The following is a 72,089-nucleotide window of genomic DNA, read 5'->3' on the forward strand; positions in this document are numbered from 1 at the left end:
GAGCATATCCGACAAACAAAAAGTTGACAGTGATTATTATTCTAGTAAAGTAAATACAAGAAAAGGCTAAATTAATAAACGCTGGTGTGGTACTTACGCCAAGGTGTCAGTTTGTTTCACTGGACTGTGGCTTGGGTTTATTGATACAGCTTTGACAAAGCACATCACTTGCAACAGTTTGTATCACTGAACTTGAATCAGAGAAACAAAGAATTCACTACATAAGAGGAATGAATGGCAATCAGAACTTCCAATAGAAATGTTATATAAAAGGTCATCCTTATTCCCAAATGATCCCTATCAAGACGGTTCCATATGCACGTTTTTATTGGTAATTCTATTGTGCTTCATTGTACTTTGCTTCAACTGATATGTTTTATGACTATTATATCGCTGTCTGTATTATTGATTCACTATAACATACGCTGCATGTCTTTGTTTAGGCTCAAAGAGGCTCTCTAGGGAGAGAGGGAAGGGGGACAGACAGGAGAAACCTAGTCAGTTGTACAACTGAATGCATTCAACTGAAATGTGTCATAATCGACATCCATGTTTTCGGCGCCCGGGGAACAGTGGGTTAACTGCCTTGCTCAGGGGCAGAACAGCAGATGTTTACCTTGTCAGCTCAGGGATTCGATCCAGCAACCTTTCGGTTACTGGCCCGAACACTGCCTCTGATGAGTCTCTGTGGGGTTGAGAGAAGACGGGGGGCACTGCCTTTAAGATGAATCTCTCAGGGGAACATGACACTAACACAAAAGCTAAAAGGTGGGAGGAAAGGGAGAGAGTGAGTGAGTGAGTGTGTGCATGCATGCATGGGTGGGTGCATGCATGGGTGTGTGCATGCATGGGTGGGTGCATGCGTGAGTACACTGTAGCATTAATGCTCCGTGAGTGTATATTACATCATCATTAGACAGAATAGACTAGAGACTGAAGGTCTGACTCTGTTGTGTTGAAGCCCAATCCGGCTGGAAAGACGAGACCTCCCTCTACCCAGCTGTGCTCCCATGAAGAGTAACCAGTCTATGAAACCTCCATTTAAATTCAGCAAGAAAGACATATCTATCTACAAACACCTGTGTGTGTGTCCAGGTACTGTATGTACAGAGTAAGATGTATAATCTCATGTTGTTTCCACAGAGACCAACAGCAGAGATCAGAGTCAGATATTCCCAGTGATCGGTCTGCCCAGCATCACACACACCTGGCCTTTATATAGTAAGAGTGAGATGATGTATATTGGTCTTGATTACCTCAGTGGAGGCATAGTTCTACAATATGTTGAAATAACTTGTGCTCCTTCGATCTGAACTTTTACATTTTGTGTGTTCAGTCACTTGGAGAGAATGTCATCACATTTGCGAGGAATGAGCTGAGTTCAGATCACCCAGAATTATTTTGAAGTCAGAGAGAGAACGAGGAAATGGTGGACGCTGATGATGAGAAGCAGACTTTTGTGAAGACTTTCAGCTTGAAATCCTGAATTACAGTACATAAAATCTCTGGTAACATATGTCCTCTATATTGTTTGAATCCCAGCCCAGATATGTTCTTGCTATTGCTTTAATTCCTTGATGTTAGTAATGTAAATATTTCCCTTTGTTGAACATTTATTTGTCAAATGTCGACACAGTATGAGTGAACTCATTTAAACTAAGTAGACTTTACATCACAGATGTAGCTTAAACATGCACACTAATTCGTCTAATTAAAAATAAACATTTATCACAGGTTCAATTCATCCCAAAGGTGTGTGATGGGGTTGAGGTCAGGGCTCTGTGCAGGCCAGTCAAGTTCTTCCACACTGATCTCGACAAACCATTTCTGTATGGACCTCGCTTTGTGCCCGGGGGCATTGTCATGCTGAAACAGGAAAAGTCCTTCCCGAAACTGTTGCCACAAGGTTGGAAGCACAGAATCATCTAGAATGTCAGTGTATGGTTTAGCGTTGAGATTTCCCTTCACTGGAACTAAGGGGCCTAGCCCGAACCATGAAAAACAGCCCCAGACCATTATTCTTCATCCACCAAACGTTACAATTGGCACTATGCATTGGGGCAGGTAGCATTCCCCTGGCATCCGCCAAACTCAGATTTGTCCGTTGGATGGTGCCAGATGAAGAAGCGTGATGTGGTTGAAACAGCCTGATCCACTAATTTGAAGGGGTGTCCACATTCAACATATACACTAAGGCTGGGATTAAATCCAAGGCGCATTAAACGGCAGCACATTGCTCTTCACGTTTGAAGTGTCACGAACCGGCTCAAAGCCCGTAACAAAAGGGAGACAACGTGGAGATAAGGAGTAACAAAATATACATTTATTAAATAAGTAACTAAGTATAATATACAATGGTGTGTGTAATCAGTAGTGTAAGTGAGTGTTTTGCATGCATGAATGTGATAATGCAGGGTGTTGAAAGATGCTAAAGCAAACAACCAAAAAACCACCAAGAAACACAACAAAATCTATAAAGGTTTCTGCATGGAGAGAGTCTCTTCCATGAATGGGGAAGTGGTGTATTTATCCTGGGAGACACTGGGCCCAGGTGTTTCCCATGTAGCTGACGACCCTCCCAACTCCGCCCACCAGCATCCTAATAAGGAAACAAAAAAGAGAGAATACGGCAGAGTGGGAGGGTCCGTCACAGAAGGTCAGCCGACATGTGCAGCATTTTGTGTTTTGTGTTCTCTTTATTATATTGGTTAGGCCAGGGTGTGACATGGGTGATTTATGTGGTTTCTTTTGTCTAGGGGTTTTGTAGTTTATGGGATTGTGTTTAGTTAAGTATTCTAGGTAAGTCTATGGTTGCCTGGAGTGGTTCTCAATCAGAGGCAGGTGGTTATCGCTGTCTCTGATTGGGAACCATATTTAGGCAGCCATATTCTTTAGGTCTCTTGTGGGTGATTGCGCCTGTCTCTGTGTTTTCCACCAGTTAGGACTGTTTTCGGTTTTCCACGTTTTCTTATTTTGTATAAGTATATTGTTCACGTTATCATCTTTTATTAAAGATGTTTACAAATAACTATGCTGCATTTTGGTCCTCCTCTTTTCACCAGAAGAAAACCGTAACAGAATGTGATCTCGATGAACGTCAGGGAAATTGCCTTTAGGCACATCGGCTGTGCAGTGCGCTACTCAATAGAGTGGCTCGAATTGAAATCCCAGCCTAAAAGTTTTACTGAAGTAAAACAAGTTCACAATAATGATCACTTTTATTCAGGAAATGCCTTCTGCACAAAATATATATATATATATATATCAATCAGTAAACATCATAGAATCTGTGCACGTTTCGTTCCTCCACTTTACAAATACTGTATGAACAATCCAATAAAATTATATTATTTTCATACAATATAAAATGTACACATACTGCAGTGATAGAATGACAAGCAACTTCAAAGTCAGACCTTTAAGTCATGATACCTTCTCCTGAAGCCCCTTTATTTGGCACAATAATAACATTTGGCAGTTGAAGGTACTGATGAGGATGATGATGATGATTCATGAAACAGGTAGGATAAGGCAATGGCTCCCAAACTATGACTCAGGTATGTAGCACCTAAGTGGGCTTGGGGACAGTTTATGTGTCCACATACTGTACTGTAGGGTCCTTGTAGATCTAAAGGTTGAAATGAACATACATTGCCATAACATTAAAGGAACTAGTCGTTGTGCTGTTTAGCCACCAGCTAGCTTTTTGTTCGCTCTGAGAACATCTGAACAAGAATCCACATCTGCATTGGTATATTTAGTGTACACATATGTCATAATTTGTCATATTTAGTGTTTTCTGGAAATGTTATTCTCAGAGCCTACAACATTAACAGTGATGGGCTTTGAGGGCAAGGGAATGATTTGGCAACTCTAGTATTATGGAGATGGTAGAAAATATTTGTCCTGTTTTCCAAAGGTCTTGTAGAGTAACTGTGGCTGCACTGCAGAAAGCCAAGCTTACAACCACAGCTCCCTATGCTGTGTGTCGCTAAAGGAAAGATGAAAACAAAACATGTCAGTTTCAAACGATTCTTAAAACGAGCAAAAGTCCAATTATAAACAGGATATGTCACTACTCCGTTGATGGATTTGTTAAGATATTCTTGTCATAGTGCTCTTTTGTTCAGCTACATGAGCTAAGGGGTAAGACACAAGGAATATGGATTAAAGCCTATATTGTCGATATAACAAAACATATTTGTTCAAACAACAAATACGGTAACAAGAGTTTGTCCAAATAATGTTGCATTGTTAACACAGAAAACCAAGCACCTCCTCCAGACATGTGGTGATAACAGACATGAGCAAACAAAGGTACTTTAACATATGAAACACGTGTGCTTTGCCTTCAAACTATAATAATAATTAATAGGGGTATATAGAGTATATCTCATGGAGCTACATAAAAGATCTAGAGCATCGACCACAAACTGCAGTTTGAAGTTGATATCAAATAACAAGAAGCTACATAGTTATTCAAATAAATGTGCAATCCCTTGAACTATTTAAAAAAAAAAGTATACTAGCATACCGCTATAAGCATGTCCTGCCTAAGGAAAGGTACAAAACAATAGAAGAGAAAATGAGAGTAGATCGAAACGGTAACTCTATAAAACGAAAAATGGATCGCTCTCCATCTCTAGAATAGCAGCAGAATGATTGTGTAAAGTCTAAACCCGTGGAACGCAAGCGATTGCAAAACGAGAGCCACCAACTGATTGATTGTTGATCTCTTTCCCTGTATCAGCAGAAGAATGTCCCCCAAACCCTTTCTGGATCACACGTCTCTTGTCTCTTTCTTCAAAACTGATAATCCATGATGTGGAACATACTTTACAAACACACCCCACAGTACGCAACGCAACAGGTTACAAGCAGATCCCTCACATAGCCCCACGACAGGGAGAAATCGACAGTAATGTCCATACTATGCTTTATTTATGCAAAAGTTACGATTTGGCACTACATGCCTATAACAGCTGCACATGCACATTACAATTTGCCACATCAATACTTCAATTGATCATGACAAACATATACTCATAGCTGTTTCGCAGTTTATTTGTTCCATTCAAGAGACAACGGGTGAATACTGCCGTCACTCCCTGTGTGTGTGTGTATAAGTAATAATAGCAGAGACGGGTTCAGATTGTGTTGATGTGTGGACAGTCGTTTACTAGTGGTGGGGATGGTTAGGCCTTGGCTGCAAAGGTAAGGCAGAGCGGAGAGATGTTGGTGGAACAGTACATCCAAGAACTCCAAAGTTCCTGATATCAGGTATCAGTCTAATGTTCCGAGCTTTGCTATTAGTTCGTCGCAGATTTTCGTGAGTTCCTCAATTTCTTGGTTCTGTGAAGAATAGAGAGATAGGCAGAGATTGTTCAATCAAAGATTCAGCATTTGAATAGTTTTCTTTGTGACTAACAAATGCGACATCATGAAACACTTCCTGGTCGAAATGCGCCATCTTGTGCCTCTCATTGGGAGCCATTGATAACAAACAGAATTCTTGTATCCAATTATTCTTTTACTATCAATGATTCCTACTGACACATTATCCCTTAGGGATAAAGTCAAGCCAAGTCAAGTCAATTTAACTAATGTCAAGTCAAGTACCTTCTGATGGAGGGCTCTCTCCAAAGAGTCCACCTTCATCTGCTCCTTCCTCAGGCTGGCATGAAGAGCCACACTCTCTGAGTCGGCCCTGGAGCGCACTTGAGCGATATCTTCATTTGCTCTGCAACACAGCAGAGAGTGGAACATTAAAGAAAGAAAAGAAAGAAAAATAGAAGACCTCACAAAGAAATGAAAGAGTGAACCATTGAAAGATAATGTCGTTCGCCTCAAAAGTACATAGTAGCCAAACGAACAATAGACTAGATAAAGTGATATATTTACATTTAACATGATCAGATATTTAACATTGAGACATTTACCGTCTCAATCCCTAGAGTCAAGACTCAAATCAAAGCAGTCTAGATACAAGAAATACTGAACTATCCTTACTTGTCTAGTTTTTCCTCTGCGTGGATCTTGAGTGTGTGGTATCTCTGTTCCTCCTGTCTGACGCGGACCAGGTACTCCTGGGCACACTTCTTCAGCACCTCTTCATTCTGCACACACACACACAGACAGACAGACAGACAAAAAAAACGGAGAATTGAATAACCTTGTATCTCCATTACAGATAGCAATTTTGTTCGCAACAGTCCGATACAGAAAAAACAGTGACGCTAATAATACCATTTCATCCCTTTAATAAGTGCTTTTCCAAACATAAAAGGACTCTGCACATCATAACATCAACAAAAGAATAAAAACAGGAAGTTTTTACAACGTCTAGTTTTGATTTACATTTGGTTGAGTTGTCATCTAACGCGATTCAATGTGAAATCAACAACAAAAAATTGCCATGTCATTGGATTTAAGTTAAAGGGTTGGACGAAAAAAATACGAAATTCCCTTACGTTGAATACTTTTAGAAAATCCACTTAGTTTCCAAGGTTGATTCAATGTCATCACATCATTTTGGGGGGTTGAAATGACGTGAAAACAACATTAATTAAACTAGTTTTTGCCCAATGGGTCACTTCTTCAACAGAACCTCTCTAGTCTTAATCTAACCTTACACTCACATTCTTTAACCTTCTCTCTAGTCTAGTGTTAACACGTAGCCTACCTTCTTAAAGCCTTCCAGGACGGTCTTCATGTTCTCGTAGCGTCTGAAGAGGTCAGAGAGTGAGCGCTCCACGGAGTTGAGGTCAGCCAGGGCCTGGTCCCGCTCCAGGATCACCTGCTGGACGCTCTTCTGGGAGCCCAGGACACTCCTCTTGTGCTGCTCGTCCTCTGTGAAGGTCACAGGTCAGACAGTTGAGGGACATCCAAACAAGGGTGTGTCTCAAAAGTCTAAATCGGCTTGTTATTATCATCTAGTTCCATGGATTTGCACTGATGTGGAATTAAATGGGCTGGTGAAAGCCATAAGCTGGTAGACATCCACCATATTGCTTTCACCTCTCCCATGATTTCATATCAGTGCAGATAAAATGAACTCCTCAAGAACTTACCAATCATCTGTGCAACGGTTTTCTCGTACTCTGCCACTATTTTCCTACAAGAGACAGTTAAACACAGGAGAGATATAAATAAAAATGAAAAGGTTTATTTTCAGTCTAAAAGGTTTCTTGTGAGTTTGTCTCTGTTATATTCTAAATATGATTATCTTTGAATTATGGCAAACTAAAGCAACAGCGCCATATAATACCTCATCTCTAACACCTCTATGTGGCTTTCTTCATACTTTCTCTTCCATTCATTGGCTTCTATCTCTTTCGTAATTATCTGTTGGGGAGAAAACACTCTGGGGTTAGAAGAGGCTTGACAGCCAGGCATCCATTTGCTTGCTACTTATTGATTATTTAAGCATGTTTACTATTGTATAATTTAACAGAAGCACTGTAGTGTGTGTTCAGTGTTGCAGTGACAGTCTGCGATCAACGAACTGAGCCTTTAGCTCAAAGGACTAGCTTGGTGTTAGCTAGGTTGTGTTCATTAGGGCAGGCAACGAAAAATGTTTTTTTTTAACAAAAAATGTGTTTTATTATTAGTCAAAGTAGTCCCTCTCTATTTCCGTTTGGTGCCTAATGATCACGACCCAGGTTTAATCAGTCAGTTACTGTACCTCCTCTCTGATCAAGGTGAGCACTGCTGCTTTGTCCCTCTCACTTTGCGATATGGTCTCCAGGGAGGAAGGACTGCCTTTATCATCATGACCCTCACAGCCAATCAACTTTGGCTCTGGGGTGATTGACAGCTCTTCACTCTGTAGATACCAAGGACAAAACATGTCAGTCTGAGCTCTAATGCAAACTGGCTTCTATTGACAAATTATGACAACTAACAAATCAAAAGACCTAAGCCAGGGATGGGTAACTGTCTGCCCGTGTACCGCATAGGCCCTCTTTTTTAAGGCACGCAGATCAATTTCCAAAAATGGGGCCCTCGACCACAATGTATTTTGGGGTCGAGGTCTCAACTTACTGTTGAGAGTTAAAATAGTAGAATACAAAAGGTGCAAATTCGAAATTTGGTTGTGCATCAGCAGTTTTTCTCTTGTTATGTTAGTCACTGACTGTCACTCAATTAGCCTTGTCAGCTAACAATTTTTAGATTGGTAAGTTAGTCTAGACAGCTTTCTAAAATAGTAATCATGGGCAAATGCTGACCGGCCATGCAGGGCACGTGCCCAGGGGCCCTGACCTTGGGGGGCTCCCCATTGATTTTGCAAGTCACTCTCACTCAGATATCATACTGACATGGCATAAGTCATGGCAAAATGTGTAGAATTAGTTTTTCTCTACCTCGTGGAAAAATTATTATAACTGCATGAAATTTGTTAAAACAGTTCCAAATGTTCTCTCTGCCCCATGGGAAAATGTGTCGAATTGCAGAAAATGTGTTTTAAAATGACAAAATGTTCTTTACGCCCCATGGCAAACTATGTAGAATTGAAAGAAATGCTACATTTCTCTCCGTCGTCAAGAAGAGGCCCAGTAAAATGAGTTGTCGGCGAGCTGGGAGGGCCCCCCAACCAAATTACATTTACATTTAAGTCATTTAGCAGACGCTCTTATCCAGAGCGACTTACTTGCTTAGGGCCCCCAAAAGGCTAGAACCGTCCTTGGCTATTGGTATAATGCATTTAGTTAGGAGAGTTAAGTAGTTTAAATGCACAAAAGGATTGATTGCACAAATCAGTTGACTGTATGTCTGGGTATGGATGAGGGTACGCTGACCCACGAGCCACTACGGCCCCTCATGACGAGTTCAAATTCTTTGTGGCCTCACCCCCATCAAAGGTGGCCAGCCCTGATCTAGGCCTACTTACCGAAGTGCAAATGTCTTTCTCATCCATACAGTGTGTTATCCTCGCCTGTGGACCTGAGGGGGAAAACATAAATATTGAATCAGGGGATGGAGATGGAAAGTCATTTTACTCAACACTTGATTTTCAATGGCCAATAGGTGGCAGTAAAACCTAATGTGAGATTCAACAATCCAAAGAGGCTCTCCAGAAGCTGCTTTTATGCTTTGTCTTGGACTGCTTCTTGCATTTAGCTGTTTGTTTTCTTGCCCCTTTAAGCAGCGTCCCCTTGACTATGACTATTGGATACTTTGACTACTGATTATTGGATACATCTAAAACCGGGATTCACAAGCTTCTCACTCATGTCCCCCTTCCATCGTTGGGGAACATCGTGTACATCTTATATGTGTTCATGTGATATCTGAGTGACTCAAACATTACAACAAAATCAATGGGCAAGAAAAACTAGCTAAAAAATGGGCTAGTTGATCTGGACAAGTTCAAAATACTGTAGCTCTCTAAGGTCTGCAATGACTAACATGACAAGAGGAAAACTGCTTATGTATTTTTACATTTTACTATTATAACGTTCAAGAGTAAGTTGAAAGCCCGACTGAGTTCCTTAAAAAAGGAACTCAGCTAATAATATAACTAAACTCAATCACTGTTAGCAAAACAGACAGTTCTGAACAACGCATGCCTGAGCGAGCAGACTTTTAGGGTCCCTCGGCTACACATATACTGCAATGTAAACTTGCGAACTTGTCAAGCCTCGAGCGCTACCTCCAGAGGGAGCGCACAACACCCGGTCTACAGTTGCCCCCCTTTAAGCAGGGCTGTGTAAACAGAATTGTCTCGTTGAGCCAACACTCTTACAGTGATAGCATAGCAATGTTTTTGAAACAGCTAAAAATGTACAGACATTTTCCTTAATTTTGAGACTTTGAACCTGTTTATTTTCTGCTTGACTGCACTGAGCTACTGAGGTCCAAACAATAAGTAACTCTCCGGGGAATTATCAGCATTTTCACAATTTGCTTGGATCTCACAATGACTTCCATGATATTGATCAAATGAAAACTGGTTTGTTCTGAGATACCTAGTGTAAGCCAAAGAGCTCACATCTAGCAATGGTTCAGCTAAACGTCAGCTACAGCTAGCACGTTTACCTGAGGATGGAGGAACATATTTTGTTTCGCTAACTGGCTAGCTAATGTTACCTTGCTGTGTAGCCTATATTATAATATCATATGCATGACACTGTATGCTAGCTTTACTGTACTTTTCTATTCGTATGGGTGGGTAGCTGAGGAACCCCCGACTCTGTTCTCTTATATTGAGGTGGTGTTGAGTTTTGATAACTGGTCGTGGGATTTGCTAGCAACAACATTGAGTCACAATCAGTAGATTTCTGTAAAAAAAAAAAAACATTCTGAATACGCTTCACTGAGCTTATGTTTGTCCTGTACAACTTGCAGTTCTTCCTCTGCGTGCTGAAATTCCTATTTCTAATCAAAATCATTTAACGAATACAACCACCGACTTTTTAATCGTTGCTCGTGCTACGTAAATGACCCTAACTATTAACTAAATCATAACCCTACCATAACCATTACCTAACTTCAACCCTTACATTAACCATTTAACATTTCAACTTCAATGGGGTAGGGACATCCCAAGGACCCAATTGAATCTTAGTTTACGTAGTACACGCAATGAGGAAAAAGCGCTAAAAGCTTTTAACCTCTTCAACCTATGGGGGCGCTATGTCATTATTGGATAAAAAAACGTGCCCGTTTTAAGCTCAATATTTTGTCACGAAAAGATGCTCGACTATGCATATAATTGGCAGCTTTGGAAAGAAAACACTCTGACGTTTTCAAAACTCCAAAGATATTATCTGTGAGTGCCACAGAACTCATGCTACAGGCGAAACCAAGATGAAACCTCAAACAGGAAATGAGCAGAATTTTTGAGGCTCTTTTTTCCCATCGTCTCCTTATATGGCTGTGAATGTGTGATGAATGAACCTAAGCTCTCTGCCGTTCGCCCAAGATGTCTGCAGCATTGTGACGTATTTGTAGGCATATCATTGGAAGATTGGCCATAAGAGACTACATTTGCCAGGGGTCCGCCCGGTGTCCTTTGTCTAAATTGTTGCGTAATCTTCAGCTGCATGCATTTTGCCATGCGATTCAGAGGGGAAAGGACACTTCCACGAACCATATATCATCGAAGAGATATGTGATAAACACCTTGAAGATTGGTTCTAAACAACGTTTGCCATGTTTCAGTCGATATTATGGAGTTAATTTGGAAAAAAGTTCGGCGTTTGGATAACTGAATTTTCGGTTTTTTTTGGTAGCCAAACGTGACGCACCAAACGGACCGATTTCTCCTGCACAAATAATCTTTCAGGAAAACTGAACATTTGCTATCTAACTGAGTCTCCTCATTGAAAACATCCGAAGTTCTTCAAAGGTAAATGATTTATTTGAATGTTTTTCTGGTTTTTGTGAAAATGTTGCCTGCTGATGCTAACGCTAAATGCTAATGCTAAATGCTAACGCTAAATGCTAAATGCTAGTTTTGCTATGGTTGAGTAGCATATTTTTGAAAATCTGAGATGACAGTGTTGTTAACAAAAGGCTAAGCTTGAGAGCTAGCATTTTCATTTCATTTGCGATTTTCATGAATAGTTAACGTTGTGTTATGCTAATGAGCTTGCGAATAGATTTACACAATCCTGGATACAGGTTTTTTTAGTAGCTAAACGTGACGCAAAAAATGGAGTGATTTCTCCTAAACAAATCATCTTTCAGGAAAAACGGAACATTTGCTATCTAACTGAGAGTCTCCTCATTGAAAACATCCGAAGTTCTTCAAAGGTAAATTATTTTATTTGAATGGTTTTCTGTTTTTTGTGAAAATGTTGCCTGCTGAATGCTAAATGCTAATGCTAGCTATCAATACTGTTACACAAATGCTAGTTTTGCTATGGTTGAGAAGCATATTTTTGAAAATCTGAGATGACAGTGTTGTTAACAAAAGGCTAAGCTTGATAGCTAGCATATTGATTTCATTTCATTTGCGATTTTCATGAATAGTTAACGTTGCGTTATGGTAATGAGCTTGAGGCTGTATTCACGATCCCGGATCCGGGATGGCTCGCCGCAAGAAGTTAAGAATTGACTGATGGTGACTCAAATGTTGTTGATAACAAATCCCACGACCATAAGAGAACGGAGTTGATGGTTCCTCAGCTAGGGAGGGGTAAACATTCATTATTTGATGCTATTTTAATGTGTATGGATGAGAAAATAAACCCCTTAATTGTCTGCACCTGCTTGTGGATTGTCACATTATTCAATATTGTAGCCTAATGTGTTTTAGAAGAAAAATTGCTTGGATTGTTAAATCGTTTGTGCTTCCTGGCTTCTGTGATGTTTACGGTCAATTTGCGCTGCGGACCAAGAATGTCACGTTGCCAGCGACAACGAAAGGTAAGGCAAATGTGAAACATGAAGTGAAAATTGGAAATCTCTTTCGCCAATCTGGTCCTCAGACTCTCTTTAATCTCGTAATGGGAATAGGGCCTATAGAGTAAACCCAATCAGCTATGTTTCTTCTTTCTTTGTGCTGGAAAAATGCAATTCTACTACACTTTATATGACTTGAATGCAAAAAATATCTACAGCCTACGAAAAGGGGAGACACAAATTGTACAATATGACGTCTATCTAGCCTGGAGGAGGACATTATTGTCCCCCCCAAAACATTCCAGTGGTACTGATCCAATGATAAAGACAGTGAATATGCTTGCACTCGGGGGATATGGCCAATGATCTTCACTGGTGCCAATAAATTGTGTTGCTCAATTGGGAGTTGAGAATTTTGATAACTAGAGACAGATTCGTCTATTCTCTGTCTTCTCTTTTCAGCAATAGCCATTTGCTTTTTAAACTGTTTTTCCTATTTTGAAATATTGCGATAGGCCAGGGTCTATTTAATTGCTTTTCTGACAGCTGCAACTCAACAATCAGCTATTTGCTGCGCGCTTAAAATGATTCACAGCTCATTTTAAAAAGAAGCTAATGATTCTCTGTGGCCAAATCATGCTCTCTGGTGTAGTATTTTCAAAGTTTGCATTTATTTCTGTATAGGCACGAGTAATTATATCGCTAATTTGGGCAGATTTAAATCAATTTAGTTTAATGGAAGCTTATCTTCCCCTAGGCTATTGGACGTGTCACCTGTGCCGACATCAATGTGAAAGTGACCTGTGCATAAAACAGCTGGCCTCGAGGCTTACAAGGCCAAGTTCAACGCCGACTGACAAAGCAAACTCTGTCTCTGGTTTCTAAAAGTAAGAGAAATGCATGCAGGCTGGCAGCTTCTCTCCGAACGATGCTCTGCATGGTCCTAAAGCCATCTAATATGCTAAACAGCCTTTACATTTTAATCGGGACTGGAATGATTTGCGTCTACTTATGTGTAGCCTACTTGTACATTTTTTTTTTGGTCTTGAGCTAGCCATACCCAACTGACGCCCCTGCCTGAGAGCAAACCAAATTTACCATCCAGCAGCGCCTGGCTTTTGACATTGGATGGGTTGGCTGGGCCTTTGGCACATGCTGAGTCTTCCTCCACCTCGGCCTCCTTCTTGGCTTTCTGGCCCATGATGCCACTGCAAGCCAACTTTTCCTCATCGGTGGCATGGCGAACACGGCGGGGCATTCCTTGAACCTGGGACACCACCGCATCCTCTTCCTGTAAACAAGAGAATGCAGTGCCAGCGTGCTGTCAGTCTAGAAGACTCTAGAGGAAGATAGAACACTGATGTGATGGTACTAACTGTCATTACCGTATTCAATTCAATGTATTCCATCTGATAGGCGGTGAAGATCATTCTATAATTAAATCCATAATCTGTAAAATGTGCATACTGTACCCTCGGAGAATAAGTCCACCAACAAAAAAATCAAACAATGCAGCAATATTCCAAGCTGCATTCTATATGCAGTTCAACATGCAAATAGTACTTGATTTCTCTGATATTATAGTTTTTTTTGTTTTGTTTTTCAAAGCGTTACATTTGGGGGTCACTTGAAGTAGTTTTGATAGTCTATTGAAGTACAATGGAGGTCAAAAGACTTGATGGCACACGGCCTCTATAAACAGTGCTGAGAGATGGGTAATGCATCTGTCAACACGCCAGGGTTGTACTGCAGTGCTAGAGACACACTGATGAGTGTGTGAGAAAGGGAAAGGCACTGGTCAGCATGAGAGAGAAGTGTGTGTGTAAATGAGATGAGGTAACCTACTGAGTAATAACAATTGCAGTGACACTGCAGCAAGGTTATATTCAGCTAATATTGCACACACACACACACACACACACACACACACACACACACACACACACACACACACACACACACACACACACACACACACACACACACACACACACACACACACACACACACACACACACACACACACACCTGATTGCAGACATCCAGGACCAGGGACTGGTTTTCATACTTCTTCACCTTACAAGAATTCCTATAGGAAGAACACAGGCAGAAGATTTGTGAATAAAAAATATAGTATTGGTTATTGGGGCAATCAGCCAAGATGACATGTTTACTTGACATGTAATTGTTCAGGACAGGTATCTAATAAATAGCTGTTGTCTAAATATGGATTATACTGTAAACACGACAGGTACCATTGGTCTTGTCAGTGATGCACACTACAACACTGTTAAAAATCCTATGCTGATTGAAAAATCCTATGCTGCTATTTAACTTTGCAAAGAGTAACAAGGCAACCGTTCAGGAAATAGCCAACTAGCTAATGAATCTTTGTTTTTCAAGGAGGGTTTCACGTGCCAACAAGCAGGAGTGCAAGTCACTAAAAGCATCTTCATTGAGCTCTCATCATGACAACACTGAGCTCTCATCATGACAACACTGAGCTCTCATCATGACAACACTGAGCTCTCATCATGACAACACTGAGCTCTAATCATGACAACACTGAGCTCTCATCATGACAACACTGAGCTCTCATCATGACAACACTGAGCTCTCATCATAACAACACTGAGCTCTCATCATAACAACACTGAGCTCTCATCATGACAACACTGAGCTCTCATCATGACAACACTGAGCTCTCATCATAACAACACTGAGCTCTCATCATAACAACACATGCAATGGGACAGAAAGCAAAGACGGCATACCAAGCGAGGGATTGAGTGGTGGAAGAGCGAGTACTACTTACAATAGAAAACAGAGAAACTTCACTTGTTCAGTGGTCCTGAGGTGAACAAACACAAGGTGGAAGGAGAAGCAGAGAAGGGGTGCATGATAGACAGACAGTGGAGGTTGGTTGGGTAGATGGGAGGGAGGGAAGGGGTACAGCGGTGGCACAGAGAGCATTTTGGGAATGAAGGATGAAAGAGAGAGAGAAGGAGGAGTGAGTAGAGGTGTTCTGCTCAGCATTAGAGATGGAGTTAGGTTTCTAGGGGGCTGGCTAGAGGGCTGAGGGTTTGGCAGCGGGCGACTCACCCAAACATTAGGATGCCAGTGACTTCGCAAAAGGCAAAAAGAGATCCAGTAACTGCAGCACCATCTAAAACTAGTTTAAACTAGTGTGAAAACCACAAAGGAAGGCTTGATATCACATACTGTAGGATAACGACAAGGACGACAATTTCATGTTTTTCTTCTTGCTAGGACAAAACACATTTCTGGATACAGAATTACCCTGAAGAAGGCTACACTAGTGGTGGAACACAACGCATGCTTTGGATTGACGTGCTGAAATGCCAAGCTGTGGGTGTAGCAGACTTACTTGATGACCCTGTCCTTGCTTTTCTTTGGAGGCTGGCGCGTTTTCTTCTCCTCCTCCAGGGGGCGATCCAGCTTTGGTTTCACTGCTTCCTCCCCTGCTGGCCTCTCAGGGGTATCCTGAGAAGTTGGGTTTTCACTGCCCAGGGCGTTAGATGGCTTAAAGGGTTCAGCTGAGTCGTCAAAGTTCTGAGGATCAAAGCTGTAGGATTCTTTAGGAAGAACTGGGGAACTGCTCATTTTGCAACCACCAGCCCCAAAGGGGTTAAAATTAGGGTCATCCCACTGGTTGGGGTCATACTTATAAGTTGACTTGGGAATTGGAACGTCATCCAAACTTAAGGAGGCCCCTGGCACGGAAAGCAGTTCAGAAGCGGTTTCTGAAACTGGCTCTGCTACCGGTTCAGCTACAACTGGTTCGGGTGTCGGCATCGGGGCAGGTGCAGTCGTTGTTGCTTTGGCCTTTGGTTTCTTGCTGGCGAGCTTGCTGCCAGGCTTTTTACCCAGCCTCCTTGGCTGTGTTTTTGTTACCTCGCCTGCCTCGTCTAACCCAAACTCCATCTTCACAGGCTTGGGCTCTTTGACCTCCTCAACCTCCATTTTAGGTGAGGAACTAGTCCCACAAAGCGGTGGAGAAGAGCTACGTACAGGTAAAGGCTCCAGTTTGGGAAAGGAGCTACTTAAAGGTAGCGTCTCAAGTGTGGGCAGGGCATCAGCTGCAAAAGCTGGGGGGGAGTTCTGTATCTTGGAGCCTCCAGTGGCGAACGGGTTAAAGCTGTCGTCAAACTGGTCCGGGTCGAAGTTGTAGCTAGCCTTAGGGATTGTGATGATGTCAATGTCCCCGTCCCCCTGCGTGCTAGCATCGCTCAGGGCTCCCTTTATCTTCAGGGAAGGGGGCTTGGTTTTAGTGGTTTTAGGGATTTTAGTGAGTTTGGCCTGTGGTTCAGAGATGCTCTCATTGGGGTGTCCATTACAAACTGGCTCTGTGCTGCTGGACAGTGGCCTCTCTTCCTCGGGTTGACCTAGGTCCAGAGAAGTAGCCAGTGGCTTCTCCTCAGGTAGGCCTAAGTCCAGAGAGGTAGCATTTGGCCTCTCATCGGGTAGACCTAAGTTCAGAGCAGGACTGGTCATTGCTTCTCCATTGGCATGTGCTGGTGGGTCTGCTGTGGGGGGTTGAACCTCGGTAGTGTCTGTGTTGGGAAGCATTTGGGGCCCTTTTTTAGGGTCCATGGGGGCCTCCTCCTTAGGGTCCACGGGGGCCTCCTCCTCAGGAGCCAAGGGGGGCTCAGCCTGGCCCATGTTCTGGTTAAAGAGGCTATGAACTGGATCCCCGGCTAGGCCAGACACCATCAGCTGTTCATCCTCCTCCTCCAGGGTATCTGGTGAAAGCAGGAGAGAGGATACAAAAAGTCGACTCAAAAACCAGTAGTAGCTGCCAGAAAAATATCTATTTTTAAACGTAGCCACAAATGCAAAAAAGACGACGATCAAAAATGTAATTTGGAGTGTGATGTAATTTCAACAAAAAAAGCCTGCTCAAGGCAGGTTGCAACAAATATTAAGAGATGATAATATTCCTTGGTTGCTACCAATCTCGCAGTAACATAAAGTTGCATCTATTTCCATGGTTACGTTTTTTTTAAAGGCCTAATAACATAACAATACATTTGCTTGTACTAGGAAACTGTAATAAGGGAATATGGAAAAGCCTTAACAGGTCAGATTGAGAGTGTATGTCTTGAGGGAGCTGTTGCTGTTGTTGATTTTGCAACACTGCCCAGAGGAATGTACAAATGTTTCCTGATGGCCGTCATCGTCACAGTTTTCATGCAACAGTCTGTTGCTAAGAGACAGGGGGCAGCAAAGGCCCTAGTTTATTTATATTCAGTGGAGTGGAAGAATTAATATGCTACAGTGTTTAATCCAGCGTTGATTCTCTTATTCAAAATATTTAGAGCTAATCATCACTAAGCAAAGTCAAATCTTTCCATCAGTGTGTGTGTGTGTCTGTGTGTGTGTGTGTGTGTGTGTGTGTGTGTGTGTGTGTGTGTGTCTGTGTCTGTGTCTGTGTCTGTGTCTGTGGACAGAGAGAACAAGAGAGGGCCGCAGAGAGAGGTACAGTATATAGGATCTTGATTTGAGCCAGTTTGCTACAGTAGGAAAATAACCCTGCAGCAACAGGAAATGTGAATTATTATGTAGATGATAAATAAAGGACATTATTGAAGGGGTTGATACATTTTTCATAAGGCAAAATTAAGTCTGAAAAGTGGAAAATGAAATGAAGATCCTACATCTGTACAGCTTGGACAGAGCAGATCTGATTAACTGCTCTATAGTCAGTTCAGATCCCTGTACCCAGGAATTCAAGGTTAAGTTATCGAATCCATATTTAGTGGAGATGGTGAACATGGCTATATTGCTATATTATCAAGAGAGAACACCTATTTCTGATAAGAAGTTTTTCTGTAGTGTCATCACTTTTCAGTCTCTATTATGCCATTATTACGTTCGGTCCTGATACTGCAATAATACTAAGACTAACTCTCACTGGACAGAAGTACTTTTGTACTCATTTGATACAAATACTCATAGTATAAAGGAAAATGCAGTTATATATTTGATAATATACGTTATACTTATTGTCGGCACTAGGATTTTTAGTTCAACCCTAAAACAATATAGCAATTGCTTCATTTCCTGCAGTAGCCAAATGCAGCACTAAGGACCTAAAGTAGAACAAGACTAGACAGTAGGGCAAGACAATACATTCCCCAAGTTAAGAGTGGTTATATAAGCTCTCTCACCAGGTCTGAACACGGGCAATCAACTTTCTCTTATTTAAGACCAAACCAAAGCTGGTTTTATCGGTAAGGCAGTGGGTTATGGCATGAATTTTGACGGCCTATCCAGTCGTGATGCACACTGCCCGTATGTGCATGGAACAACAGTAGCCTAATGTGCTTTTGGCGCCTGTATACTTTGTATTTAGAAACATTAAAAAAAACGAATGAATGTGATCTGATTTGTAAGATGGTTCCGGTATGTTCATAAAACATAGGCCTATTTGGGAGCAGTACAACGTGAGTGGACATTTCTCTTTACATTGGATCTTTGTCCTGCTACTGTGAAAAGTTTGGATGTGTGTAAAACCCTCCATAGTCTGCCCTGTTTTAATATTATATGCCCACAGGGAGAAATGATGGTGCTTGTAAGTTGTATGTTTGGCATGTCCATGCTCAGCCATAATGCAATTTACAGTAGGCCTAGCCCCTATATCCAGAGCGAATGCTTGTGCATTCATCAAAACCCAGTCCTTTCGCAAGTGCGCCGATAATTATGATAGGGAAAATAGCAGAAATATTTCTGACACACCCCTGCTTAGATTAGCCGTTAGGTTGTTAAAATAGAGCCCATACTGTTTTTAGTTTGAAAGAAAATGTCCTGCAACTTTTTAGCATTTTGCCATTGGGCGGAGAGAACATTTAGCAATTTTATAACTCATTTCATGCAATTTTACTTGTTTTGCCATGGGGCGGAGAAAAATGTGGAGTTTACAACTAACCACATTCTTAAATTGCACCACATTTTTAAATTGCACCACTCCTGGGAGGAGTGTGGGATTTATAGATGTATAGACATGATTTCTGTCTATAAACCCTACAACATTCTTTTACTTGACTTATTGCCAGAGATAGTTAAGTATTCAGAGAGTAGGACAAACGACAAGGTTATTTCTGTGTACACTACTAAACGTCTCTAAAAGTACCTGCAGCTTCATCCTAGCCTGTTGCCAGGTCTGTTTGTGCTGTCTTGCCAACTCATATGGTCTTTATTGGAAAGACAGCACAAACAGATCTGGGACCATTAGCAAAGCAGCACAAACAAATCCTGGAACAGGCTAGCTTCATGCTGCCAAGAACAGTCCCTTCAAAACGGGACAGTGAGCTAGAGTTCAATCTTCTCCACAGCTGGCAGTGTTTGGAAGAGGAGGAGTGAGGAAACATCAGGAGAATGTTTGTGGTTGTGGAATAGAACTGAAGACAACTCCCTCGGTGCGTGCTGCCAGCGAATGCAGCCTTCTCAGACTCCGCGGCTCACGAACGACACTTTCACTACCCCAGGCCTGAGCAAACAAAGATAGCCTGGACACATACTAGGCTGCGCTACGCAATCCCACTCAAAGCAATTTGAGACCTCTTGCTTTTACAGTCCCATATCAAAACACAGTGGAGTGAACCGAAACAAAGCTCTCAGAGACGAAGAAATACTTATTAAAAGTAACTTTGACAGAGTGAAAAGCAGCACGGCTGTCCAACTAAACTGCGCCTCCTCAAATACTTCCAAACCAGCCTGAAATTCAACGGGTATGTGGTTGCATTGCATGCACTCTCTATGAGTTTTGAGACCATCTAAATTATCGCCAACATATACTGTCATGTTTTGTCATTGGTTATCATGTCTTGTCTCTGTGCTTCCCTTCTATTCGTTTCCCTCTGCTGGTCTTATTAGGTTCTTTCCCTCTTTCTATCCCTCTCTTCCCCTCCCTCTCTCCCTCTCTCTCCCTATCGTTCCGTTCCTGCTCCCAGCTGTTCCTCATTCTCCTAACTACACCATTTACTCTTTTCACACCTGTCCCCTATTTTGCCCTCTGATTAGAGCCACTATTTCTCCCTCTGTTTTCCGCTTCTGTCCTTGTCGGATCCTTGTATGATGTTCGCTGTTCTGTGTCCTTGTCTCGCCCTGTCGTGTTTTGTCTTCTTCAGATGCTGCGTGTGAGCAGGTGTTTTAGTCTGCTACGGTCGGTGCCTTCCCGAAGCAACCTGCAGTCTATGGTCGAGTCTCCAGTCTGTCCTTGCTACTACGAGTGGATTTAAGTTTTTTCCTGTTTTGTTTTATCCTTGATATTTCCAGGATTATTACTTTTGTCTTATACTGGAATAAAGACTCTGTTTTCGTTAAGTCGCGTTTGGGTCCTCATTCACCAACATAACATATACTGGACATCATACAATAACAGGGTTTGAAATGAAGTGTTTCAAGTATATTCAAGTAGGTTCCTTCAAAATAGTGGGACTGGGAGTAATATGGAAACCACTGTTGCTTCACTGACTTGTAATGGGGCTCATAGATCCAAACCGGGATCAATATATTGGAGATATTGCTAGATCTCTCACAGGGTAAGTCACTCTCATGACTTGAAACCCCTCCCACAGACAATTGAAAACAAAGAGGAGCAACTGCTTTTGTTCACGGCTGACCTCCCGAATTCCATAGTCCAAAGTAGAGGTCGACCGATTATGATTTTTCAACGCCGATACCGATTATTGTAGGACTAAAAAAACAGATGCCGATTAATCGGCTGTTTAAAAAAAAATTTATTTGTAATAATGACAATTACAACAATACTGAATGAACACTTATTTTCAATTTAGCCTCAAAAAAATAATGAAACATTTTCAATTTGGTTTAAATAATGCAAAAACTAAGTGTTGGAGAAGAAAGTAAAAGTGCAATGTAAGAAAGCTAACGTTTAAGTTCCTTGCGCAGAACATGAGAACACATGAAAGATGGTGGTTCCTTTTAACACGAGTCTTCAATATTCCCAGCTAAGAAGTTTTAGGTTGTAGTTATTATAGGACTATTTCCCTCTATACCATTTGTATTTCATTAACCTTTGACTATTGGATGTTCTTATAGGAACTTTAGTATTGCCAGTGTAACAGTATAGCTTCCGTCCCTCGCCTCAAACCAGGAACACAATGACAAGAGCCACCCTCGAAGCAGCGTTAACCATGCAGAGCAAGGGAAACAACCACCCCAAGGCTCAGAGCGAGTGACGTTTGAAACCCTATTAGCACGCGCTAACTAGCCAGCCATTTCACTTCGGTTACTCCAGCCTCATCTCGGGAGTTGATAGGCTTGAAGTCATAAACAGCGCAATGCTTGACGCACAACGAAGAGCTGCTGGCAAAACGCATGAAAGTGCTGTTTGAATGAATGTTTACGCACCTGCTTCTGCCCACCACCGCTCAGTCAGATACTTAGATACTTGTATGCGTGTATGCTCAGTCAGATTATATGCAACCCAGGACACGCTAGATAATATCTAGTAATATCATCAACCATGTGTAGTTAACTAGTGATTATGATTGATTGATTGTTTTTTATAAGATACGTTTGATGCTAGCTAGCAACTTACCTTGGCTTACTGCATTCGCGTAACAGGCAGTCAGTCTCCTTGTGGAGTGCAACGGTCGTTATTGCGTTGGATTTGTTAATCGTAAGTTTGCAAGATTGTATCCCCCGAGCTGACAAGGTGAAAATCTGTCGTTCTGCCCCTGAATGAGGCAGTTAACCCACTGTTCCTAGGCCGTCATTGAAAATAAGAATGTGTTCTTAACTGACTTGCCTAGTTAAATAAAGATGACTGATTTCCGATTATTATGAAAACTTGAAATCGGCCGTAATTAATCAGCCATTCCGATTAATCGGCCGACCTCTAGTCCAAAGCAAATTCTTATGCAGGCCGTGATCCAGTTCTCTACCCTTCTCCAATGTTAACATTTTATTTGAGCCACACATGATATTGTTTTGGAGTGGCCTACCTCAGATTGACCTGAACGGCAAATATAAGTCCTGTATTCAGCCGATGACTTCCCACTGGGCACAGACGTCAATTCACAGACGTCAATTCACAGTCTATTCTGCGTTGGTTCAAGGTAACGTGATTGAAATGATGTGGAAACAACATTGATTCAACCAGTGTGTGCCCAGTGGGTTCTCTCTCACAACTAGCGTTAATTGTTGGTGTGAATAAGGTCATTGTGTAGTTTAATATCAAGCTTTAAGTGCTGTGTAACTTTAATGGTCTTGGTGAATGTCTAACAGTCAGATGCATACCTAGAGAAGTGCGGTAGGCAAACAAAGCACATCTGTCTTCAGTTACAGCGGCAAGGTACACTTCCCTCCGTTTGGCCACATGTCAGACGGAACATAGTTAAAATAGCTTTACAGTAGGTGCAGTTTAATCTAATGCAGTAGCAGTCCTTTGAAAGCAAATGCAATCTGCAGTTTCAGTTGAGAAAACATTATTGATCGACATCAAAAGGTCTGAAGGACTAATCTACTTGATTCCACCAAACACTGTATTTTGTTTAATGAAAACAGCATATTGAAAACCACATCTGAGGTGACTGTTAAAAGTTGAAGCACCATGATAGCGCGCGCACACACACACACACACACACACACACACACACACACACACACACACACACACACACACACACACACACACACACACACACACACACACACACACACACACACACACACACACACACACACACACACACACACACACACACACACACACACACACACACACGGTTCCCCACAAGAAGTGCAAGACAGAGAGACAAAATCTCTCTTGTTGCCATGGAAACTCCAAAGGAAGCCAGCCAGCTAATGCATTCTCTACACGTGAGTATCAGTCAGTGGTGCGTGGGTGTGGGAGTGAACTGAAGAGGTGGTTGGGGTGTGTGGTAGGCCATGCCATGTACTGTAGATGTTGTGAGGGACAATTTGTGCTATAATATCCCAACAATATCCCTTACTGTGACGCTGCTCTGTGTGGTAAATGTCATTATGATATAGTTGTATGATGTCATGTTGCTGTTTTTGTTGCTGACTCATTGCCAAAAGTAATTGCCCTTCGGGGTTAGATAACATTCATTCATTTTAATTTTGTTGTTGACCTTAATGAAATAGGTGTAAGTGATTTTCAGCATGTTTTGTGCCTACTTCTATCTTTCTGTCCTTGTGTGTTGAAGGCAAGCAGCAGTGCTCTCACCTGCTCTGTCAGTGGCGAGGTTCTCCAGCTCTCCTGGGACACTGAGTGGCGCGTGGACAGGACTCTGAGCCTCTGGGGTCGCAAAGTGGCCCTCTGAGTCCGAACTGGAAGAGAGAAAGAGAGAGAGAAACAGATAAAGAGAGAGGTAGATGAGTTTGGTCATACCACTAGAATATCTGGAAATACAAACTATTGTGAAAATATCATTCTAGTATGTGTACTAATGTAGATGTTCTAGTATGTGTACTCGTGCAGATGTTCTAGTGTAGATGTTCTAGTGTGTGTACTAGTGCAGATGTTCTAGTGTGTGTACTAGTGCAGATGTTCTAGTGTGTGTACTAGTGTAGATGTTCTAGTATGTGTACTAGTGTAGATGTTCTAGTATGTGTACTAGTGTAGATGTTCAAGTATGTGTACTAGTGTAGATGTTCAGGTATGTGTACTAGTGCAGATGTTCTAGTGTGTGTACTAGTGCAGATGTTCTAGTGTGTGTACTCGTGTAGATGTTCTAGTGTGTGTACTCGTGCAGATGTTCTAGTGTGTGTACTAGTGCAGATGTTCTAGTGTGTGTACTAGTGTAGATGTTCTAGTATGTGTACTAGTGTAGATGTTCTAGTATGTGTACTAGTGTAGATGTTCAGGTATGTGTACTAGTGTAGATGTTCTAGTGTGTGTACTCGTGCAGATGTTCTAGTGTAGATGTTCTAGTGTGTGTACTAGTGAAGATGTTCTAGTGTGTGTACTAGTGCAGATGTTCTAGTGTGTGTACTAGTGTAGATGTTCTAGTATGTGTACTAGTGTAGATGTTCTAGTATGTGTACTAGTGTAGATGTTCAGGTATGTGTACTAGTGCAGATGTTCTAGTGTGTGTACTAGTGCAGATGTTCTAGTGTGTGTACTGGTGCAGATGTTCTAGTGTGTGTACTAGTGCAGATGTTCTAGTGTGTGTACTAGTGCAGATGTTCTAGTATGTGTAGATGTTCTAGTATGTGTACTAGTGTAGATGTTCAGGTATGTGTACTAGTGTAGATGTTCAGGTATGTGTACTAGTGTAGATGTTCTAGTGTGTGTACTCGTGCAGATGTTCTAGTGTGTGTACTAGTGTAGATGTTCTAGTATGTGTACTAGTGTAGATGTTCTAGTATGTGTACTAGTGTAGATGTTCAGGTATGTGTACTAGTGTAGATGTTCTAGTGTGTGTACTCGTGCAGATGTTCTAGTGTAGATGTTCTAGTGTGTGTACTAGTGAAGATGTTCTAGTGTGTGTACTAGTGCAGATGTTCTAGTGTGTGTACTAGTGTAGATGTTCTAGTATGTGTACTAGTGTAGATGTTCAGGTATGTGTACTAGTGCAGATGTTCTAGTGTGTGTACTAGTGCAGATGTTCTAGTGTGTGTACTGGTGCAGATGTTCTAGTGTGTGTACTAGTGCAGATGTTCTAGTGTGTGTACTAGTGCAGATGTTCTAGTATGTGTAGATGTTCTAGTATGTGTACTAGTGTAGATGTTCAGGTATGTGTACTAGTGTAGATGTTCAGGTATGTGTACTAGTGTAGATGTTCTAGTATGTGTACTAGTGCAGATGTTCAAGTATGTGTACTAGTGCAGATGTTCTACTTGCACATTCATCTTCTGCACATCTACCATTCCAGTGTTTAATTGCTATATTGTAATTACTTCGCCACCATGGCCTATTTATTGCCTTTACCTCCCTTATCCTACCTCATTTGCACATGCTGTTTATAGATATTTTCTACTGTATTATTGACGGTATGTTTGTTTATTCCATGTGTTGTATGTGTCGAACTGCTTTGCTTTATCTTGGCCAGGTCGCAGTTGCAAATGAGAACTTGTTCTCAACTAGCCTACCTGGTTAAATAAAGGTGATTAAAATGTGTACTAGTGTAGATGTTCTAGTATGTGTACTAGTGTAATGTTCTAGTATGTGTACTAGTGCAGATGTTCTAGTATGTGTACTAGTGCAGATGTTCTAGTATGTGTACTAGTGCAGATGATCTTGTATGTGTACTAATGTAGATGTTCTAGTATGTGTACTAGTGCAGATGTCCTAGTATGTGTACTAGTGCAGATGTTCAGGTATGTGTACTAGTGTAGATGTTCAGGTATGTGTACTAGTGTAGATGTTCTAGTATGTGTACTAGTGTAGATGTTCTAGTATGTGTAATAGTGCAGATGTTCTAGTATGTGTACTAGTGTAGATGTTCTTGTATGTGTACTAATGTAGATGTTCTAGTATGTGTACTAGTGTAGATGTTCTAGTATGTGTACTGGTGTAGATGTTCTAGTATGTGTACTAGTGCAGATGATATTGTATGTGTACTAATGTAGATGTTCTAGTATGTGTACTAGTGTATATGTTCTAGTATGTGTACTAGTGCAGATGTCCTAATATGTGTACTAGTGCAGATGTTCAGGTATGTGTACTAGTGTAGATGTTCAGGTATGTGTACTAGTGTAGATGTTCTAGTATGTGTACTAGTGTAGATGTTCTAGTATGTGTACTAGTGCAGATGTTCTATAATATAATAATAATATATGCCATTTAGCAGACGCTTTTATCCAAAGCGACTTACAGTCATGTGTGCATACATTCTACGTATGGGTGGTCCCGGGGTTCTAGTATGTGTACTAGTGCAGATGTTCTAGTATGTGTACTAGTGTAGATGTTCTAGTATGTGTACTAGTGTAGATGTTCTAGTATGTGTACTAGTGTAGATGTTCGGGTATGTGTACTAGTGTAGATGTTCAGGTATGTGTACTAGTGCAGATGTTCTAGTATGTGTACTAGTGAAGATGTTCTAGTATGTGTACTAGTGCAGATGTTCTAGTATGTGTACTAATGTAGATGTTCTAGTATGTGTACTAGTGTAGATGTTCTAGTATGTGTACTAGTGCAGATGTTCTAGTATGTGTACTAGTGCAGATGTTCTAGTAAGTGTACTAGTGTAGATGTTCTAGTATGTGTACTAGTGCAGATGTTCTAGTATGTGTACTAGTGCAGATGTTCTAGTATGTGTACTAGTGCAGATGTTCTAGTATGTGTACTAGTGCAGATGTTCTAGTATGTGTACTCATTCAATGCAATGTGTTTGCATACCTGTCATGTGCAAAACCAGTTGGCTACAACTGATAAACAACCCACAGTAGTATATGTGAGATCCAATGTTGTGCTATAGGTATAGCAATTAAACACTGCTATAAAAACATATATTGCACGATCATCTCTCTCCATCGGTATCACAAAGTCGTGAGTGATAACACAATCATCAAAGGCAGGATAGTGTTTTGCCCCAACAAGGAACAGGAGACAGAGGGCACATTGTGTGCTATACATCACTTGTTGTACCTGTCTGCGGTGCTGGGGAATAACAAAGTACCTGAGGCATTGTGAAATACTTCCAATGAACGTCACACACGCACACATTAACCAGTAAGCCTCTAAAACAACAACAGGCATGTATGTTTGGAAGAACCACATAGTAGAACAAAACGGTGTAATGGTCAAATGCATTCTCTCTCTCTCTCTCTCTCTCTCTCTCTCTCTCTCTCTCTCTCTCTCTCTCTCTCTCTCTCTCTCTCTCTCTCTCTCTCTCTCTCTCTCTCTCTCTCTCTCTCTCTCTCTCTTTATGCCCTCTGCTCATTCCCCGTTTATGCTTTGAGCACACCGACAGCGTCATTGCATTTTGGTACGCCAGAAGTACATTTATTTCCAATGAAACGCTGTGTTTTCCTTGCAGCATCGTGTTGCAGAGGCAGTTGCAGTGTGTTCGTTGTGGTGTATACGTTGGATTTATCGAACGTATGTGTCAAACTGTATGCTTAGGCATCATTACAGAAATGAACTTTTGTTGCACACATATCCAGATGATGCTTCCTACCATTTTGCGCCACAACACTGTTGGTGTGATTGAAACATTAGAACAACACCGACTCACAAACCCCACAGGTGGAAAGGCAAAGCAGGTGCCACTCTCCCCCTCCTTCCCCCATATGACACCCCGCTCCTCCTCCTTCCCCCATATGACACCCCTCTCCCCCTCCTTCACCCATATGACACCCCCTCTCACCCTCCTTCCCCCATATGACACCCCCTCTCACCCTCCTTCCCCCATATGACACCCCCTCTCCCCCTCCTTCCCCCATATGACACCCCCTCTCCCCTCCTTCCCCAATATGACACCCCTCACCCCATCCTTCCCCAATATGACACCCCCTCACCCCATCCTTCCCCAATATGATGCCCCCTCTTCCCCCAGCTGCATTGTGGGTCTCATTTGGAATGCTTCAAGGCTCCAATGTAGCCAACAAACACACTCGCCTGCACCCTTGAGAACCATCTTCCTCCTCTTCCTCTCGATTCCCTCCAAGGGGCAGCCGTCCATCCTCCTCCTTCACCCCCTGGCCCTCCTCCTCTTCACTGTCCTCTCCCTCCCCTGCTCCCCGGACTGCCGTCCACGTCCACTTGGCCCAAGACACGGGCGACAGCCAAGACATCCTCCTTGGCACTGTTTTCGGCTTCCTCCCTTGGTCTGAATAGCGTAGACACTATCTTCTTGTGTCGTGTCTAGATAGACAAAATCCGTTCTGTAGTGTCTGAATAGACCCTATCTGTTTGAGTTGTCTTCAATGGTTAACCAGTTGTTTCTATCTTCTTCTCTCCCTCTTAAAGATGGCAAAATAAACCACCAGTTGTTCTTCACATCTTTAGTAGTAGCTCCTCCTGGCTGTTCTCTTCTTCATGTTAGTCAGTTTCCCCTGAAGGCGTTCCTTCCACTCGGCTGTTGATGTTCTGTTTGGCAACCTTTTCTCAGAGGCTTCCAGTGCTCTTGTCTTCTCTTGCTCCGTCTCACCCTCTCTCTTACTGTCTGTCACGCTCCCTCTCTCTCTGCCTCTGTGGCAGTCAGAATACCACAGCAATGATCTGCTGGCTTCCAGAGTGCTGCCTAGCTCGCACTCTCACTCTCCCCCATGCTGTCTACATCAGGGCCAGTCCACTGTGAAAGAACATGGGGGAGAAAGGAAGCTTGCATCTTCAAAAGATTGCTGTGCTCCCTGGGCCAGTGAGTGTGGCGGCCCCTGTGGTGACAGAGTGGTAGCTCCCAGTCAGGCAGCTGTTCCACTCATGCAAAAAGCAGAAGAGGGAAAACGAACTGGGGCTGAGGAGAGTCTGGTGTTGCAGAGTGGTGGAGTCGGTGGAGCTTCACGTTTTACAGCGCAGAGGGTTTTGGAATGTAGTCTCCCAAGCTCCCCGCCGTCAGGCTGTTAAACCGTTAACCGTTTCCCTCCTCCTCCGACCCGACAAGGCGGCAACAGCCAGCCATGCATGACTGGACCAGACCGGGGAAACCTGTTCTTTCTCATAGTCCCCAGTTCCTCCCTGGTTCACGGACTCAATGGCCCCCTTGCCACTCTCTGGCTCATTGTCCCAATAGTCATCGATTCTCTTCTTTTCCTCATTTCCTTAGGATGCTATTTTCCTTTCCTAATTTCCCTAGGAAATGTTCCTGTCCTTCATGAACGCTGACATGAAAAGGTCTTCATTGGCAAAATAAATCGGCCGAATTCTGACCCCATCTTTTCTTAGCCTATCGGTAATGGAGCGTTGGGCCAGTAACCAAAATGTCGCTGGTTCGAATCCACGAGCCGGCAATGTGCAAAAACCTGCCGTTCTGCCCTTGAGCAAGGTAGTGAACAGCAACTGTTCCCTAGGAGCCGATGACGTGGAAGTCGATTTAAGGCAGCCCCTCCACACCTCTCTGATTCAGAGGGGTTGGGTTAAATGAGGAAGACACATTTCGGTTGAATGCATTTAGTTGTGCAACTCACTAGGTATCCTCTTTCCCTTCCCTTCCCTCAAGCCGATCAATTGTCACAAAGAAAAGGAGACGAAGCCATTTTAAATGATTGGGACACAACCTCACTGATACCACTGATGGCTGCTTGAAATAATAGAAGAGCCTGGGGATGCTAGCTGTTTGTTCCCCTCCAGTGATTTATGCTCAAGCTGACATCAATCATTATGCTTCAGTTAAAGAACCACGAGAGCGCAGCCTGTCCATTGTAGAAGAGAAACTTGTTTACCCAGAATTCTTTCCACCATGGAGAGGGTGAAGGCTCTCTCTAGTTGAGGTTTTTGCCGTCTGGTTTGAAGATGTGCTTGAGAAAGGGAGTTCTAACTTCTAACTCAGAATAAAACAATTGATAATATATATCATTCTATTGTGTTTTCCTACATTGGAGAGTTATTGGTGATTCTATCAATGTTGTATTTCTGATCAGTTGTCCAGGTATTTTCCATTGTGTTACATTAAAAGACTAATAAGCCTTAGCAAACTCTCAAAAGTGTTTGTTATCTGAAATACCCGTCTTGACAACATGCGGTCTCCTACCGACTACTACTGCAGTGAGGAAATAAGGTGAGGGGGGTGTAAGAACAGTTAAACCCAAAAAGCAGGAAAAGGTCAAAGTGATCCAGAGAGAGTTGTGACACATGGTGACCCAGGTTTGTACAGCATTCAGATACATGTACCGTACCGCTCACGGCCACCAGAGATCCACATTGTCGTCTAATCTACACCAGTCAATGAGATCCAGTCAAAAACTGCCCAACTGAACAGCCTGTCCAAAGCGTTGAACTAAATTTAGCGATAAACCATATACCTATTAGCATACCTCTAATCATACTATTCCATCAATAACGTTCATCAGCATCAAAGCAAAAATAATTGAGGTTAACCGCACACACGTCACACACGTCACACACGGCCACTTCACTGCTTTATTACGAAACATCAAAAACGGATCGTTTGATTGAAATGCTAAGGCTGTGCTTGTTCATTCTAGTATAAAGACGACAGCCATACACATCAATGGAAATGGTGAGGCAATGGTCTGCGGGGCACATGGGCCCCGTTCCAAACAGGATGCTTGCTACCCAGTCTTGTAAGGTATGCTGCTGTTACCTGCTTGTCCACTACTGCTGCTCAGGAGGATCTGAGACTGACGTTCTGCTATATAACCCCACGAGAGCGACACAGACATGCTTCCTATTTCAAACACACCCCCGAAAGTTATGAAGCTGAGGAAAACCGAAGCCACATGCCACTGAAATGAGCAGTTTACGAAATCATGTCCCACTTTAAACGAACAATATCTGTTGAGGCTTAAGGAAGCTGTCGTAAAGCTTTCATAAAGCCTGTAGAATAACTAAGGGGTGCTAGGACTGCTGACAGTGGCAATTAGATTAGAGATTAGAAAACTTTTATTGTCCATTTAAGTTTACACTAAATGGAAAATTGTATTTGGTGTTCTGGCTCACATTAAAAGGAATTGAAGTAGTAATCTGAAGATTGCTGCTGGTGTCTGTTCCCAGCTACCATCTACTGTTGTGCCCTTGAGCAAAGCACTTCATCCCAAAGTTGGGAAAGACAAATGATACACTTGGAGACAAAGTACTAGTCTAATATATTCAAGAAACCTGTTATAAAAAACACGACTTTCCTCAACTTTGTGGGGGATTTCTAAACTATTCAAAGAAGGGAGTGTAGTGTAGTGTGTGTGTGTGTGTGTTTTGTTGTGTATCTAATTGGCTGAAGGGTGTTTCCAGTGGAGCAGACCAGACCCTAGCTATTAAAGCTCCAGACAGGTTCCACCCAGCCTGCAGCCACTGGCCTGGCTTCATCTGTTAGATCCCTTTGTTGCTGCTGGGGAGGCAGGGGAATAAAGGTGGACGTTTATATATGTGAGGAATTTCAACAAGCCAGTTTCAATGGAGGAGTGGGCTGACTACCATCTGACTCCAGATGTATGGGTGAAAGGGATCCTCTCTGAGACAACAGTGAGCCAAATACAGACAGACAGACAGTGTAACGAAGACAGCAAAGGAATATAACACATCCCCTAACACGTTGTCTCACTGTCTCACCAAGGCACGTCCTCACTGACCTCAGCAACATCGCACTTGTTTCTGCTTTTTTCTCATCACAGATGTCACCAACAAAAACCCATCCACGTTGAGTCTTGATGTCAGTCTTACTGAACATCCAATAACAACAACAACAACCTGGTATAGCAGGCCTTGCACAACAGCCCAGCCTGCTAACATCGTGTCTCCAGTGAGCCCAGATGGGAGGAACATTAACAAGAAGTCCTCTTTGGCTGCATGCCCTCGTGTGCTACTTCCTTTGTCCTCTTTTACCAAACAGGTCGGAACTTAGATTGAGATGTCCGTTAGTTAGGGAGGTGAATACATCGGCAACACAGATAACACTCGTCCGTTAACACACACACACACACAGGCACGTTTGGGAGACGCCCAACTCTCCCTTTCTCTGATCTTGCCACCCACTCAAACAGGTTCACTCGCTCGTTCATTTACACACACAAACAATGCTTGCATTCGTAGTGGGGTTTTTGTATTAGGCAGCCCCTCTGTCTGCCCTCACTGGTGCTATTTCTGTCTCCAGGCAGAGGGAAGGTCTGTTATGTAAGGCAGGGCCCTTATTTCCTACTTCTCCACTGCAGTCACAGTCATGTCCTCCCCTTTACTAAGTCTTTTTTTTTCTCTCCAAACTTCTCATGATGGGAACTTTGTAGCTGCTTGGTGTGATTCACGGTATTCATAAGGGGATGTGACCTCTCTCTGTCTCTGAGAAAGAGTGAGAACAAGAGAGAGGGAGAGACAGGATAATAATACGTAACACATTTTTATATGTATTTTATTAGTTTATGCCAGCACCTGCTGGCTGTTGTAAGCCCCTATTTTGCATAAGCATATGGGGAAGTGACGCTATTTTGAGCGCAGTGATAATGAGGATTATTCTTTTCTCCCACAGCACATGCTGCACCTGTCCAAAAACCTGGCAGGGACAATCACCACCCACTGCACAACACAAGACCTCAGAACACAACATCTTATAACAGTTATCTCAGGTGTCTGTAACAAAACATTTGCCTACTTCTTTTCTTCATATATTGTTGGAGAGTTGTAAAAAGAAATGGGTGAAATGTAGGTCGTTTTTCTAGTCTACACAGTTTGAGGAAGTGGAGGAGACCACATCCGCCTACAGACATGACTATGTGTGTGTTGACATCTAAACTGCTATCCAATCATGACGTGAGGCAGACCAACCACCTCTCCTGTTTATGCCTCCGTCTGTTCTATCAGCCATGTGTCTACCTAGTATGTAAGGTTACATTTAGCCTGGTCCCAGATCTGTTTCTGTCGTCTTCCAACTCAAAATCCAATCAAATTTGATTTGTCACGTGCACCGAATACAGCTGTTTGTACCATGTTTTGTGCTGCTACCATGTTGTGTTGCTACCATGCTGTGTTTGTCATGTGTTGCTGCCTTGCTCTGTTGTTGTGTGGTTTGTCCTATATTTACAATGTTATTTAAAATATATATATTATCTAATCGCAGCCCCCGTCCCCGCAGGACTTTTGGTAGGCCGCCATTGTAAATAATAATTTGTTCTTAACTGACTTGTCTAGTTAAATAAAAGTTAAATCAAATTAAAAATTAAAAACTGGTGTAGACTTTACCGTGAAATGCTGCTAGGGTCATTGTCACACCAGCACAAACTGATCTGGGACAAGCCATGCTATGGGCCCTGGTGGTCAAAAGTAGTGAACTACAGGTATATAGGGAATGGGGTGCCATTTTGGATGAAGCCTAAATACGATAAGCCTTGTACAGTCTCCCCATGGAAAATCACCTTCGTGTGATGAGAGAGCCATCTGCTGGCAGAAACCGTTCTGATTCTGCTCCAGTGGCCTCTACCCCAATTCTGTGGCTGACCTGAATTGCATTTCTGCTGACCTCTGTAATAATATACAGCTACATGGAATCATATCTATGATACTGTATGTGAATGTGGTAAATCATACAACAGTCTCAAATAAGGTTGTTTGTGGTTTCACGCTGTCGCACTTCACTAGTCTTGTGATGTATTCACTCAGCTATTTGGAACCAAATTGAGAACGGAGGTGGTTATCAAGTGTTGCACTTGAGAAATACATTTGCTAAATCACCACAGTGAGTCCTATAAGAACCAGGCCGTGGGTGTGCTAGTATGGATATTGGAACATAGCCAAGGTCTTGAGCACCTATATGCAGTGTGACTGGTGTTATCCCAGCCAGCCCTGCCCAATCCAGGACACTGTGTGAGGCAAATGCTAAGAGGACAAAGTCCTATCTGATGTGACAGCACACACAGATACTTCCTGTCTGATGTGACCCATGTTTGCAATGCTTTTATAGTGGGAGCCTTTGTATTTTTTTTACCTGAGTAAACACCATGGAATCAAATGATAGGCATATCCTGTTTTAGAAGGATAGTTCAGCTCACCCAGGGTAACATCTGACTTGTTGTATACATTGGGTCAACTATCCATGTAGTAAAGCCTTTTAGATGATACAGCAATAAGTCACCACAGCTTGAGTTTAGTAAAGTATTAGCGGCTATCTTTATGTATTGGTGATGGGTCAAAAGAAATCAATACAGTTACATATCGCAATATTATTTTTGGCAGATATTATATCAATATTTGACTCGATTTGTAAAACAATATATACTGTATTTTGTTTTGTTTTGTTGCTACTATCGTTAGCGTTAGCTAGCGCTAGTCGGCTGTACCTGCGCCCAAACGCCAAAATTGTTCATCCTATAGCTTGTATCTGCGTCTTATTTTTAAATTGTAAGCCAACATGCTTTCAGCACTTTTATTTCCCAGACTGACCTAAACTCGTTGTCTCATGCTCTCTCTTGTCTCTCTAAAGCAGCCATATAGCGAGCAATCTGTTTGGAACATCAAGTCGCAATAGAATCGCAATACGATATAGAATCGTGAGGATCGTGAGAATCGCAATACATACCGCATCTGCACCTAAGCATAGTGATAATATCATATCGTGAAGTCTCTGGCAGTTCCCAGCCCCGCAACAGTATTTATAAGATTGACCGTAGAAAGTGGAAGAACCTGACACACAGCAGGAACATGAGGTCCCTTGTGGCAGAAGATTCAGAAGGAAAGGTCCACCTTTTCTCAATGCCCCCCCCCCCTTCAGAGCCCGAATTAGATCAGCTAACCGGGTTTACAGGACTTTCTATAGTAGAACTTCTGTTGATACACAAATTACTTATTTTAATCAAGAGTGATCGACTCTAAACTTCCAACTGCCACATTCAGCACATGCAATTAGCTGAGCACCTTATGGATTCAACACTGTGATCGGATATGGATCTATCTAACCTGGTCCTTCTGTAGCTCAGTTGGTAGAGCATGGCGCTTGTAACGCCAGGGTAGTGGGTTCGATCCCCAGGACCACCCATATGTAGAATGTATGCACACATGACTGTAAGTCGCTTTGGATAAAAGCGTCTGCTAAATGGCATATATTATTATTATTATTCATATATTAATCAGTAACAGCTTACCACAATATTGATCTATGGTAGCCCACTGAACTAAAGCCTTGGGAGCCAACACAACTCTTCGGGTCTCAGGCAAGGTTTATTCATAAAACGAGCAAGGTTCCCAAACACCTCCATTACACAAACAGTAATGCAGCATGTATTTATCTTCTAGTGTGAGGTACAGTTTACTGTATTGGTAAAAGCATGAGGGTCAAATGCATCCATTACGTTCGCTGTCTCATCTACTATTGAGACGGCATAGCCATAGAAATAGAATTACAGTACATTGACTTGAATGTGGGATTCTCTATTCTATTAATTATATTTCTGTGGGTATAACCTGCAGGGGGCAGAGTGGTCCCCTTTAAGAGAGACAACTCCTCATATAAACATTGACAGTACCGGGGGGACTAGAGGAAACATGACGAGACAACTGAGGGTCTCTGTTTCAATCAAGAACCGTAAAATGACAAATCTCAGTTCTTGGACATGAGTACACACACACACACACACACACACACACACACACACACACACACACACACACACACACACACACACACACACACACACACACACACACACACACACACACACACACACACACACACACACACACACACACACACACACACACACACACACACACAGGCAAGGATTTAATAGAGGGTACAGTAGACAAACATGCTTGACACTGTACATTTCCAGGCTGTTTGAAGCCTTATCACTGAGTGAGTGAGGGTGTGTGAATATTTGCATGTGTGTGCAAGAGCTTGTCTGAACAGACCATTCATTCACACTAGTATTAAACACATGGAGGTGACAACTCACTGCATACACTGACTGTTTGCTTATAGTTTATGCTTATAATACACAGTATAACTATTATGATACACAGTGTAACTCTTATAATACACAGTATAACTTGTATAATAAACATTATAACTGGTATAATACACAGCATAACTCCTATATTACACAGCATAACTCCTATATTACACAGCATAACTCCTATATTACACAGCATAACTCCTTTATTACACAGCATGACTCCTATATTACACAGCATGACTCCTATATTACACAGCATAACTCCTATATTACACAGCATAACTCCTATATTACACAGCATAACAAGCAACTGATCGCCATCCATTTCCCACAGCTACCTTGTCATGATATGTATCAATCGATTTGAATAATAAGACACATAACTAGCAAAGACTGTATCGTTACGTTACACTATCAATCCGTAGAATATAGCATAGTGACGATATTGTTATACTGTAATAGTTTAAATGTAGGCATTGAATAGCTAAAGTCTCCCCGACACAAAGAATATACTATGTTTTAAGCTACTTCCTTTCTGGTCAACAAACACTGTGACGGGTCACAAATGCATCATAGCCTATGCATAGCTTCTTCCCTCGTCAGGCCACAACAGATTTGACAAACCAGAACATCCAAGTACACCGTCAATTCCACCTACAAGACGCCACAACTTCTGACTAAACAATAGCTCCTGAAACATTCAGCATGAATCTCATTGACCCAATAGCCAATCTAAAATAGTCCACTCCACAACTGAGTGAGGCCATTTTGACACGGTTCTGTAGAAGTACTGTTATTAGACAGTTGTCAAACTGTCCATTGCTGTTACTGTAAGTACAGGTATTAGAGAACAATTACTTCACTCACATATTACTTGTCTTCCTCTTGGTTGAGTTTGCTGCCCCTCCAGTCTTCTTCTGTTGGGACTGAGAGCCCCCCATGTTGACAGCAGCTTTCTTTACCCCTCTGAGGGAACTAGGTCTTTACCTGTCTGTCTGTAAGTCTATACGAGTGCGTGCTCCTTTTAAGTGTGCACGTGTGTGTGTGTGTGTGTGTGTGTGTGTGTGTGTGTGTGTGTGTGTGTGTGTGTGTGTGTGTGTGTGTGTGGGTGTGGGTCATCCCAGGTCAAGTTACCCAGCGTATTGTCCCATCCGTGTTTCTCTCACTACTGCTGCAGTGAATGACGCTGCAATGTCCATCTGAAACAGCCCTGATATCCTGTCAGGCTCTCTCTTCTGGCCCAAGCCTCCTCCCTCCCACAGACGTATTGCTCCCTCATTCCCTCCCTTTACTTTCTTTATTTTTCTCCCTGTCCCCTCCTCCTTCACCTCACGCACACACACGGCACACGCGCAAACACCGGGGAACAGACTGTGGTAAAACATTCGACTGGGAGTTATTGCACACTATACTAAATCCAGGTGGGGACAATCAAGGAAGGAGGCTAGAAGGTACAGTACGTAAACCAGGTCAAGTTTCTTCGTCATAAAGTGATGTCATGTGGGGATAACCCAGGTTGCGTCCTAAATGGCGCCCCATTCCCTATACTATAGTGTACTACTACTACTATAGTGTCCTATCCATATGGCTCTGTTCAAAATTAGAAGACCATATTTAAGGAATAGGGGTTCCATTTGGGACCCCAGATAGCAGGCACACAACAACTCATTAGAGCAAACAGGACTCTGCTTGATGTGACGACATGGTGTTACTTGCTCAACAGGTTGAACCAGAAGTAAGGATGGATGGTTCCATGTTTTGACTCAAATCTAAATGTCAACAGCAGTCCAGTCAGTCAAAGCATTACAGTTAGGGAGTGAAAGGAATTTATTACATGGAGAAAATCGGACTTCTCTGAAATGAAAATGGATGACCCTACCTTGAGAAAAACATACAAATATATTTGACCTAAACCCTCCCTGAACTCTTGAAAAAAAATACAATCGACCCATCCCCTATACCCAAAATAATCATTAGAAACCAAGTGGATAGCAGAGGATATGTATATCGTTTACCCTCCCTTCCGGGACAGACCAGAGCCTTAGATACACAGTTTTAGAAACTGTTCTCCGTCCTGTAAGCATTACATGGCAATGCAGACATTTTAATAGCATACAGGGCTGCAGGCCAGAAGGTTGTGGGTTCGTAGACCACCGTGGACAAGAGCAGGGGTGGAAAGATCTCCTTTATATTAAAAGCATTGCATGAATCTATCATTGTATTTGCAGGTCAATCGGGGGAAAAAAGCCTTTTATAAACATTTCATGCTATTCTACATAATTGTACATATTAGCAGAATATGTTTTTAATACCCCACAAATGACCAAAATTAGAAAGATAGGCCTGTGTTCATCTTATCTTATTTCTCCAATGCTAAATCAGTGTGTATTGTTTGCAAACGAAATTGACCCTGTTTGGAAATGATTAAATCTGAGACGTCATTATGAATCTGAGCATGGTACTTTCAAGAGTTAGGCCTACCTTTCCACTCCAGACAGAGAAGGCCTACCTTTCCACTCCAGACAGAGAAGGCCTACCTTTCCACTCCAGTCAGAGTAGGCCTACCTTTTCACTCCAGACAGAGTAGCCATACCTTTCCACTCCAGACAGAGAAGGCCTACCTTTCCACTCCAGACAGTATACCTACCTTTCCACTCCAGACAGTAGGCCTACTTTTCCACCCCAGACAGAGTAGGCCTACCTTTCCACTCCAGACAGTATACCTACCTTTCCACTCCAGACAGTATACCTACCTTTCCACTCCAGACAGTAGGCCTACTTTTCCAACCCAGACAGAGTAGGCCTACCTTTCCACTTCAGACAGAGAAAGCCTACCTTTCCACTCCAGACAGTATACCTACCTTTCCACTCCAGACAGTAGGTCTACTTTTCCACCCCAGACAGAGTAGGCCTACCTTTCCACTCCAGACAGTATACCTACCTTTCCACTCCAGACAGTAGGCCTACCTTTCCACTCCAGACAGAGTAGGCCTACCTTTTCCACTCCAGACAGTATACCTACCTTTCCACTCCAGACAGTATACCTACTTTTCCACTCCAGACAGTAGGCCTACTTTTCCAACCCAGACAGAGTAGGCCAACCTTTCCACTTCAGACAGAGAAGGCCTACCTTTCCACTTCAGACAGAGAAGGCCTACCTTTCCACTCCAGACAGAGTAGGCCTACCTTTCCACTCCAGACAGAGTAGGCCTACCTTTCCACTCCAGACAGTAGGCCTACCTTTCCACCCCAGACAGAGTAGGCCTACCTTTCCACTCCAGACAGAGTAGGCCTACCTTTCCACTCCAGACAGAGTAGGCCTACCTTTCCACTCCAGACAGTAGGCCTACCTTTCCACTCCAGACAGAGTAGGCCTACCTTTCCACTCCAGACAGAGTAGGCCTACCTTTTCCACTCCAGACAGTATACCTACCTTTCCACTCCAGACAGTATACCTACCTTTCCACTCCAGACAGTAGGCCTACTTTTCCAACCCAGACATAGTAGGCCTACCTTTCCACTTCAGACAGAGAAGGCCTACCTTTCCACTTCAGACAGAGAAGGCCTACCTTTCCACTTCAGACAGAGTAGGCCTACCTTTCCACTCCAGACAGAGTAGGCCTACCTTTCCACTCCAGACAGTAGGCCTACCTTTCCACCCCAGACAGAGTAGGCCTACCTTTCCACTCCAGACAGAGTAGGCCTACCTTTCCACTCCAGACAGAGTAGGCCTACCTTTCCACTCCAGACAGAGTAGGCCTACCTTTCCACTCCAGACAGAGTAGGCCTACCTTTTCCACTCCAGACAGTATACCTACCTTTCCACTCCAGACAGTAGGCCTACTTTTCCAACCCAGACAGAGTAGGCCTATCTTTCCACTTCAGACAGAGAAGGCCTACCTTTCCACTTCAGACAGAGAAGGCCTACCTTTCCACTCCAGACAGAGTAGGCCTACCTTTCCACTCCAGACAGAGTAGGCCTACCTTTCCACTCCAGACAGTAGGCCAACCTTTCCACCCCAGACAGAGTAGGCCTACCTTTTCCACTCCAGACAGTATACCTACCTTTCCACTCCAGACAGTATACCTACCTTTCCACTCCAGACAGTAGGCCTACTTTTCCACCCCAGACAAAGTAGGCCTACCTTTCCACTCCAGATAGTAGGCCTAGCTTTCCACCCCAGACAAAGTAGGTCTACCTTTTCCACTCCAGACAGTATACATACCTTTCCACTCCAGACAGAGTAGGCCTACCTTTCCACTACAGACAGAGAAGGCCTACCTTTCCACTCCAGACAGAGATGGCCTACCTTTCCAATCCAGACAGAGAAGGCCTACCTTTCCACTCCAGACAGAGAAGGTCTACCTTTCCAATCCAGACAGAGTAGGCCTATCTTTCCACACCAGACAGAGTAGGCCTACCTTTCCACCCCAGACAGAGTAGGCCTACCTTTCCAGGCCTACCTTTCCACTCCAGACAGAGTAGACCTACCTTTCCACTCCAGACAGTAAGCCTACCTTTCCACCCCAAACAGAGTAGGCCTACCTTTCCACTCCAGACAGTAAGCCTACCTTTCCACCCCAGACAGAGTAGGCCTACCAATGCAGAAAAATGCCAACTTTAACTGCTGGCTACTCTTCTTCCATGGCTTAACCCAACGAGAGGTCACAAGTGTTTCACTGAAACCTGTCTGTGTTTAAACATCTTCTACTGAGCAGAAAGTGAATAGCTTAATCAATTGATAGTGACAGAATTAGATTACCTCCCAAGCCAAGTCATGTTTTTGTCTCCTTGGCTATAGAAGGTTGTAGCTCAGCCTCTGAATGAAAAGAAAGGAAACAACGGTATCCCCATATGCATCGGAGTGACATCTTACGTGGGTATTTTACAGCTTGTTTCTAGCATAAAGCATTGTGGCCCAACGCGCTGTTATAGATCACTTTATATCATCAGATCAGTTTTATTTTCTTCACAATCTTAAGCTAACAAGGGATAGGCCTGTGCTTTTAGCCATTTTCTTAGGCCTAAGCCATACCAGCTCAATTCGAGTCTTGATTTTAACATAACAGCCCTTCACTGACATGGAGCCAGGCTATTTCAAGACTACATGGTGGATGGAGGAATTGACCGACAAAATCCATGGATATAGCACCCTATAGCCTAATGAAGACGATGAACTGAATTATACCTACTCGATTTTGCCTACTTTCAGCTCCATGAGCTGTCCATTTCCTATTGATTGTACCGTGGCTGCCCGCTTCAAGTTTCAGCACCGCAATGTAAGTTACTTGAATCTGGCTTATCAGTAAGGTCAGTAACTCTGATGAATAGATCATGGGCAAGAAACATGTTGTTTTTAATTTAAAAAAACAATTGTAGCAAGTTATCGAAGTTGACCTCTGGTCCTCCTTCTCAACTTCACGCTCCCCTTCTCAAACTGAAGAGAAAATAGGCCATAGGCTAGTCTGCGCACAAGGTCTAATCATTTCAAAGAAAATCGAAAGAAACCTTTGACTCTTCCTCTGAACTGCCACTGTAGCCCTACTCAGCACAGCTGTAGGTTAAGCAGCACACAAAAACATTTTTGATTAGCAAGAGCAGAGCAGGCCGGGGCTCAGGGTTGGAATATCCAGTGCCGTGTGTAATGCAACCTGCTTTTATTTACACCATCCCAGCAGCTATCTTAGAAATGGAACCTTGCTCTGTGCTTCTCCCAGCATGCACTTCGTAGCCTATAGGCTATGGATCATTTGATTGTGACCACACTAAATAGCCTATAGTCGCCGATATATAGCCTAATAAGCAACTCATTCTAAAACACTGAGAAATATTGAAATGTCATCAATCACAAATGACATGACCCTCCCCTGGACTAGTTTGTTTTTTAAATACCCATACCCTCCCCTTGAATGAAATTGAAAAAGCACGACCCTCCCCCATTTCCCTCCATGTCCATTTCGATCCATCCCTTATCAGGGAGTGATTATCTGACCAAAATGCATCGCATGCAATTCCTGCAATGCGATTGCGAGTTGTGGTACTTAGAACCCCGTTGGAATAGATGCTTTTCCCATCTATTTCAAATGTTACGGTACTTTTTTTGCACAGACATGTGCTCTTTAGCGTGAACAAAAAATATGTGTTAGCACACAGTAAGACAAACGACGCAACGTGGTGTGACAAGGAGAAGACATATGTACCACAAGATGTACTTCCTTTCTTACAGGTATGAACCCACACTGGATCAATGCCATGAATAAAACCAATACCTCATATCTGTTTGTCAAAGAACCACGGGAAAACTTTAAGGCAACTGTTTCAGGATTCAAGCTCACACAAGCCAGCAAAAACAGGTTCCGCTGCTCACACTGACTAATCCTTTTAGTTGCTTTTAATTTACCACAGCATAATGCTTCATTTCAGATTAACAGTCTATCTGGCAGGGTTGGGCAGTCAAATCCTGTTAAACACAATCAGTTTAGAAAGTGAATGAATTCTATTCATTCATGAAGAGCCCTCGTGGGAACAATGGGTAGTGTTAATTCAATCAATTCATGAATTCATCAGTAGTTTCAAGAGTCAGGAAATACAAAACACAGGGATTGAGATTAAGGGTTGCCCTATTGCCTGAGGCGAGTGACCTGAGTGGTCACGCGAGTTGAGACTGCTCCGTGTTTGCCCCATTGGGTCTGTGATTTTTTGTTTACCGATAACAACCAAGATGAAGTAAGTCTGGTCGTCTTCCAGCTACTTTGTATTTTCGTGCAAACAATCATGATCATCGGGCAACCCAAAAATGACCTTTCAGACCTTAATATCAATCCCTGACAACATTAGCACGATTTCCTTAGCACTGTAACAACACTGCCACAATGCTGCTCCGGTGACCTGTGCATAATAACAAAGGTCAAAGTGAGGTCACTGTCACATTGTAGTCATAAATACCAGACACGTCTCTATCACACACACACGCACACACACACCTAGCCATCTCTACTGTACGGATTGCATACTAAAGATGCATAGCTAGCCATTAAAGGTATAAAATCTCTGCTACAGACATACCTAACCATGTTTCCTATAGACACTACCTATCAGAGATACAGTAAGAAGAAGAACGCATCTTCATTGACCAATAATAACATCATGGTAGGAGGACTATTTGTCTGTGCAGTTCGTCCCAATACCGATGACAAAGATAGCCTTTTAGCACACGGCATGGCATTGCCACCTCGCCACCTTGCTTTCACAGAACAATTAGAATTATTTTCAAAGAAGCTCAATGATCTTCATAGATCATTTTCACGTTCAGTTACATGTTTAAGAACATCAAATCAAACACTGCTTGAAATGAATTTGCTTAAACTTTTTATCCATCCATCCATTTGAGAATCGATTTAGTGAATCGTTATTTTATCGTAATCAGTTCGGGACTGTGTTATTACATATAGCGGCATTAAACAGGTTGACAAGAAATGTCAGCAAAGACTACGTATGAATGAACAGCCTGACATCTAGTGGTAAACTAAGATAAATGCCATTGTTTTTTGGGTCTATATACAGTTATGGACACAGTCTATTTTACAATCGTTTTATTTTGTTTGTTTTTAACTCTTGTCTTTCCTCTACCCCTCCCATATATTTATGATGTCCATCCATTTTGATTTCTATTTGTCATATCTTTCAAACTGTGCTCTTTCAAAAAAGTTCAGAACCTATGCACTTTTTTACAGACACAGTATGTTTTACATGAGTTATCTTGTTGTTATTAGCCCCAACCTTCAGCTCCGTTCAAACATTGTTGGTAGTTGTTACAGGCATGCCATGATTTCCCAAGGTTTGTCATCAAGATCTTCAACATGTTAATTACAGAACGTTTTTTACACTTTATAGTGTACTTGCTTTTAGGGACGTAGACTCCCCTACTCATACAGTCGGCCTATTTGCCACGATGGAACTAATAATGACCACTAGTGTGGGTCTAGTGTGACATCATGTTAAAGGGATCCAAATCCATTCCGTACGCGTTTAAAGGTGTTATGATGGGGAGGTTACTAGGCAACCTCACACACAGACCAGACACATCTGGTGTAGGCCTACAGTACATCCTGGCCAGGGGCAGTGACAGTGCAGTCTTACTCAGCATTTCCATTGCGAGGCAGGGGACCATGAGCAATGCGTGGATGTGAAACAGCACAGTGTTGATTCAACGTCTCCCTAGCACTTCCTACTCAACAAATGATAACTCACCCACATCAGCGCAGCCAAACTGCTAGGGGAAACACTTAAAAACAACACGCTCCTGAAGTCCCTTCCACAAACCACAAGTCTATAAATGGCAGGGTCATGGTAGTCTGGGAATCTCTCCCTGTAGCTCCCTTTTCTAATACTGCCTGCTCACATATTACAATGATTCTTTTATAATAGTGATCACATAATCCATTGTTATCCCCTAGTGTTACTCAACAGGGTAGGCCTCATGAGCTCAATATAAATGGATTACATTAAATGGGATTCCTTCCCCCTCCCAAGATAACTTCTACATTCCAGTTCTCCAAAATGGGAACATTTGTGGGAATTTCTTTTGATTCCCAGAAACCGCAGCTTGCTTCCATTCCACATGTGAAAGAGCGGACTGGGGCTGTACCTAAAACTATTATGTGCCGTCAAATCCTTACTTCCTCCAGCCATGTTTCCTCAATTCCTCTCAAAGCCCATTGGAGGAGAGGATCCCCCCTCTGACCTCCTTCAATGAGCTTTGATAGGAATTCAGAAAGAAAATGACGGAGGAAGAAAAGCTTTGGCATTTAGTAACATTTTCAGACACAGCCATATGTTGGCTGCTCCTGCCAATTTAACCCCCACTTCCTGTTCAGCTGAGCCTCAGCCTCTGCCTGGGGTGTGTCTGAGAGTGACCTCATCTTCCTTCCAGCTCGGAGGGCCTCAGAAATGCCAAAAACACTACAGCACATGATGCAATGTGAATGCAAGTTCGAGGCAACCAGTAAGCCAAAATGTATTGTTTCTATGAGTTCCTCACCCGTTTTCATTCAGTCATGTAACTGAAAGAAAACACATGGAAGGAAATGAACGTTCCAGCACGCTGGTTGTCAGTTTTTGACCCTCCGTCTGAGCTGTGCTCTTTCTGGGATATACGCTGTTTTTGTGAGCGTTGAAGGATTGTGTGTGTGTGTGTCAGTGTATGTGAGTGTGTGTGAGCGTGTGTAAGCCCTGAGTAGCACCCTGTTCACTTCAGACAGACTCATACATTGCCTTATGTATAGTGCTGTGTGTGTACGGTTGAGCCTTGCCTTGTGTTGGCTACTGGAACGTTGGTCATTGGTCAACAAGTGGAAAATCTGTGGAAAGAATTTCCTGTTGATAGACAATATCCACAATAAATCGAATGATTAATCAAACTATGTGAGAATCACATTTTGAGAAAAGCAAATACACGGTTGTGTTGTGAGTGCGTGCGTGTGTACACGCCAAAGTGAAATCCTTGACCAAAACCCAGGTTTATAGAACCCCTCTACATTGTTCAGATAGAGTGACATTATCAGTCTATCCTCCAGTCCTCTTATTAGCCCCCATACTTCAAAGAATCTCAAGCTACCTGCTCTTACATGAAGTCACCTTTCAGTCAGATGGGTTTTTCTTACTAGCAGGATTGAAACAGTGCAGCCTGGCTGTGTTAGCCTAGAATTCAATCAAACCTATCCTGCAGAAACCTAAGCCACTGCACTCAAACATGAACTAATGGTGTTAGGTAAATAATGGGTTGTCCCCACAAAAATCTGGTTCAGACTTTTTCATTTCACAGCCTTCCTTTTTCATCCAAATAAAGGAAAGCATTTCAAGTGTGTTTAATTAGAGCAGGGATGAATTATCCCATGGTTGAATAAGACTTACATAAACACAATACAAACACGTGTTAGAAAAGTCTAAAACAACAGGCTTACGGGCATGAAAAAGTACAAACTAGCAGTGCTCACACATGATCCACGACACCGGCTGTGGTGTCAGCTCAGCTAGTTGTTTCCAGAGTTAAAGAGCTTATAACATAGCCAGACTCTCACACTGTAAGAGTGAAAGAAAGTCATTAAAAGGATAAATGCTTGAATAGTAATCCTCCCTAGCCAGAACCCCCATCTAGACAGTTAATGCAGAGTTTTGGAAAATTAGGATTTACATTTGATTCAAGCAGAATGGACAGGCTACAAAAAGAAGAATGATTCAGTGGAAGACATATTTTGCTCTCATTGAGGCTCATTCCTCGGGGACTACTGATAACCTATATATTATCGAAATAATAAGATATTTGCATGTGAAAATGTAACGTGATGCATTTGCTCCATTGATTCCCCTATGTGGTTGCACCTTACTTGAACCTATGTTATATGGGCTACAAAAGAACTGTTATAATCATGACACAACAAATGAACAGTCATGACTGGCCAACTTGTGTGATCTTATGCTAACTGACTTTACATGGTCATAATAGCCTACTTTCAATAAAACACAACTATATATCCAACAAGAAACTACAGGGCCTGTGTGAGTCCATGTATGATTCAAACTTGAACAGATGAGACTATGGTTTCAAATCACATTTTAAAAATGAATTGCTCTCATGGAACGTTACTCTATAAGTAGATATTGCGATTAACGTAAACTCACCCCATTCTGTACAAATGATGCAACATTCAAACGAGGCTACAAAGAGAACTGTAGTGACTGTGTTGACTTAAAAATCGGGGGGTGTGAACTAGGTTTCTATTCAAGCGTTGATCGACATGGTAATGGCTCTATAGTATTGGAGAAAAGTTGAAAAAACGGACCCTCCGTTACATCTTGACGTGTCATGTCGTAACATACAGCACGCATAAAGCAACTATCTCTGTCTTACAATCTCTCTCCACCAGGTGTGACACTTCTCTCATCCTTTAAAAACAAGAAATTGACAGTGACAGGGGTAAGGGGGGGATACCTAGTCATTTTTTGCGTCATCACTGCAAGCATTCATCATTCTACAAGCTGCTGTTTACTTCTAAGGTCACTTTAGCATCCTCGAGTTCGACACAAACCTTCAAATAGGTATGTAATGACACATTATATAAACTCTTTATAGTGTTTTATTTACATTTTAGAGGCGATAAGGTGATAAGTTGGACAAATCGAGTGAAAAAAAGCAATTTTCCCACATCTCCCCTTCTCACTATCACGCATTAGTTTCGCTTCACCACCCGCCATTTTTAAAAAGACCCGATGGGGCTCATTGCCTGCTTGAATTATGCAGAAACGGGCAGCGTTTAGGTCATGTAATTGATTCTGTTGGAAAGGGGAGAAATTGTGCTTTACAATGCGATTGACATTACAGTTGATCTGGAAGTATTACGTTTTTGGGGCGCTAAAATAAGGGCAATTGTACGGACCAAGGCGATGTACGAGTTTACGTTATAGCCTAGTCTTTGGTATCTGCAAATACGCTGTGTGACTTTCAACATAACATGCAAGTATTGTCATGTCGCCCATGATCTTGTGCCAAAGTGAGTTAAATAACTTTTAAAGCAAAATTATACTTCAAAATGTAATATAATTAATATTCCAAATGTGTTACGTGATCTTACATTTTAGTAGATACCATCACGATACATAACACGGTATCACTATCGATCTAACAGTATAGCGCTTTACATTTTTACAGGCAAAAACAGTCAACACGGAGCTGGCGATTATAGCCAATAGTCCAAAAGTTAAATGTCCTACCTTTCCAGTGAATTTACCGGATAAATCCGCAACCCAACTTTCAAGAGACGTCAAAGATGGTGTTATGAAGTTATTTTCTTCACTATGAAAACGTTCCTTGCAAAGCACGAAGTGATGGGCAGTCCAATGTCCCAACGCGTTCTTCAAAGAGAACTGCCCTGTGGCGTATATTCCACGCGGTGGGTGACGCGGATAAATGGGAAATTAACTTTCTGGCGGCTATGTGCCAGGAATGTGACTTAAAGACACAGTCGGTTAATGTACGACATGAATCTTACAGATAGGAACACAATGAGTGGTCACCTCTCTTTGGAGAACAAGGCTAAATAGGCAACAGTGTGGCATGGAGTCTACAGTAGCTATTAGATAAGCCTATTGGCTGCAGAAAACAGTCAAATCCTTGCAGGATTTATTTCTGTTGTTCATAATTTGCTGAAAGTAAACAGACACACACACACACACGTGCTAAATTGCAACTAGGACATGGTCCAGCAAAAAGTGGGAATAAGCAGAATAGCAGCTTTAATTAAAAGTTGGTCACAGTTTCCATATTTGTAAACAAATTAGAACAAGCCCATAATCCTACAGTACATTTTAAATGCATTCTTATGCAAACAGTGCATTAGTTAAAAGTAACAGTTTATGTAAATTTGCCATCTCCAGATCAAATCACAATTCAGATTAAAAATCACCATTTATTCAAAGTGCATTTACCAGAAGCCTCAATACACTTGACAGAAAAATAAATACAAATGAAGCCATAAAAATGTGATGCATCCAGAGTCTCCTCTAGTAGATACACAACTCAAAAGATCCATTCTTTACATCAGGGATGGGCAACTCCACTCCTCCTGGGCCTGATCGGCCTCACACTTTTTCTCCATCCCTAGCAAACACAGCTGACTAATCAAATCGCATTCTAAACCGAATATCATGATTCAGTGTTTATTGGAGTCAGGTGTGTTAGCTGGGGCAAAACTGTGACACTGATCAGGCCCTCGAGGACTGGAATTGCCCACCCCTGCTTTACATGGACATTTGGAGAAGCTAGAGAAGGATTCCCTTCCCCTCATAGATTTCTCTCAAAAGCAGCAACACGGTATCCTCAGAATCCCTGAAACACACAAGAAAACATGAGATACTGCAGAAAGCTAAAGAAAACATGTAAGCTTGTTCAATACAGCATGAGTCAGAGTCAACACTAGCTCAGTTGTTATTACCAGTAGCAGAGATGGCTCTGGATGGCAAACAGATACTCATTGAAGCTCTCTAGGGGTTTCTCTTGAAGGACGTAATCAAACCGACGTCCACCATTCAACATTCCAAAACTGATATTCTTCATCTCTGTAGGTGAGACGGTACCGTTTTGGGCCCTACTACCTGGAAAAGAGTATTGATGGAACATTCCGCTAACACAGTTCAAATGTTATTGTCTCCTTTTTGTCTTTAGGACAGCTGTTTTTAGTCAAGACTTTCGTGTCTTTAACTTAATTTGTAATTGTTGTGCAGTATGTGTGTTTATAGTTTTGTTTAACATTGTGTTAGTGTATGTAAGTTGTTTTGTCTGAAACATTTTTCCCCCTGCTGCTATTGGACCAGGTCTCTCTTGGAAAAGAGATGTTATCTCAATGAGAAAAACCTGTATTAATAAAAGGTCAAATAAAAAATAAAGGGACATTTGGTTGCAGGCAGTGGTGACATGATAATACTCATAGTACATACAAAAACATGTCACACAAAGGACAAATTACACCGAAAAAATAATAATATAACATTAAGTTGCTTTGGTAGAGCATGGCGCTTGTAACGCCAGGGTAGTGGGTTCGATTCCTGGGACCAATGGGACCAATGTATGCACACATGACTGTAAGTCGCTTTGGATAAAAGCGTCTGCTAAATGGCATATATTATTATTATATTATTTAAAGGCCTACCTGTTTAGTAATGCTGTAATTACTAGAGTAACAACAGTGGAATTTGTTTTAGGGAATATGAAGAATAAAGTAATGCATGTATGGAAAACCATTGCACATGGTTCCTAATAAATGAGTGAATAAATTAATGAGCGAACTAAAGTAATAAATAAATGAGACCAGTCTCTCACCTTCTGACTCCTGATGTGGCAGTGCAGCTGTGGTGGCCACTGGGGGCAGTGTGTTGACTGGTAGAGTGGTGAGGTTTTGCCACACATCACGCAGAGTACTGATGGAGAGCAGCAGATCTGAGCTGACTCGCTTCAAGCTGTCTTTCAGCTCTGGGGGACACAATGTCAACACAGGGTCACTGCATGGGAGTACAAGGTGAATAAAAGTTTCCACACGCTCATTGGATAGCAACGATGTAGGTCAGTGTTTTAAATGATCAGGCAGGTCAGAGCTTTAGTAATGCTGGCTTAGGGTCTTAACAAAAAGCTCATGACATGTGGGGCTACCATATCTTGAAATGTTTCTGTAATGTTCAGATCAAAGCTTCACGCCTCAGGTCTCACCGAGATGCATCCTCTTCCTGCCCTTGTGATGTGGTATTAGCATTGGGGGCAGGTCCACCCCTGGAGTCACCACCATGGGCTCAATCCTGAAGGCCACCGGGTCAAACTGCAAGGAGGAAAAACACATTGTCAGGTCATTATGAATATTCATTGACTTTAGCTCCAATAAGCATTTTTACTAACATATGATCCATAAACATACTGGATGGAAGATGTTGTAGAAGCTCTTGCAGGTGGGGAGGCTGTATTTGGGGTCGATCCTCTTCAGGCCGCGCACCGTTAGGAACATCCCTATAGGAGAACCCAAGGCAAAGAAGGCCTGTGGCTGGAAGGCCAGCTGAGGGTACACAATGGACACCTGGGCAGGAAGGGCAGGGGTACATGATTAATACTAATTCAGTATGCTCCAGGTATAAATTCTGATATATTTCTTCACTTTCTGGAACTAAGCATGGATATCAAAACTCACCAACATTTTAACATTTTATATAATTCATTTAGATTTTCAGTTGTAATAACTGCATCAAGACATTCTATTAAATATATTCTCTTTAATCCATAATTTGGCTAAGAGTGCTGTTTTTGTGTTGTTTGTTGTTTAAATCATCTGTTCACTGGGTTTTGTACACAAAATAATGTATACTTTTTAGCCAGTAATTCTGAAAGTTGTGCTCACCATAAGAGGTCCCCAAAAATTGTGTACTACTTCACAAATGTGCAGATATGTGCACCATGGCATTGCTCTCTCTCGCTCCACTGTATGTGCATGTGTACATGTTACAGTATGCAGTCACTGTTGTTGTTTGTTTACCTGGCCAATGCCAATGTCAAAGTACTTGTAATCCACTGGGCTGGTGGAGGGGGCGTCTGAGAGGAGCGTTGGTTGTTCTTGGACCTGGGAATACACACCTGGAACGCCAGGAACTGGCTGGGACATTCCTGTCCTAGATTGCTGCTTCTGGGCCGAAGGATGGATGTATAGATTAGATAGCTCCAATAACAATCTAAACCATATAACTTCATCAGGCTGCTGGTTCAAGCTTTGCAGCCCATTTACAAACAGTTATGATGGAATATCGTCAGGGTTAAGACTACAGACGGATAGGAAGCTACGTACAATAGATCCAATAGACTGGAATGTCAGATCAAAGAAGCTTGGGGAAAATTTCACATGATGGCTATGTTTGACAATGAATGGTACCATTTGGAAGTGGATAGGATTTCATACCTCTCTCCATCTCTTCAACAAGCACATGATCTTCTTGCGAGGCCCCAAGGGTATTCCCAAGTCCTTCAAGTCTGTCTCCGAACAGAGAGTCTAGTCAATAGACAGAGGACACACACAGTTAGAAAGTCACACACACACACACACACACACACACACACACACACACACACACACACACACACACACACACACACACACACACACACACACACACACACACACACACACACACACACACACACACACACACACACACACACACACACACACACACACACACACACACACACACACACACACACACACTTACCAGTGATTCTAAGTCCATTTGCTCCTTTGTAAGCATTTGGAAGAACTTGCCCAATCCGAAATTCCTAAGTGTTTCCTCAAAGCTCTCAAAGTTAATGGAGGTTGCTTTACTTGGGCTGCTGACGCTACTCTGAAGCAGAAGACATATAGGCTCAACATTGAGCTAATCAGAATAAAAATGCTGGTGGTTGTGGCCATGGCCAAAATGTAGCTGTACATTTTGTCAGTTGCCTACTACTTACTATCTTTTCATCTGTGTTATGTATTTCTTGATTTGTCAGAAGGTCAAAGAGGATCAGAGAACCTAGAAAAGTCATATTAATAAAGAATATGAATTACTATAATGGTTATTAATACTACACTCCTAGAAAAAAAGGTACTATCTGGAACTAAAAAGGGTTATTCAGCTCTCCCCATAGGAGAACCCTTTGAAGAACCCTTTTTGGTTCCAGGTAGAACTCTTTACAGAGGGTTCTACACATATCCCAAAAGAGTTCTACCTGGTAACCAAAAAGGGTTCCCCTATGGGGACAGCTGAAGAGTGCAGTTTTTCCTAATAAAGTCAGAAGAAAAGGTTAGGAGAGGTCTATGAGGTACTGACCCAGACTGTGTCCAGTCAGTGACACTGCACCAGTGAATTGTGGGTGGCGCTGAAGGAATATGTGGTGGAGGCGGTTGATCTCTGAGGCCACGGTGTCTATGATGGTCTTGCAGTAGGTGGGGCTGTTGTAGAAGAACAGGTCCAGCACCGTGCCGTTGCTGAACTGACGCAGACGACTGATGCTGGGCAGTGTGATCCTCTGGATATCCCTGTTGGTAAGAGGAGGTTAAGAATGATTGTATTAGTGTGTGTGTTTGTGTGCGTGCCATTCTTTTGTGTGAGAAACCAGAAAACCCAGATAACAGACGATTTAAACAACAAACAACACAAAAACAGCACTCAAAGCCAAATGATGGAACAGTCCAAGGCCTTACTCATCCACCCCAGTGGCGTCCCCATGCAGCACCCGGTGCCAGTTGATTGGAATGAACTCCACGCGGCCCATGTGGGTGCCATCTTGGCTCTGCTTGAAGTGACTGCTCAGCAGGCTGAGTGAAGCATCGCGGAAATCATTCACTACAGGCGGTAGAGAGTGCTTTAGTATGTTTATGATATGCTTTGGCATGTTGGTACAGTTAACTGGTAGGCCTTTTGTTTCAAGTAATATGGTCATCTTAACCTATCACGTCTGCATTAATCAATGTATGGGAATGTCTGTGAGAAAAAAATGAATTGTGAAAAAGGGAAAAAGCAGAGTGCAGGTAAAGTTTTAGAGGTAGGGGTCAAAGGTTATACACACCACATTCAACGACCCCACGCAGCTGGATGTCACAGGCCGGTCCAACGCCATGTACCATGAAGACAAGGTGGTCGACTTGGTAAGGCTCTCCTGAATGACCAACAACATAAATAGGGTCTACTGTGTAAGGAATTGTAATTTGGTGTCATGTAAATACCAACGTACACATGGTCCAATGCATTGGATGCTCCACAACTTGAGTAAACTCTGTAAACAATGCAATATCCATTGTTCAGGCCAATTCCCAGTACTGTTTGCATGAAACACAAATAGAAGTACAGTACAGGTGTGACAACCTCACACAGAGGTGTAGAAATCAAAGCCCATTGTGAAGATGTAGGCCTATATATTTGTGGGCTTTACCTTCAGGTATCTCTATTGAAATACCATCCAGCCCCCTTTTGACAGTCCTGGGTCGACTTTGCTCAGAGGCAGAGGGGAAGCTTATCCAGTACTTCGAGGGGATTGTCTGTTGCTGTGTCATAAGCTAATGGAGACAGAGCAAGGAATAGAAACTTTGTTGCATTTTATTTCACAGTCCAATATTTGCATCTCTACAGACAAACCATGCAGGTACTAGTGACAGTAAGATAATGTCACTAAGATATACTGTGCTTCTGTACATATCAGTTATGGATGGGAGAGGGGGTCATACCATACGGCTGTGCAACACCACCGTTTCTCCAGTGGGGAATTCTAACTTCCTCGTCCAGTCATTCAGCGTCACTGATATCATGTAAGCCTCCTGTGAATACAGTGATGCAAATGTAACAGACCCTGGTCTCCTGCACTCCAGGCATTAGCCCCGGGAGGTAACATAAGTATTGGGTTATGTGGTTGACCAAGGTTCAAACCCGGTCAGTCATACTGTATATGTTATTGACAATATTACCAAGCTTTGATTGACAGATTAACAAGGTCATTACCAATCCGCAGTATACCCCTTTCAGACGGTAGAAAGAAGTAAATACTGGGCCCGCAAAACTATGGTACAAAGATAAACACCAAGGTATCAAGGTAGATATTGTATCAATTTGTAATGATTGGCATTTGTGTGTGTCCGATATGGCACCTATATAGTGCACTTCTATTGTCCAGGCCCTGTATACTATATAGGGAACACGTTGTCGTTTCAGACTGTGTCCTACCTCCAGAATGAGACTGGTGTGCTCTGGGTAAGGGGTGTAGGAGATATCCTTGTCTCCTTTGTGGAACCAGGAGCAGCGCCTGACCTCCGAGGGGGGCTGCTCCCAGTACACCGCGTAACGCCGCCTCTCCTTCAGCCTCACATCGAAACGCCTACCCTCTGTGGCTACCACAATCTCCTCCACCCCACGGGTCTCCCCTGTTAGGAGCAAACCCACAATTATGATATGGTTATAGTCATCTTTATCATTGCTATTATCATCAGGGATCACTCATTACATCCCATGTCTGATTGAACAGCACAGTCCAAATTAACAAAACCATAACACTCCACATTACAGCAAAAGTTGTAATTCCATAGTATGGTAACAAGTTATAATTAATAACAATGAAAACATTACTTGCCTAGATAGTCCTTAATTTCAGTGTAACTATATTCTTGTTTCGGGGTAATACATCCCACATAATATGGTGCTATAGTGCGAAGGGGCAACAATAAAATAACTATTTGTATTATTTGTAAAAGTAAGATGAATTGTCTCATGCCATGTTTGTGTGCCTCTTCCAGCCTTGGTGAGTCCTCCCTGCTGAAAGGAAACCAGGAGTCTTTACAGTCCACCTGCTGCTCGCAGTGGAACCAATGGTGCTCCACCGGCTCATATACACCTTCTATCATACCGCTCACGGCAGCTAGATAAGAGAAGCTAGGAAAAAGTGGAAGTGAATAGAAGAGAACAGAATTCTTAGATTTCCTCTATAGGGAACATTCATATGTGTCGTCTGCTTTTAAATCAAATAAATATAGAAAGAGATAAAGAGAGAAGCTCACCTACTGTCTGGCTACTGTATGAGGATGGAGGGGTAATTTGAGAGGCTCGGGTTGATCACCCAGGCAGCTTTAACGGACCACCTGGGAGGCACAAACAGCATTTCTAATATTTACACATTCATCTGATGCTAAGTTTCAGGGAAGATATCATTGTTTTAGATGCTAGCTAAGAGCTGGCAATTGGATATTTTGTATCCTTGAAATACAAGAAACATAGCAAGCACATGTTTCTGTCCTATCCGTGGATAGACGGTGCTGAGTAAAAACATACCATCTCTTAACAGACTGGGAATGTTTGCTAGGAGTGAATATCGTGAATTCCTCTCATACTATTGAAACTCACATTCTTTAAAAGTAGAGAGCTGGCATCAGAAATAGCTACATACCTTCAATGTACAGCTAATGTTATAGTATGGGACTCCATCAAATATGGCGGTTCCTCCTGAGTGGATCTCTCTGTTGAAAGTTTCAAATAGACGTCCTTGGAATATATCCAAATCCAAAAGCATTTAGATATTGTTGAAGGCAACAACAAAAACAGCACAGTTTGTTAAGTTTTCCAACAAGGGGGAATGTCCTCTGATTGACTTCACACTTTGCAAGCTTGTCTCAACACTCATGTGTTCTGAATGACTTCACTGGTTTAGTGACTCAGAGTGGGATCAAAGGTCAATTCCAATCACGATGAAGAGGTGTGGGGAAATAGCAACACAACAGTAGGCCTGGAGGCTATAATCACAGAAGAGAGAAAGTACCCAAATCTCTCTAACAATTGTGTTTTAACTCATTAATAATAATTTGCTAATTTGGTTCCAAGCCTAGAGTGGGGAATGGAAACACATGCAAAGTTTTACATGACTATCGCTTTATCACATAAAGATAAGCATTAATGTCCGTCTTTGACACTTTAACTTCAGTCAGTCCACATCTACACGGTAGTCAAATCTAAATCAGATGTACAACACACATGTTGGAGTAAAGTGTAAAAGGTGCTTGCCAACTGAATGGTCCTGGTCATTTCAGACAAGGGGTCAGTGGGTTCTGCTTTCCATTAATCATCTCTTACATAGGACAATGTTCCACCTGTGTGGCATACTGTGCATAGACATGGAATCACCAGATTAGAAACATTGATATTATTTAGCATCTAGAAATGCAACCCTGTCTTTACCTCTTGCAATAGACTGCACAGATTAAGTTAGGAGAGTGGACTACTTGTTGTTGATGGTTAGGGGTGAGACCATAAAGTCTTTGTTGACTTGCAGTCTCTCCCCTCCTATAGACAACTTAAGGCAATAAACAATTTCACAAATTATTGACATTTTGAAGAACTAAGATAAGTTTGCTTTTACATGAAAAGCTCATATCTACTTACTGATAGCCCATATACATGTCTAAGAGAATGTTTATGTTTGTGCTTTTCTTTTAAACATCCTGAAAAGCCGACACGGAGTTGTCTGGTCTCTTCAACCAACGCCGCATCAATAACATTGTAATTCCCAATTAATACATACGAAACTAAATATCATACTGTAATGAAACAGCAGGGAGCAGGTCTCGAACCCTCGAACTTTGAGCCCGAGTTCCGGCGCGCTATCCACTGTGCCGCAAAAGCAGAGTCGATTTCCGCGCTTATAAAGCCAGGGTCGTTACACTACTCCCTCCTTTCAAAGAGCGCGTCCTCGCACTAGATTGCGACCCTACGTTTTACAGGAACGCGCTCACCGGCCAAGCACACGCACTGTCGTGGATGCAAGTATACCCTTGATCATGACTCTCGGTTCCATTACATTACACATAAGAGTAATTGGAAGAAGACGTAGCTTTTGAGATAGGGGTATCTGTTGCTGACAATTGATTTATGCCATAGAATGAGTTGGTGTTTCTATACTGTGAGGTACCATGGAGATAAGAGCCTTGACTTAGGGTCCAAACTCTGTACAATAAGAACAGTCTTCATAGCAAATGCTGTCTGGCTGGAGGATACTCATTTCTCAAATATCAAGTCTCCCCTGTGACCCATTCCACACATCTGTTTATCATGTAGACTAAGGGAGTGTGTCTTTGCCACATAAAATATCTTTGTATTCTTTGTGTCTGGGCCCTCAACCCAACAGTCAATAGTGTTGTGTCAACCAGGCATCGTTATTGCAGAGCACTCACATCATTAATTTGTGTGTGTGGCGTGAACTGCTTTCCTTATTAATAAGGTTTGCATAAAGTAATATCCTGATTGGTGATTGATCCTGTCTCTACTCATTATTGATTAGAATTTCCACGTTTTGTTGGAACAAAAATCTCAAATTTGGACTCATCAGACCAAAGGACAGATTTCCACCGGTCTAATGTCCATTGCTCGTGTTTCTTGTCCCAGGCAAGTCTCTTCTTATTATTGGTGTTCTTCGGGAGTTGTTTCTTTGCAACAATTTTACCATGAATGGCTGATTCACACAGTCTGCTCTGAAAAGTTGATGTTGAGATGTCTGTTACTTGAAATCTGTGAAGCATTTATTTGGGCGGCACTTAATTGTCGATTTCTGGGGCTGGGAACTCGAATGAACTTATCCTTTGCAGCAGAGGTAACTCTGGGTCTTCCTTTCCTGTGGCGGTCCTCATGAGAACCAGTTTCATCATTGCGCTTGATGGTTTTTGCGACCGCACTTGAAGAAATGTTCAAATTTCAAAAACAATTCCGGATTGACTGACCTTCATGTCTTAAAGTAATAGAGGACTAACATTTCTCTTTGCTTATTCTTTCCATAATATCGACTTGGTCTTTTACCAAATCTTCTGTAACCCCCCTCTACCTGGTCACACGACTAGCAACACCCACCCATAGCATGCACTCCAGCAGGTATATTGCACTGGTCATCCCCAAAGCCAACACTTCCTTTGGCCGCCTTTCCTTCCAGTTATCTGCTGCCAATGACAGGAACGAATTGCAAAAATCTCTGAAGCTGGAGTATGATTTTTCCCTCTCTAACTTTGTTATTACTTACCCTCTTGCTCTTTTGCACCCCAGTATCTCTACTTACACATCATCATCTGCACATATATTACTCCAGTATTAATGCTAAATTGTAAATATTTTTGCCTCTATATCCTATTTATTGCCTACCTCCCTACTCTGCTACATTTGCATGCACTATACATAGATCTTTCTATTTTTTTTATTTTGTGTTATTGACTGTACATTTGTTTGTGTAACTCTGTGTTGTTGATTTTGTCGCACTGCTATGCTTTATCTTGGCCAGGTCGCAGTTGTAAATGAGAACCTGTTCTCAACTTGCCTACCTGGTCAAATGAAGGTGAAATAAAAAAAAATACAAAAATAAACAACACAACTGATTGGCTCAAACACATAAAGAAGGAAAGAAATTCCACAAATTAACTTTTAACAAGGCACACCTGTTAATTGAAATGCATTCCAGGTGACTACCTCATGAAGCTGGTTGAGAGAATACCAAGAGTTTAACACTTTAACACTTTGATTTAACACTTATTTGGTTACTACATGATATCATGTGTTATTTCATAGTTTTGATGTCTTCACTATTATTCTACAATGTAGAAAACAGTTTAAAAAATGAAGAAAAACCCTGGAATTACTAGGTGTGTCAAATGTTTTTGACTGATACTGTAGATACAGTTGAAGTCGGAAGTTTACATACACTTCGGTTGGAGCCATTAAAACTTGTTTTTCCACCACTCCACAAATGTCTTGTTAACAAACTATAGTTTTGGTAAGTTGGTTAGGACATCTACTTTGTGCATGTGTAACAGTATAACTTTAGTCTGTCCCCTCGCCCATACCCGGGCTCAAACCAGGGACCCTCTGCACACATCAACAACTGACACCCATGAAGCATCATTACCCATAGCTCATTGGTACTACGTTCATCTGTACAAACAATAGTACACAAGTATAAACACCATGGGACCACGCAGCCGTCATACCGCTCAGGAAGGAGATGCGTTCTGTCTCCTACGTGCTTCTACACCTGCATTGCTTGCTGTTTGGGGTTTTAGGCCGGGTTTCTGTACAGCACTGAAGTACGAAGGGCTATATAAAAATACATTTGATTTAATTTGATCCTAGAGATGAAAGTACTTTGGTGCGAAAAGTGCAAATCAATTCCAGAACAACAGCAAAGGACCTTGTGAAGATGTTGGAGGAAACCGGTACAAAAGTATCTATATCCACATTAAAACGAGTCCTATATAGACATAACATGAAAGGCAGCTCAGCAAGGAAGAAGCCAATGCTCCAAACCTGCCATAAAATAGCCAGACTACATTTTGCAACTGCACAAACGCAGTCAGGAAGTTACAGCTTGGTAGCAAATGGGTCTTTCAAATGGACAATGACCCCAAGCATTCTTCCAAAGTTGTGTCAAAATGGCTTAAGGACAAAAAAGTCACGGTATTGGAGTGGCCATCACAAAGCCCTGACCTCAATCCCATAGAAAATGTGTGTGCAGAACTGAAGAAGTGTGTGCGAGCAAGGAGGCCTACAAACCTGACTCAGTTACACCAGCTCTGTCAGGAGGAATGGGCAAAAATTCACCCAACTTATTGTGGGAAGGCTGTGGAAGGCTACCCACAACGTATGACCCAAGTTAAACAATTTAAAGGCAATGCTACCAAATATTAATTGAGTGTATGTAAACTTCTGACCCCCTGGAAATGTGATGAAAGAAATAAAAGCTGAAATAAATCATTCTGAGCCACCATTTGCTGCAAGTCGCTTGGGGCTTTTCCGAGATGGCATAGCAGTTCAGATGTCTTTTGTCCTCGTCTTGTCGTGTCCTGTATATATATATATTTACAACTTTTTTCACATACATTTTATTTTTATTTTCATCAACTCTTCAAAACACTCTCCTGCAACCCGCCTCACCAATTTATATTTATAAATAAGTATTATTTACCTCAAATCTGCAATCCTCCAAGAAGCTAGCCAGAAGCTAGCCAGAAACTCCAAGAAGCTAGCCAGAAACTAGCCAGAAGCTAGCCAGAAGCTAGCCCAGAAGCTAATCCAGTAGCTAATCAGAAGCTAGTTCAGAAGCTAGTTAGCTTCTTTACTGGCAAATTGTTAGTATTCAGCTAACCACGGTTTGTGGTCATCAGCTATCCTTTAGCTCGAAAATCTATCGCCAGTTTTGTACGGCGCAGCGCGGCTCGGAACGGAACATACCGGACCTTTTTTTTCTCTCCATGTCCCTGGATTTCAACTGCTCTCTGGACATTCATACCCGGATGACTATCTGCTTTCGTCGATTCTGGAGCAAACATCAATTACTCCGGAGCTAGCCAGCTCTGTCAATCACTCCTGAGCTCCGTCAATCACTCCTGGGCTGCAGTCAACAATCCGGACCCGTTTTACTGCCTACGCGGAGCCCCACCGGGCCTTCACAACTGGACTGCTGACGTTATCTACCCGAAGGAGATCCGGCTGGCTCCTCCGTCGCGACGTTACCTGAACGCCCATCTGCGGCCTGCGAACCGTTAGCTGTCTTACCGGCTGCTCTCAGAATAGACAATCGGACAATTTATTTATTTTTATTATTATTATGTCTCTTCTTGGGCCTCTATAACTATATCTATTGTTTTTATTTTTTTGTTGTTGTTGTGTGATTTGGATTAATCCCCTCTACCACACGGAACTCCACTAATCTACTGACGGAACGCAAGAGGTGGCTAACAACAGACCTCCATCCTATGCTAGCTTGCTACCGGTGTCCTGGCTAGCTGTCTAAATCGCCGTGACCCCCAACCAACCTCTCCACTCACCGGACCCTTTTGATCACTCGACTAAGGATGCCTCTCCTTAATGTCAATATGTCTTGTCCATTGCTGTTCTGGTTAGTGTTTATTGGCTTATTTCACTGTAGAGTCTCTAGTCCTGCTCACTATACCTTATCCAACTTATTAGTTCCACCACCCACACATGCAATGACATCTCCTGGTTTCAATGATGTTTCTAGAGACAATATCTCTCTCTTCATCACTCAATACCTAGGTTTACCTCCACTGTATTCACATCCTACCATACCTTTGTCTGTACATTATACCTTGATGCTATTTTATCGCCCCCAGAAACCTCATTTTACTCTCTGTTCCAGACGTTCTAGACGACCAATTCTCATTGCTTTTAGCCGCACCCTTATTCTTCTCCTCCTATGTTCCTCTGGCGATGTAGAGGTGAATCCAGGCCCTGCAGTGCCTAGCTCCACTCCTATTCCCCAGACGCTCTCTTTTGATTACTTCTGTAACCGTAATAGCCATGCATGTTAACATTAGAAGCCTCCTCCCTAAGTTTGTTCTATTCACTGCTTTAGCACACTCTGCCAACCCGGATGTTCTAGCTGTGTCTGAATCCTGGCTTAGGAAGACCACCAAAAATTCAGACATTTTAATTCCAAACTACAACATTTTCAGACAAGATAGAACTGCCAAAGGGGGCGGTGTTGCAATCTACTGCAAAGCTAGCCTGCAGAGTTCTGTCCTACTATCCAGGTCTGTACCCAAACAATTTGAACTTCTACTTTTAAAAATCCACCTCTCTAAAAACAAGTCTCTCACCGTTGCCGCCGTTGCTATAGACCACCCTCTGCCCCCAGCTGTGCTCTGGACACCATATGTGAACTGATTGCCCCCCATCTATCTTCAGAGCTCATGCTGCTAGGCGACCTAAACTGGAACATGCTCAACACCCCAGCCATCCTACAATCTAAACTTGATGCCCTCAATCTCACACAAATGATCAATGAACCTACCTGGTACCCCCCCAAAGCCTTAAACACGGGCACCCTCATAGATATCATCCTAACCAACTTCCCCTCTAAATACACCTCTGCTGTCTTCAACCAAGATCTCAGCGATCACTGCCTCATTGCCTGCATCCGTAATGGGTCAGCGGTCAAACGACCTCCACTCATCACTGTAAAACGCGCCCTGAAACACTTCAGCGAGCAGGCCTTTCTAATCGGCCTGGCCGGGGTATCTTGGAAGGATATTGATCTCATCCCGTCAGTAGAGGATGCCTGGATATTTTTTTAAATGCCTTCCTAACCATCTTAAATAAACAAGCCCCATTCAAGAAATTTAGAACCAGGAACAGATATAGCCCTTGGTTCTCCCCAGACCTGACTGCCCTTAACCAACACAAAAACATCCTGTGGCGTTCTGCATTAGCATCGAACAGCCCCCGTGATATGCAGCTGTTCAGGGAAGCTAGAAACCGTTATACACAGGCAGTTAGAAAAGCCAAGGCTAGCTTTTTCAAGCAGAAATTTGCTTCCTGCAACACTAACTCAAAAAAGTTCTGGGACACTGTAAAGTCCATGGAGAATAAGAACACCTCCTCCCAGCTGCCCACTGCACTGAAGTTAGGAAACACTGTCACCACTGATAAATCCACCATAATTGAGAATTTCAAAAAGCATTTTTCTACGGCTGGCCATGCTTTCCACCTGGCTACTCCTACCCCGGTCAACAGCACTGCACCCCCAACAGCAACTCGCCCAAGCCTTCCCCATTTCTCCTTCTCCCAAATCTATTCAGCTGATGTACTGAAAGAGCTGAAAAATCTGGACCGCTACAAATCAGCCGGGCTAGATAATCTGGACCCTTTCTTTCTAAAATGATCTGCCGAAATTGTTGCCACCCCTATTACTAGCCTGTTCAACCTCTCTTTCGTGTCGTCTGAGATTCCCAAAGATTGGAAAGCAGCTGCGGTCATCCCCCTCTTCAAAGGGGGGGACACTCTTGACCCAAACTGCTACAGACCTATATCTATCCTACCATGCCTTTCTAAGGTTTTCGAAAGCCAAGTCAACAAACAGATTACCGACCATTTCGAATCTCACCATACCTTCTCTGCTATGCAATCTGGTTTCAGAGATGGTCATGGGTGCACCTCAGCCACGCTCAAGGTCCTAAACGATATCTTAACCGCCATCGATAAGAAACATTACTGTGCAGCCGTATTCATTGATCTGGCCTAGGCTTTCGACTCTGTCAATCACCACATCCTCATCGGCAGACTCGACAGCCTTGGTTTCTCAAATGATTGCCTCGCCTGGTTCACCAACTACTTCTCTGATAGAGTTTAGTGTGTCAAATCGGAGGGTCTGCTGTCCGGACCTCTGGCAGTCTCTATGGGGGTGCCACAGGGTTCAATTCTTGGACCGACTCTTCTCTGTATACATCAATTAGGTCGCTCTTGCTGCTGGTGAGTCTCTGATCCACCTCTACGCAGACGACACCATTCTGTATACTTCCGGCCCTTCTTTGGACACTGTGTTAACAACCCTCCAGGCAAGCTTCAATGCCATACAACTCTCCTTCCGTGGCCTCCAATTGCTCTTAAATACAAGTAAAACTAAATGCATGCTCTTCAACCGATCGCTACCTGCACCTACCCGCCTGTCCAACATCACTACTCTGGACGGCTCTGACTTAGAATACGTGGACAACTACAAATACTTAGGTGTCTGGTTAGACTGTAAACTCTCCTTCCAGACCCATATCAAACATCTCCAATCCAAAGTTAAATCTAGAATTGGCTTCCTATTTCGCAACAAAGCATCCTTCACTCATGCTGCCAAACATACCCTTGTAAAACTGACCATCCTACCAATCCTCGACTTTGGCGATGTCATTTACAAAATAGCCTCCAATACCCTACTCAACAAATTGGATGCAGTCTATCACAGTGCAATCCGTTTTGTCACCAAAGCCCCATATACTAACCACCATTGGGACCTGTACGTTCTCGTTGGCTGGCCCTCGCTTCATACTCGTCGCCAAACCCACTGGCTCCATGTCATCTACAAGACCCTGCTAGGTAAAGTCCCCCCTTATCTCAGCTCGCTGGTCACCATAGCATCTCCCACCTGTAGCACAAGCTCCAGCAGGTATATCTCTCTAGTCACCCCCAAAACCAAATCTTTCTTTGGCCGCCTCTCCTTCCAGTTCTCTGCTGCCAATGACTGGAACGAGCTACAAAAATCTCTGAAACTGGAAACACTTATCTCCCTCACTAGCTTTAAGCACCAACTGTCAGAGCATCTTACAGATTACTGCACCTGTACATAGCCCACCTATAATTTAGCCCAAACAACTACCTCTTTCCCAACTGTATTTAATTAATTTATTTATTTTGCTCCTTTGCACCCCATTATTTTTATTTCTACTTTGCACATTCTTCCATTGCAAAACTACCATTCCAGTGTTTTACTTGCTATATTGTATTTACTTTGCCACCATGGCCTTTTTTGCCTTTACCTCCCTTCTCACCTCATTTGCTCACATTGTATATAGACTTGTTTATACTGTATTATTGACTGTATGTTTGTTTTTACTCCATGTGTAACTCTGTGTCGTTGTATCTGTCGAACTGCTTTGCTTTATCTTGGCCAGGTCGCAATTGTAAATGAGAACTTGTTCTCAACTTGCCTACCTGGTTAAATAAAGGTGAAATAAATAAAAAAATTCTCTCTACTATTATTCTGACATTACACATTCTTAAAATAAAGTGGTGATCCTAACTGACCTAAGACAGGGAATTTTTACTTGGATTAAATGTCAGGAATTGTGAAAAGTTTAAATGTATTTGGCTAAGGTGTATGTAAACTTCCCGACTTCAACTGTAGATATATTTATACATAAATATATGGCTGCGGATATGTATTACTCTATATTTTGTTTTGTATTATGTTAGCTATAACAGGAAACGTTATGTTGTTGTGTTATAAAATGCTTTTATATCTACAGTTTATCTACAGTTTTCATTGAGCACCAGTGCACCTAGAAAAAATAAGGATTTAAACTTGTATTTCTACTTTTCATTGTGCTCCTAAATTTCTTTGTTGAGTGCCTACATTTTTTTTATCGTAGGTACTCCTTGTTTAATTTTTTTAAAATATATATTTTTAAAGTAAAAAGTCAACGTAGAGCCCTGTTTTGGTTGTCTACTTCTTATTGGTTATGCATGTTTAATTTATTTTGATGTTTTATTCCAATATATTCATTAGTATATTTGGATACATTTGCATTTACAATGCCAATCTGACAATATTGGACTAATAATTGACATGTTTTTGTTCGGGATCCTATGTATTGTCCAAAAGGCCCAACTGTGCCACTCTCCCATCCACGGAATGCATTCGCTACCTATCAGATGTCTCTAACTACACTGCCCTACAATCACACGCTCCCAGGCTCATTTTATACGGATGTACCTCAAACTACCGGTGGCGCCATGGCTGCGTTCCAGTTCGCATTCTTCATGAGTCCTGCGCAAGGTTCAAGGAAGTTAAGGCCTCTCTAGCTGAAACTTCCCCGTCCCCAGCAGAGAATAGAGTCCCAGTCCCCACTGCCACATCCTCGCAGGCTGCCCCTACTCCAAACATTCCCCAGACTGAGTGGTAGCGCCTAAATCAATTGGGCAGAGAGTAGCGGACAAACTAAAGCACTACTATCATGGATGTCGGTTGCTTGGGATTGACACGAACATCGCAAGGAGGATGGTGTGGAGGTTACAACACGGCCAACCACTCACGAGGAGAGAGCGCAGAAAGGTAAAACAACTTAATCCACAGGTACCTTCTATGCACACCTCTGTATTGATACTCATGGAAAGGTTAGAGAATTGAGTGGAGTGATTCTCTGGCTGTCAGCCTGTTTATGTACTATTAGCCCTATCACTGCAGTCGTGTAACTGTTGCCAATTTGGAGTCGAAAGCTGCGGAGCAACTACCGGTATGTCACCTATGGGCGATTGCTCGGTTATGGCCCGAAATATATATTTTTTGTATTGCAGATTTGTTCTGGCAATTCTCACATAGAAACGTAATTGGGAGGAAGGGTGTTTAACATTCTTTTTACATTTGTATCGTGATGAAAGTGTCCCTTTCAGGCCCTTTTTAGACCTATACATGCCTCTTGTAAGACCCTATGATCCGTGAAACATACATGGTATAGACACCATCTGGGTGTCATGAAACTCCTTAATAGTGTGCTTTAAAATATGTAGTATGTCTATATTCTGAAAAAAATATAATAATTCACATTAATTTATTCATACCCCATAAGTACCCTTTTTAATTTAGCAAAACAAATACAATTCTTTGGGACTATATACTCTTCATCCAGCACATCACATTTTCAGAGTGGGTTTGATTTGGATCTCTTTTAGTCCCCATTTGGACAAATCTTCCAAAAGTCCTTAAACATTCAAATACAATTTATAATACAAACACATATAACACACTATTACAAACATACATAATATACTAACACAATGACCCAATAAATACTCAATCTAAATAATAGTGATTCTTCATCTACTATAGTCCCACAACATTTCTATGTATTATATTTAAATTGTTTTTAAATCATGTTGTAACGGCCGTTGTTGATGGAAGAAGGTGAGGACCAAAGTGCAGCATCGTATGTGTTCATGATGTTAATATTTCATGAATCAAACTGAACACTGAAATACAAAACAACAAAGTGAAAGAACGAAACAACAACGAAACAGTCCTGTCTGGTGAAGGTACGATCTCCGGCCTGCAAAACCTGAACCTATAGGGGTGGGTGTCTGTCCGCGGTGGCGGCTCTGGCACGGGACATGGACCCCACTCCACCATAGTCTTTGCCCGCCTCTTTACCCGCCTCCGTGGCCTCTTCTCTCCGGCAGCACCGGAGTAACGGACGGCTCTGGCAGCTCCTGGCTGGCGGGCGACTCTGGCAGCTCAGGACAGACGGGCGACTCTGGCAGCTCAGGACAGACGGGCGACTCTGGCAGCTCAGGACAGACGGGCGACTCTGGCAGCTCAGGACAGACGGGCGACTCTGGCAGCTCAGGACAGACGGGCGACTCTGGCAGCTCAGGACAGACGGGCGACTCTGGCAGCTCAGGACAGACGGGGCGACTCTGGCAGCTCAGGACAGACGGGCGACTCTGGCAGCTCAGGACAGACGGGCGACTCTGGCAGCTCAGGACAGACGGGCGACTCTGGCAGCTCAGGACAGACGGGCGACTCTGGCAGCTCAGGACAGACGGGCGACTCTGGCAGCTCAGGACAGACGGGCGACTCTGGCAGCTCAGGACAGACGGGCGACTCTGGCAGCTCAGGACAGACGGGCGACTCTGGCAGCTCAGGACAGACGGGCGACTCTGGCAGCTCAGGACAGACGGGCGACTCTGGCAGCTCAGGACAGACGGGCGACTCTGGCAGCTCAGGACAGACGGGCGACTCTGGCAGCTCAGGACAGACGGGCGACTCTGGCAGCTCAGGACAGACGGGCGACTCTGGCAGCTCAGGACAGACGGGAGCACCTGTAGGGAGGAGACGGAGAGACAGCCTGGTGTGGAGGCCTGCCACTGGAGGCATGATGTGTTGAGGAGGCACCGGATAGACCGGACCGTGGAGGCGCACTGGAGGTCTCGAGCACCGAGCCTGCTCAACCCTATCTGGCTGGATGCTCCCCATAGCCAGGCCAGTGCGGCGAGATGGAATAGACCGCACTGGGCTGTGCTGGCGAACCGGGGACACCATGCGTAGGGTTGGTGCCATGTATTTAATGAATCAAACGGAACACTGAAATACAAAACAACAAAGTGAAAGAACGAAACAACAACAAAACAGTCCTGTCTGGTGAAGACACACAACAGAAAATAATCACCCACAACTCAAGGGTGAAAACAGGCTGCCTAAGTATGGTTCTCAATCAGGTACAACGATTGACAGCTGCCTCTGATTGAGAACCATACCAGGCCAAACACAGAAATACCAAATCATAGAAAAATGAACATAGACAACCCACCCAACTCATGCCCTGACCATACTAAAACAAAGACATAACAAAAGAACTAAGGTCAGAACGTGACACATGTTTAATTGAAAGGTTTCTAGTTTGCTCAGTTAATTTATTCCATTTCTTTATTGCTCTAAATCGAAATGTTATTTTGCCTATTTCTCTTTTCTGTCTGGATAACGCATAGATGGTGGACAATCTATTCCTAGTATTTACGGAATGTCTGTCTCTTACCAACTGAACCGTTGTGAATAGAACTTGGCCATTTAAAATGATGTATATTCTGAAATAAAATAAGCATGTTTTTTTCAATTATTATTTCAATTTTTATCAAATATTTAGCTATCCTACTGATTATGCATGCTCTTTTCATATTTTCTTTTACATAGATTAGTTATTTGAGACGATAAGCAGTTGTCTAGCTGCACTCCCAATAGTTTGGTTTCTGCCACTTCTTCAATTTGTACTCCTCCCAAACTTAATTGTATCCCATGCTGTTTTGGCCTTTTCCTAGGTGAAAATACCAACATAACTTTGGTTTTCTTCATGTTTAAAACAGGTTTGTTTTGGCAAACCCACTCCCTGATATTCTCCAAATCTCCTTGTATAGCTTGCTGTACCTTTTAACTGCTGCATAAATTGTAGTATCATCTGCAAATATAGAAGCTTTAGTTTCAGCTAAGGCATAGGGAAGATTGTTGGTATATATTAAATAAAGAAGTGGCCCAAGGCAGCTGCCCTGCGGTATTCCACAGTTTATCACATGAGGGGAAGAAAATGAACCATTGATATAGGTGGTCTGTTTCCTGTCAGTTAGATATGACTGTACCCAATTCAATGCTACCTCCTTAAAACCATAATGCATTCATTTTGTCAAAATTATTTCATGATCCACTAAATCAAATGCTGCACTGAAATCTAAAAATAGTACACCCACAAACCTGCCATTATCCATAGCATTGAGCCACTTGTCAGTCATGTCAACCAATTCAGTGGTAGTGAAATGGTTTTTATGATAAGCATGCTGATTGGCTGTAATCAGATAATTATTTTCCATGTACTCCCACATTTGTCTGCTCACAATACCCTCCAATATCTTACTGAGTGTAGGGGATAGACTAATTGGTTGACTATAGGCAGGAGTAATGGGTTCTTTGCAGTCTTTCGGAATAGGACACAGTTTCGCATGCTTCCATACTGTGTTCCATACCTTTTTAGAATCGTTTTTAAAATCAATAAACGCATCGTTGTAAAATGACTTTTTTTCTTTCGATTCAATTTAACTACATAATTATGTAATGTTCTGTAATTCTGTTAATCAATTTCTAATTTTGATTTGGCTGCTAAGACTTTTGCCATATTTCTTTGAGAAAAAGCCTCACCCAGTTCATCATCAATCCATGGAAATGGACGGGCACCAACAGTACTCTTTCTTATAGGGGCGTGATGGTCCATTACCTCAGTGAGCAAATCAATAAAACATTCTGCGGCGTGATTTAAATCATCCTCTAGATAAATCAGCTCCCAGGGTACAGCAGCCAAATCATTTAGAAATAGCTCATGATTAAATGTTTTAAAATTTATTTTGACCACAATCCTAGGGGGGGTTCTTTGGAACCTTGGTGTTCATGGTTATGGTCACAATATTATGGTCTGTCCAGCCCACTGGCATTGATCTGGCTTTTAAGCATTGCAATGGTATATTTCAGAAAATCAGATCAATGCATGTGTCTGAACGATGACCCAACTTAATTGAAGATCTAGTAGTATCATTAACCATTTGTTTCAAACCACAGTTCTTGGCATATCTCGTCAATTTTGTTCTATTCACATTTTTGTGATCCTTCCAATTTATATTAAAATCACCCAAGATAAATACATCTCTGTTGGTATCTGTGGCCTGGTCAAACCCAGTACATAAGTCATCCAGATAGGACACCTTAGAGCTATGTGGTCTATACACACATCCTACCAATATGGGTGCCTGGTGAGGAAGATGTACTTGAGCCCATAGTGCCTCTATTTGACATACATTAATATCATCCCTCCTCTTAAAAGGTATATGATTCTGAATATACAGTGCTACACCCCCACCATTCCTATTCCTGTCCCTTCTCAGTAGACTATATCCTTGAATGTTAATTTGCCCATAATTTACAGATGCATCTAAATGCGTTTCGGTCAAAGCCAAAATATGAATATTATTTATGTTGACCAAGTTAAAAAACACATGTATTTTGTTAGGAAGGCTACATACATTAGCCTGAGCTATATGCAACCCTTTCCTTATCAAGTGAAGATCAATAGAGCATGTATTCGTTATAGTTGAAGTTGTCATGGTACACTACAACACACAAACTCAGATTTGAATTAAATTAAATTAAAATAGCCAGGGAGTTACTCCAGAGTCCCGATACAATTGCCCGTTGAAGTTTATCCATCACCATGGAGACTCGTTGATTCAGGCAACGCTATTCCTTCATGATGGGATATACTTTTTTTCTGCTGCTTGAAGAAATTATGAATGTTATACATAGAAATTGATGTACTTGTAGAGTATGTGATGTACTTGTAGTGTATATTGTTTTAAAATGATCTGTCTAAAAAATGAACTAAATCTAAAAGGGTACGTTTGAGATACCAATATAGTCTAGGGCCGTGCTGGCATGGAATCGCCCCTACAGTGGGGCAAAAAAAGTATTTAGTCAGCCACCATGTTCTCCCACTTAAAAAGATGAGAGAGAAGATGAGAGAGGCCTGTAATTTTCATCATATGTACACTTTAACTACGACAGACAAAATGGGAAACAAAAATCCAGAAAATCACATTGTAGGATTTTTAATGAATTTATTTGCAAATTATGGTGGAAAATAAGTGTTTGATTTTGCAGGTTCTCCTACTTACAAAACATATAGAGGTCTGTAATTTTTATCATAGGTACACTTCAACTGTGAGAGAAGGAATCTAAAACAAAAATCCAGAAAATCACATTGTATGATTTTTAAGTAATTAATTTGCATTTTATTGGATGACATAAGTATTCGATCACCTACCAACCAGCAAGAATTCCGTCTCTCACAGACCTGTTCGTTTTTCTTTAAGAAGCCCTCCTGTTCTCCACTCATTACCAATATTAACTGCACCTGTTTGAACTCGTTACCTGTGTAAAAGACACCTGTCCACACACTCAATCAAACAGACTCCAACCTCTCCACAATAGCCAAGACCAGAGAGCTGTGTAAGGACATCAGGGATAAAATTGTACACCTGCACAAGGCTGGGATGGGCTACAGGACAATAGGCAAGCAGCTTGGTGAGAAGGCAACAACTGTTGGCGCAATTATTAGAAAATGGAAGAAGTTCAAGATGACGGTCAATCACCCTCGGTCTGGGGCTCCATGCAAGATCTCACCTTGTGGGGCATCAATGATCATGAGGAAGGTGAGGGATCAGCCCAGAACTACACGGCAGGACCTGGTAAATTACCTGAAGAGAGCTGGGACCACAGTCTCAAAGAACCATTAGTAACACACTACGCCGTCATGGATTAAAGTACTGCAGCGCACGCAAGGCCCCCCCTGCTCAAGCCAGCGCATGTCCAGGCCCGTCTGAAGTTTGCTATTAACCATCTGGATGATCCAGAGGAGGAATGGGAGAAGGAAGGGCATGTGGTCTAATGAGACAAAAATAGAGCTTTTTGGTCTAAACTCCACTTGCCGTGTTTGGAGGAAGAAGAAGGATGAGTACAACCCCCAAGAACACCATCCCAACCATGAAGCATGGAGGTGGAAACATCATTCTTTGGGGATGCTTTTCTGCAAAGGGGACAGGATGACTGGACCGTATTGAGGGGAGGATGGATGGGGCTATGTATCGCAAGATCTTGGCCAACAACCTCCTTCCCTCAGTAAGAGCATTGAAGATGGGTCGTGGCTGGGTCTTCCAGCATGACAACGACCCGAAACACACAGCCAGGGCAACTAAGGAGTGGCTCCGTAAGAAGCATCTCAAGGTCCTGGAGTGGCCTAGCCAGTCTCAAAACCTGAACCCAAAAGAAAATCTTTGGAGGGAGCTGAAAGTCCATATTGCCCAGCGACAGCCCTGAAACCTGAAGGATCTGGAGAAGGTCTGTTTGGAGGAGTGGGCCAAAATCCATGCTGCAGTGTGTGCAAACCTGGTCAAGAACTACAGGAAACGTATGATTTTTACATTTACATTTAAGTCATTTAGCAGACGCTCTTATCCAGAGCGACTTACAAATTGGTGCATTCACCTTATGACATCCAGTGGGACA

The 72,089-nt window shown here is 42.5% G+C and overlaps 3 protein-coding genes across 7 annotated transcripts in view; 1 reads left to right on the plus strand and 2 right to left on the minus strand.

Moving 5' to 3' along the window:
- Positions 1-3,199: 3,199 nt before the first annotated feature.
- LOC124002887 (transforming acidic coiled-coil-containing protein 1-like) lies at positions 3,200-47,773 on the minus strand. 3 transcript variants are annotated; one of them, XM_046310695.1, is made up of 13 exons: positions 47,627-47,773; positions 23,588-23,691; positions 15,737-17,111; positions 14,377-14,437; positions 13,447-13,639; positions 8,891-8,943; positions 7,685-7,825; positions 7,268-7,344; positions 7,071-7,114; positions 6,683-6,849; positions 6,010-6,116; positions 5,620-5,740; positions 3,200-5,352 (listed from the first exon to the last, which is right to left on the minus strand). In XM_046310695.1, the coding sequence occupies exons 3-13, from the start codon at positions 17,080-17,082 to the stop codon at positions 5,284-5,286; spliced, it is 2,379 nt and encodes a 792-aa protein (XP_046166651.1). In that variant the 5' UTR covers positions 17,083-17,111; positions 23,588-23,691; positions 47,627-47,773; the 3' UTR covers positions 3,200-5,283. The 3 variants fall into 3 exon arrangements, with proteins under 3 accessions (XP_046166651.1, XP_046166650.1, XP_046166649.1); XM_046310694.1 differs by lacking the exon at positions 47,627-47,773 and adding an exon at positions 36,724-37,047; XM_046310693.1 differs by lacking the exon at positions 47,627-47,773 and adding an exon at positions 27,926-28,741.
- A 349-nt stretch (positions 47,774-48,122) lies between these two features.
- Positions 48,123-55,591, minus strand: LOC124003744 (phospholipase DDHD2-like). 3 transcript variants are annotated; one of them, XM_046312289.1, is made up of 18 exons: positions 55,353-55,591; positions 54,971-55,047; positions 54,684-54,841; positions 54,140-54,336; positions 53,647-53,736; positions 53,355-53,478; positions 52,992-53,081; positions 52,627-52,768; positions 52,253-52,461; positions 51,894-51,955; positions 51,653-51,781; positions 51,343-51,432; positions 50,926-51,072; positions 50,317-50,472; positions 50,115-50,220; positions 49,731-49,880; positions 48,847-49,006; positions 48,123-48,740 (listed from the first exon to the last, which is right to left on the minus strand). In XM_046312289.1, exons 3-18 carry the CDS (start codon positions 54,811-54,813, stop codon positions 48,674-48,676), a joined length of 2,049 nt encoding a protein of 682 aa, XP_046168245.1. In that variant the 5' UTR covers positions 54,814-54,841; positions 54,971-55,047; positions 55,353-55,591; the 3' UTR covers positions 48,123-48,673. The 3 variants fall into 3 exon arrangements, with proteins under 3 accessions (XP_046168245.1, XP_046168246.1, XP_046168244.1); XM_046312290.1 differs by having other exon boundaries at positions 50,926-51,069; positions 54,967-55,047; XM_046312288.1 differs by having other exon boundaries at positions 54,967-55,047.
- Positions 55,592-65,195: 9,604 nt separating this feature from the next.
- The window catches only part of LOC124002481 (LETM1 domain-containing protein LETM2, mitochondrial-like), a 12,548-nt gene continuing 5,654 nt past the window's right edge, over positions 65,196-72,089 (plus strand). Inside the window, exon 1 of the mRNA XM_046309899.1 lies at positions 65,196-65,552. Coding sequence (XP_046165855.1) covers positions 65,499-65,552 — 54 coding nt within the window. The 5' untranslated portion in view covers positions 65,196-65,498. The remainder of the gene's footprint in view (positions 65,553-72,089) is intronic.

The sequence above is a fragment of the Oncorhynchus gorbuscha genome, linkage group LG18 (assembly GCF_021184085.1).
Source record: "Oncorhynchus gorbuscha isolate QuinsamMale2020 ecotype Even-year linkage group LG18, OgorEven_v1.0, whole genome shotgun sequence".
Taxonomy (NCBI): domain Eukaryota; kingdom Metazoa; phylum Chordata; class Actinopteri; order Salmoniformes; family Salmonidae; genus Oncorhynchus; species Oncorhynchus gorbuscha.

Coding starts and splice junctions, on each gene's coding strand:
- LOC124002887 (XM_046310693.1), bottom strand. CDS start 28,101: ATGTCTTGGCTGTCGCCCGTGTCTTGGGCCAAGTGGACGTGGACGGCA. Junction 7,826..8,890: donor AGAAAGACATTTGCACTTCG/GTAAGTAGGCCT, acceptor TGGTATCTACAG/AGTGAAGAGCTGTCAATCAC. Junction 7,115..7,267: donor ATAGAGGTGTTAGAGATGAG/GTATTATATGGC, acceptor TGTCTCTTGTAG/GAAAATAGTGGCAGAGTACG.
- LOC124003744 (XM_046312289.1), bottom strand. CDS start 54,813: ATGATAGAAGGTGTATATGAGCCGGTGGAGCACCATTGGTTCCACTGC. Junction 51,433..51,652: donor AAATGGACTTAGAATCACTG/GTAAGTGTGTGT, acceptor TCTATTGACTAG/ACTCTCTGTTCGGAGACAGA. Junction 50,473..50,925: donor TTGACATTGGCATTGGCCAG/GTAAACAAACAA, acceptor CTTCCTGCCCAG/GTGTCCATTGTGTACCCTCA.